This window comes from Punica granatum, chromosome 8 (genome assembly GCF_007655135.1).
Source record: "Punica granatum isolate Tunisia-2019 chromosome 8, ASM765513v2, whole genome shotgun sequence".
Lineage (NCBI taxonomy): Eukaryota > Viridiplantae > Streptophyta > Magnoliopsida > Myrtales > Lythraceae > Punica > Punica granatum.
The window spans coordinates 25,396,346-25,451,023 of NC_045134.1; the positions used below are offsets into that span (position 1 = coordinate 25,396,346).

Sequence of the window (54,678 nt, forward strand, 5' to 3'; positions counted from 1 at the left end):
GCGAGTGGGTAATCATTCGATGCACTCGAAGGAAGATAGTACAAACCATGTCTCTTCCGATGCTCAATAAGTAGAGATGTGGACTCTCTCGATGGTTCGGAATCTTCCCCGTTTTGCAAATCGGAAGCAAGAGATTCTTCTATTCTCTCCCCATATCGTGGTGCAAAAAAGCTCGAGGTAGATGGTTGTATATCACCACAGATTGTATCCAACTCTTTGAGATTCTCCTCAAGGACCAGACCTTCAGGTACTCGAACTCTATCCTGAGCCGTGACTGAGACGGGACCAAGCTCTTCACAGAAGGCATCATTCATTGATCTGATCAATTTCGAGACTTCAGATTCCTCTTTGGCCAAGATTTCTTTCCTGGGGGATAACTGATCAGGAAATTCTTGCCTGATTAACTCGATGAGGCCGAGAACATTCTGTGCCCTCTCCAGTATTTCCACCTCAAGGCTTCCAAGCAATGGTTTCACAGCCAGTTCGATGAGATTCAAAAGATTGACAATAGATTCTCGAGTAAACCCATTCTTCTCAAAAGAATCAAATTTTGAATCCTCCCCGTTATTTTCCAGGGGAAGGTCCTCGTATGGATTATCATCTGAAATCCTCGGATTGAACACATCATCTTGTGCAGGGGTTGGAAGATCGGAAGCTTCTTGTGTTTTCCCCTTAGACATAGATTCTGAAACAACTCCTTCCAAATTATCAGTAAATGGAAACAATCCGCTGCTCTTATTTCGCAAGTAAGAATGTATGCAGAAAGTCAAAACCTTAAGAACCGACTGAAGATACACTGCTCTTATCAAAGGGGGCAACAGGCTCGTACGAGGTTGTAACAGTGCTTCCACAAGTTCGAATGGATTAGTCGAATACTCCACATATTCTCCACAAACCCATGCAGCAGCACATAATATTCTATACAAGAATGGATTCCCAAGCAACGCAGGATCAATAAGCAAGCTGCGGGCCATGCGAATGAGCTCGGGCCTTGCATCTCTGACTCTCATTCCAATGTCAATAAGCTGATTCTCAATATCCTCGCCCTTTTGGCATTGGGGAATCCTCGACATCTCCCCGAGCAGTAGTACATACCAATCAAAATCCATCACCATTTCGTAAACATTCCGGCTACAGGCTGATAAGATCGACCCAAGAATCACGTTACAAAACTCGGGATCGGACTTTAGCGCATAATTGAGCAAAACCCGCGAGATCTCAACCACATTGCTCTCAGAAACCACCGCCATCACGAGACGTAGAGACTCAAACTTGATATTTGAGTCCGAATCACTCAGGGACTTAATCACAACCTCCTTATTCTCCAGAACCACCCACAAGTGTTTCGGGGCAACAATCGAGAGAGCATGTAAGCCGAGATACTTGAGGTTAGGATCCTCGTCCATCAACAGCTCCCGGATCTTCAAGACAGCGAGCTTCAGAGCGGACTCATACTCGCTCAAGCTACTAACCACTGTCCTAATACACTCAAACATCAATGACTTAGCTCCGGTCCTCCTCATATGATCGCAAATTGGCTCCACAACTCTTTTCGCTAGCCTCGACTCCAGAGGAGCCAACTTCGCAAATATCTTCAAAACCTTAATTAGAACCCAATTGTTCTTCGAATCAACCAATACACGATAAAACTCTGGCGCTAGGGGCAAGTACGAGCGTGGATCCCGTGATGCAAGCTCACAGAAAACCCCAACAGCAGCAGACAGGATTCGCGAATCAGGACTATCCAAATTCTCGACTAACCGCTTGAAACAGACCCGAACTGCATCTGGGTATTTCTCAAATACCCTTAAGATTACACCGATAGCCTTTTTCCTAACAGAAACTTTGCTACTGCCCAACAACGTGAAGACCTCAGGAGTCAGGTCTCTAGCAAGATCAACAGTGGCGATGTTCGCTAAGCAATCGAGAGCTAAACCAGCATCGAACTCGTTAACACTACCGAGATCTTTCCTAAGCTGATTGGTGATGAGCAGTAAAACAGGGGTGTGCTCATTGAAGGACTGAGAGACGGCGACGTACCCAATTCTCTTCTGAGCAAAGCGAGGGGAGGACATGCACTCAATGCAGTGGAAAGCGGCCCAGGACATGTCGACGAAATGGAGGGGGCTGAGGTAGGAGAGCTTCTGGAGGGCAATGGATTTGGTCTGAAGATCGGTGGATTTGATCTCTTTCCGGATTTCCTCCATTGCCTTGGAGATGAAGGCGGACTCGCCGATCAGTTGCAGGCGGATTCCCTTGATGAGGTCCTCGAGGGTCCGCTGGAAGAGTGTCTCCATGATTGAAGGACCCGACATCGGAACCGAGGTTGTCGAGGAAATTGAGGATGTGGGTTTTCTTGATTTCAGAGGAATCGCTTCGGGGTTGGCATCAAGATTGAATCTTTACGGGAGGGGGAGCCGATGTCGATGTCGGAGAAGGGGTCTCAGTCCATGCCGGAGATTGGATTTTGGGGGAAAATGTTCAGTGGGGGCAGAATCTTGGGGGGTGACGAAAGGGTATTCCAATTGGAAATTAATTGGATCATATGATGATATCATTATTTTTTTCCCTTAGGTCCGATAATTGCAAAATTATTCGAGAAAATTAGAGATTAATCTTTATCTTTATTTTAAATTATTCTCACTTTATGTCAATTAAGCTTATTTAGGCCCAAAAAAGAGTCGATTCTTTACCATATAGTTTCTATTGTTTTTCTTTTTTTCTTTTCGAGTAGTCGAATTTGCATTTTAAATGATCGCGATGCATTTTGGTATGGAAAATTGTTGTTAGAAACACCATTTTCGGCTTCTATGTGGTCAAGTCGTTCTACATTTCCAACTAATCGACAATGTCGCCTATGCACGAATTGCAGTTCTTCTGTACTCTTGTTTTACGACACGAGTAAGTAATTGCTAGAAAATTCTCATCTACGTTGGTTTGAATCCTGCCAATTTGATCGGCTCAATTCATAGAAATAACAAAATAAAATTGTTTTTTGACAAAAAAATAAAATCGTAAAAAAATTATAGGAAAAGTATAAAGTAATTAAAAAATACCTTGTGTGGCACAACTTTTGAATTTTGTGTTAAATCTGCACAGCTTTAAAAGTTTCTTAAAAATGTACAACCTATCATTTTCATATTAAATATATCACTTTATAATTTTTTCATCAAAAACGATTTAGCTAACATGACATGTAAAGAGTGGATCTGATCGAACGTTTTGTTTGCCAAATAGGCGTGCGAAGTCAGCAAAACTGTCGATTTTTTAGGGGAAAAATCACGGCATGCCTCAGTTGACAAAAATATGAAAAAAAAAAATTGTGTTTTCTAGGTAACTTTCAAAGGTTATATGCTAAATTTGATACAAAGTTCAAACAACGTTCCACAAAAGGTTTTTCCCATAGAAAAAAAAAAACAAATAAAGATTATATATTAGAAAAAATTTAAAATCGGAGTCGGTTCTTGGATTTCGGATCCCTTCCCCGGTTCCCCGCTGGCCCGTGCTGCTCTTGTTCCACCTCCCATACCAAAGACGGAACTTTCCGCCTTTCCACCCTCCTCCGGCGACACGGCGGTGGCGGTCAAGCTTCTGCTCCCTTTATCCTCAGCTCAGAGTCTTGTCTTGGTTAGCCTCTCTCTCTCTCTCTCTCTGCGCATGTCCTTCCTCCGGTAGCCTTGTCTTCGTCTTAGAGTTCAGTAATTTTCCGGTAGCCTTCTGTTCGTCTTAAGAGTTCACTAATTTTACAAGGAGCGGATTGATTTCCCCTGCAAAAACTGGACCTTTGGCATCGATTTTCCCTCCCGAATCGCGTTTTCTTTATTCCCTTATTTCTTGCATTGAATTGTGCTTGCAATGAAGCTATACATTCTGTTGACTCAAGCCCCCAAAGCTTTTGTACTCTGTTGCTTGCAGGGCATTATTGACTTCACCATTTTTGGGAAAGCTCTAGGAAAAGAGATGCTTTTCAGTATCAAGTTCATTCCCGGCGATCGGATAATGGTCGGGAGGACTCTATGTTTACGTTATTCATCTTACTTGATAGCACTATCTATAAGAATCCTGAGGCTGAATCATTCGGTGCCCTGTTTCAGGAGCAAGGTCAAGGCTCAGATTCGGCGGAAAGATCTGGTGGTGGTAAAAAGGAAAACCGGGGTAAGTCGAAGAGAAGTGCCTGGTACAGTGATTCAGACAACGACGATGATGATAAGCTCGTAACAATAGAGAAAGGGTCTAGGAAGAAGAAGTGGTACTCTTCTGAGGAGCACTCGTCGACAATGAGAGCAGTGATGGAAAAGACACAAGAAGGTGTAGAAAGAAGAAAGGTAGAAGGAGAAGTAGAAGCAGCAGGAAAGGCTATTCGTCTGAGGATTCTTCTGATCCTGAAGAATCTGGTGGTGGTAGGCGTCCTAGTAGGAGGGAAAAGCACTGAAAGAAGGATAGGAGTAGAAGGAGAAAGGAAAGTGGCTCAGATGATAATGGTTCTGAAGATGCGTTTGATGACCAGAAAATTGTTAGAAAAGAAATGGGATTAGAGTGGATGCTTAGACCCGATGACCGGAAAGACAAAAGGCCAGCTGTCAGCATTGATGATGCACCCCCCCGAGGCTCCAAAGGAAGAATAGGTATTTCAGAAGCTTATGTTGCCTGATTTGTCCTTTGATTAAATCATTTGAATTTTGTAATATTCAGAGATAGATACAACCTTTAATATGGATATTTTGTTAGCTTGTTAATATGACATTTCAGGTTGCCCTTCACTGATTTTTATTTAGAGCTACCATTGCCTTAATTCTTACCAGAAATGAACTGGCTTGAATACCTGGTCTGCCTGCGGTTACTTGGTGATAAGGGTTTAGTGGTATGCTTTTGTTGTTTAAAACCCCATAGGAAGTGAGCAACATAACGAAAAGAAAATATTGTTGTAGTACCACTGCACACTTTGGATCCCATGGAATAGATAGGAACTGCAGGACCTTAAGGGGCATAGTGCCATTCGTTTCATCTAAGAGGAAAAACGTCGACAGGGTATTTGTAGTTTGCTAGACATGATATTTCTTCTTTGCTGTCAACTATCAAAGGTTTTGTGTTTATCTTTTGTCTTGTAAATAGATTGACATTGCTTTTATGTCACTATAATGAACTATCTCTCGTTTTAGTTTTCCAAAAGAGGACTGAAAATAAAAGCCATGGGCTTAAGCTCCAGAAGAAATAATACTACTTTGCTTCTGCTTCGAATTTGAAATCTGCAATGAAATTAAACTGGATTGGCGTTCTTTAATTTGAACACCTTCCATCATGGCCATCTCTTTGTCAGCATTTTTTGGTTCTTCACTTATTCAACTTTTATTTAGTGTTTGTATAGAGAAGCATTTAGTGTGGCTGTAGTTTTTAGACCTGCTGGTTAAATACTATTTTATGATCTGTGGACCACATTGAGACATGCTTGACTTTCTCTGTGATTGCAATTTATGTGTTCTTGTCTACTTTGATGTTGAGACAGTTGTGTGTTGAATATGTTCCGTTGTTGTTTACTCAGGTGGAGTAGGTTAACCCGAGGGAATTAAATCCCTACCTGAGGGACAATGGAAGCAGTTACCCTGAAGAAGCGGCGGATGGATCTGCTGGAGACCAGCTTTTGTCATCCTCAGTTGAAGAAGGTGGTGCAAGTTGGAGGCTGAAAGCCTTAAAGCGAGCTCAAGAACAGGCAGCTCGCGAGTGCCGTAAACTCGAAGAGGTGTTTATATTACTCCTGTTAATTTTCTTATATTCGTTATTATTTGGAAATTGTAATGAAGCTTCATGAGTTCCATTATGTAGGTTGTAGCTGAAAGATGGGGTTCTCTAGGTCAGCTAACTGTCTCCGTATCATCTCGCTCGGTGGCCCCACCTCGTGCCCATTTGTCTGCAATAAAGAGCAGGCAGAGAGCATTATCTTAGGAACAAAATACTGTTGGGAGGAGCAAAATGAAAATGATACCGAAAGGTAGCTAATTGTCCCTGTATAATCATGTTTTTACCTTATTTAGAGCTTTTTGATTACTCAAAGGGTGTTACTAACTAACTCACATAGTGCTCCACTTTAATTCTCAGGTTTCTCGAGAGTATTTAAAGGATGTCTCTATTCGTAATTCTCAAATGAGGAAGCGGAAAGTGGATAATACTTTATCAGGGGGTAAGCGGAAATTTCATGATGTGTCTGCCAAGGATGCAAGTTTGATCTCGGCTGCAGCTTCTAGTTTGAACAAGTTCTCCAATGATGGAAGCTTTATGGATGAGGCTCTCTGGGAGCAGAGAAATGATTCTACTGTGGCTGTTGCTTCTTCGATGTGTGAGGGAGAGCTTTCACAGCAATCATCTGAACCCAGCTTCGCAATTAGAGAAATTCTAAATGAGGGGTTGAGTGCAAATCAGTTAGCAGTGAAGGCCTTGCAGCTTTGCATGAAGGGAAAGCACGATGAAGCTCAGAAACTTATGGTACTCCATCATATCATTTTATAGTGGAGACTTTCTATTTACAATATATATTGTGCATATTCTCTTCATTCCTGGTATTTATATTTCATTAAAAAAGCATCATCTTTCTTTGTCTACCAGAATGAAGTGGAGAACCTTAAACTCAAGGAACGTGATGGTGGTGGAAATTAGTGCAAGCTGCAGGAAACACGAGCAGGTAATTGGTCTCCTCGGTTTTGGTATTTTTATCAATATTTTGTGTGCTTATGTTATACTATGTCTTACATAGTTTTGGTCACCATCAGCTCACTTCTTTTGGTAAATTGAAGGCGCACTCTGCAGCAGAAATGTGAAAAGTCGATCACTTTTATCTTGTTCTTGTGGAGAATAACTTCAGCGGCACTGCATTAGCATTTCTTTCTTTTTCCTTTTATTATTTATTCTTCTGGTTGTATTTTTTTTCCCTCTTTTGTTGGTAGCCTGTAGGCTGTTTGGTGCTTACATGAACTTCTTCCCACCTTTTGCAGCCATATGTCATGAGAGTTCTCTTCACAGAGAAAGAAAGATTATGATGCTGATATGTATCTAGCTCGAACAATAATGCAAAAAAGCAGTATAGCATCTCTGGCCAAGCAGAAGATGAGTACGGTTATGAGGTTGCTCCGAAGAAGAAGTCCCGACATAAGGGGACCAAAAGTAACAATAGGGCCGATCAGCCTAGTGCTCTTGGAAAAAGATTAACAACCCAGCAAGAACGTTTGCCTCTTCTGCTTCGAGAATCCCAACAGACCAAAGCACCTTGTTGTCTCGATTGCCAATTTTACATACTTGATGCTACCTCAGTGGGAACCTATCGTGCCTGGTCATTGCTGTATAGTTACTGCACAGGTACAGTAAGTCTGTCCTGGTGTTTTTGAAACTTCAGTTCGATCAGTTGAACTGAGAACCACCTGTACAGTCTAAAGAACCTTTAAGATCAGAATAGTTAAATAAGTGGATGAATCATCTCCTGGCATTTCCTGTGTACTCCGTCCGCCTGAAATGTGCCATACTTGTTATTCACTAGCGTTGTTGGTTATCTAACTTCTGAGAGGACTTTTAGGCGGAGGGAGGATATTATGAAATTGAACAGACCTCATAAGAGTCTCTTTAGATGGTAAAATAAAAAGATGTGCCTTGGCAGCAACATCCTGGCTTATTTTTGAGTATTTTTTGTTTTTTTCCTCTAAAAGTTCCTATCTTGGAGTCATGTTAATTATATTTTCTTCAAATTTTACAGCATGAATCATCCACGAGAACTGTAGACGACAATGTGTGGGACAAGATCAGAAATTTCAAGAAATGCCTCATAATGCTGTTTTGCAAAGCAAGATGAGGAAGTAGTCGTTCTAGAGACTGTGATGGGTTTGGCTCAACAACGCCGTCACTGTTTGGTGAAATGTGTTCCGCTACCAAGGGATGCAGCAAGGCAGGCTCCTTTGTACTTTAAAAAGGTAAAAGAAACAAGCTCCTCAAATTCGTATATGATATTCTGAAAACAGTTTTTCCTGCTCATCCTTTTCTCTCGTCTTGAGAGATGAAGAAAATGTTGTAAATATGTAGGAAGCTGCACTTACAAGACACTTTGTAGTCCAAGATGTCTCTGTGTTTTACAGTCTAACCAAGATTGCCTTACTTTCATCATTTTTCAAGAAAAAAAAGAGTGAAAATATAAGATGGAACAGACAATGAATTGGTCTACCACCGGACATATCTGAACTGGCAGTCCAACCCTGACAAAGGAACTGATTTTGCTGATTTTGCTTTCAATCTGTCTTCGACAATAGAATTGTTGGCAATCTATGTTGTTCTTACTTGCTTTTGATAATTTTTTGACTGTAATTCAACTAGCTAACAGGTTGCATTAAACCCTTGGTTGCACCCCTTAACCCATTTGTTGATTAGGCTTACTGCTTTTTCATGTGATCCTTTTCAGGCTGTTGATAAAGCTGAGGATGAGTGGAGCCAACACAATCCCAAGAGAGTCATCGATACGAGCAGAAAGGTACTCCGGGCGTCCATCCCCAAGGACTTCCGCTACTTCCATGTGGAGTTTGGCATCATCAGAAGTTTTGTCCATGTGATCGATGACGAGAAGCAGTTCAAGAGCAGCCTTGGCCTTAACGTGATAAAGAGGCATGCTCCAACTCCCTGCGGAGGACATGTACCGCCGTAGGAGGGCAGAGTCCATTGAAACCCAGAGGCAGGCAGTTGCAAGTTTTGCTCGGGAATGGGAGCCATTTGATTGGACCAACCAACTGGACTAGGTCGTATCATATGGCTTGAGGAAAATAACTGCAGCTAGGCTCGGTCTCGAAAAAGGTTCGTTCACACTAATTCAAATACAATCCATGGTTATTACTTACATTCACATTGGACCCGCTGTTAGCACCGGCCATGCACCCCAAAATCTTTCACGCCAATTCAGAAACATTGACATTGTACCTTTGGTCTCGTATGGTCCAATGGCTCCACCTATCCAATTCATGGAAATGAGTTTTTTATTAGCTTTAAGATTGATTCTTTGTGAGTCTTTCTTGCTGTGAATGTTTCTCCTTCTAAAAGGTCATTCTACGAGACAACTGATATATTCATTTAGGGAATTATTTTATGACATGTATGAAATTGATGTAGGAAACAAGGAGAATTTCATTCTTATTGCCGGAGTCGCCTCTATCGCCAATTCTTCGGGAAAGTCCGGAAGTTCATTCTGGTGAAACCGAGATCAGTCATCTCTGGTGCTTATGTAGATTCAGTAGAGAAGATTTGAGGTCCTACTATATGAGCCAAATCGTTTTACTGGCTCATTCTATCGGTACAGGCTCCTATTCTCGAAGTTATTTCTGTTACTGTGATAGTGTTATCTCCTTTTGTTATGACACTTCATTTGTGTATTCATCTGTGATTCTGCTAGTCTTTGCGGCGGTGCTTAATTTTGTATAAATGGCAATGGACAGAGAGCAAGCATTCAATTCTAGTCGGAGTGAGATCCTCTGAACTGAATACAAGAAAGAATTTGAATTTCCAGGGCCGGTATCTCCGGTTTCAAGTCGGTTGATTTGGGCTTATTTAAGGACACGAAGCTGGTGCACCGCCTCTCAGATCACTGTTCACGGAGCAAAGGGTCTGAATTAAAATTCCACGTCTCTAACCAGCTAAGTATACGGTTCGATCGCATCACGGAATCGTCGTGTCAGGCTCATTCCCCACGTACTCGTTTTGAACCGAATGGAATTTAGCATAACTTTTTTCAAAGGACGTGACGGCCCTTTGCTTCTAAGGTTTAAAAAAGCAAAGCAAGGTGGAGAATCTATTGGAAAATTAGGGCATGATTGGAAAGAGAGAGAAGAGAACAAAAACCAAGAAGGGACCAAAACATGTCACATTGATTAGATTAGTTAAGAAGTAGCTAAAAGCCAATAAAGACAAGTAATGAAGAAAAAAGTTTAAAGTCCATTCTTCTAGAATTTGTGCTTCCTTCTATCAAAGCAAACTCTTTTTTTTTTTTTTCTCAATAAGATTTTGACGTATCATCAACCTATTGACTTGAGAATAATTACAGTTTAAACCTTTGTTTAGATCACAAAGTGATTCGAGTGGATTTTAAATTCAAATATAGTTGATAACGTACGCACACTTTCATTGCATCAAACCATAGGTTAGATTAGTTTTCTTTTTTTCCCCCAAAAAACACCAAAGAAGGGGGTTGATTATAGGTCAAGGGGAGATGTTGACCTAACCAACAGTTCATTACCCCACTTGTACCAATTAATAATTATTAATTAATCATTAAGAAAAGACAGAACAATTTCCTTTTTTTAAACATTAATACTCTTAAAAGTTAAAATCCAAAAAAAAGAAAAAAGAAAATGTGACATATTGTCTAGGATGAAGAGAAACAAAAAGAGATGCCCTGAATAAAAGGGTTTCCTGTTTTTGTGTCCCCGATGCCATTGGCATGGCCATGGAGATTACCATTTTCTACTTCGATTAATTCGTTCTCACGTCTATCAGCTTAATCTTTCAAATTGATTGAGAAAATGTCCATATTCAGTGGAACCTTCGCATTCGATGCTTCGAACTCTACTAGCTTCATATCGATCACAACGAAAGTGGCAGCGTAGTCCATGGATTCGACGAATATTTTTGATTAACTCGAATCAAAACAGAAAAGAAAAACAAGAAACTAGGAAGCAGGTAGTCTTCATCTTCTTATGTTGGTCATATCTTTCCCATTGCATAAGCACGAGGCAACTTCGCCAGTAGAGCCAATAGTGTTGATGATCCGAAATCTATACATATCGATATTCAACGAATATATAATGAACCCGAGAAAGAAAAAATTATAGAGAAGCAAGAAACTAGCAAACAGATCATTCATCTTCTAATCTTCTTCTTATCTTTCCCATTGCAGAAGAAAGAACCCAACCCGAACAGGTTTGCTGTCCCGATGATGTAAGGAGACGGCACTTTGAGGACGGGGTTAGCTCTATATGCCCCATTGTTCGACGACCCACGACTAGTCTTACGGGATAAGGGAGGCTTCTGCATCCCTTGATGATGACCATATCCGGACATCGAAGAAGAGGAAGAAGCCGAGAAAGAAGACGACTTTGCCATTTTGACGGAGGGCTGCTTTTGCAGGGATCGTTTCGGGTGCGGGACCGAACCGGTAGAGTTGCTCCTCGACAGGAGTGGCAAAGGGCAGATCAAACCTTTCTTGTCACTATTGCTAAGGCTAGCAATTCTCTTGAAACCCCAGAAGTATCTCGATGCCGGCTTGGCGCCTTCGGAGTCGGGACTTGAACCCGAGCTCTCCTCCTTCGGGACAGCCACCTCTTTTTTGGGGTTGTCGGGGACGGGGAGCGGAGGAAGTGAGCCTGAGGCTCTTCTTGGGGCAACAACAGGGAGAGCGTTGTGATCAGCTCTGTGGAAAACTGGGAGGATCATTCCATCAGCAAAGAGCTCGTCCGCAGAGGACTGGCAAGATTCGAACCGGACACCTCCATCAAAACTGAACTCGAAATCGGAACCCGAGTCCAACATCATGGGCTGCGCCTGGTGTGCTGATTCTTCCTCGAGATCACGGGAGAATGAAGTCCTAGGAGGGCAAACCTCTGAGCACATAGTTTCGAGATTTTCCTTGAACGGTTGGGAGCAGAAGAGAGTTGTCAGTTAGAAAGCGTCAGAGGATGGCAGAGTCCTCTGCTTGAGTTTGGTAGGAAGATATAGAGAGAATAGGTCCATTACATATAGAGAATTATTTATGCAAGAAAAATAAGAACATAATTTCTTTCATTTTTTTTTCCTTTTATAAATCAAATGTATCCCGGTTTAGCCAATTAATTCTCCCATACCACCAAAACGACTCGCAAACAACGGGATAGATAAATTCGTTCGTGCATGTAACCAAGTAGAGAGTATTCTTCGGCATGGTTCAGGGTAGATGGCTAGAACTTGAATCTTTATCGAGAGAGTCGCGTGGTTCGATGAGTCGGCGAAACTTATCGGGTTGAAGAAGTATATTGTTTTTTTTTTAATATTTTCTTAGAGGCTGAATTGTGAGTATGCAAGGTATTATTATATGCTGCGAGCTGACACAATAATGGTGAATGAATACTTGTGCTGTAAAAAGAAGAGAAAAGGTGTTAGGAAGGTTAAGGACTCTGCAGCTCTGTGGGATGGGCAACTCAACCAACTGACCATAATTTCTGTACTTGCAGGGCAACCAAAATTGATTGCTGCAAAATTTGAAAAAAAAGCTAAAGGAAAAAACTTCGGTTGAACGGTAAGCGTGCTAAAGAGACCACTCTGCACAATTAATAGTAAGATCGGAAACTTTTCACGTGTCGGCTTTGGCCGGGAAGGAATTGAGCTCATAAATCTTACTTGAAAGGAAAATCTAAACAAATGTTTGAATTCTAGTGGCAGTTCAAACTTGAATGACGATGCACATAACATATATTGATAGCCTGACATGGCAGATGCATAATGTCTCCTGTTCATCTCACCTACTGACTTAGCTGAGTGCAATTTTATTTATAAAAAAAAAATACAAAAACCCCATTGTGATTTGAGATCGAAATAAATTACACAATGTGTTTTTGTTAAGCATAATTAGCCACCATGTGGTGTATTCCGTTAGACATAGGGGGTTACGGTGTTAGTTTTTTTCCATTTTCTGTCATCAATCTTAAACATTTTAGTTCTAAATCTTTTTCCTTTTATTATTTCTACCCTCAACTTTCCATTTTGTTTCATTTTAATTCTACAAAAAAAATCGAAAAGGAATGAGGGGTTGAGGTTGCCAATCGGCGACCCCGACCCCTTCACCGAGGTCGCCGGTACACACGGAGGACGCCGGCGACCTCGGTGGAGGGGTCAAGGTCGTCGATTGGCAACCCCAATCCCGAATCTATCAAGGACTCCGAGTCGGAGGTCCCCGTTCGATTCGGGGTTGGGGCCGCCAATCAATGACCCCGACCCCTCCACTGAGGTCATCGGCGTCCTCTGTAGGTACTTGAGACCTCGGTGGAGGGGTCGAGGTCGTCGATTGGCGATCCCAACCCCGAATTGATCGAGGATTTCGAGTCGGAGGTCCCCGATCAATTCGAGGTCGGGGTGGCCAATCGGGGGCCCCGACCGGCGATCTCGGTGGAGGGGTTAGGGTCGCTGATTGGCAGTCTCGACCCCTCTTTCTCTTTCGATTTTCTTTGTAGTACTAAAATAAAAAGTTGAAGGTAGGAATGATAAAAGAAAAAAGATTTAGAACCAAAATGATTAAAATGTTAAAGATTGAGAACTAAAAGAAAAAAAAAACTAACGCCGTAATTCTCTATGTCTAACGGAGTATACCACATGGAGACTAATTGTCTCTAACAAAAACACATTGTGCAATTTGTCCCGATCTCAAACTACAAGGGGAATTTTTGTATTTTTTCTTTTTTTCTTATAATACAATATATTCTCAATCAATTTTAATATAAGGTATTTTTAATTTATTAATAGCTTTGGATAATTCTCGTTCAACCGTCGTTTTGCCTTGGCCACAAAATACTTTCTCTGGATTCGAATCGCTTATGTAATTTCTATTACAGGTAAATTCTGTCAACCAACAACATAGTTTGCCACTTTCGCATTTTTTAATCCTGGATGACGTGTTCTTAAGTTATTTTTGCTACCTTTCATTAAGTTGTTAACGCAGAAGATCATTCAGCCACGTTTCGAAAAACCAATGGAAAAAAATCAATACTATATGTATCAACTAGTCCTACTCATTTGCTGCAATCAGGAATGGTTTAGGTGGGTCATCTATTTCTTGATTGCATCTTCCTCCTCTTTGATTTAAGATTGTACCCAATTTCTTTTCTTTTTTTCTTTTTCATTTTCTTTCTCTTCAAGGTTCCTACCGTTTCTTTTTGTTTGATTACGTTGTGCACTCTGGCTTTCAAATCTTACAAGGAATCTATCAACTTTATAACAAAATAGGGTCTTCATCCTATTTTTTAATTTGATGATGGAATATTCTTCTCATAGATTTTCTTTTTGAAAATATTATCTTGACTTCGGTTTTTTAATTGATTAGGGTCCCGTTTGGTACACATGAATGCAATGGATTGGAATGGAATGTTAATTTATTCGTTACCTCTCATTTTCTCATTAGTGTCTCTTATATAAGTTAAAAATGACATTCCCTCATTATTATCTTTTTACTTCATTTTACTGGAATGAGCATTCCCTCAATTAAAAAAGGAAATAGTCATTCCCTCATTTCATACGATATATTATGAACCATCGTATATGTTCTTTTAATTTATATATTTAAGAAAGTATATAAAATGATATCTTAGTAAATAAGTTTAATATTATAATTATATTCCTTTATTTTGTGATGGTCATTAAAGAAAATCACTTTTTTTTATTCAATACCATTACATTTTTCTATATAAAATCCATTAATTTTTATTACATTCCATTTCAGTGTACCAAATAGAGCCTAAAGGAGTTGTTATTAATTTTTCTCGGTGAAGAACAGACGGACGAATCCCAGAAAGTTTTTTATATTCAATTTTATTATGAACAGGACAGCTGCTCAACCAAATCTAGTTTAGTTAGAGCAAAATGATGTTCCTATTCTAGGAAGTAGGAAGAGTGTACTCTTAATTTATATCAGACAAGAGTATTATCGTACTTCTGAAGTATTTTGAGGGTAATATTGTCATTTAGCTAATTAATTCCTTTTTTCTTCGGTGAAATACGGCACCGAAAGTCCTTTTTTTTTCACTGAATAACGGGACCAAAGTCTTAACTCAATGTTATCTCTCAACCAGTTTCTGTCCTTTTGTCCATCAAGTCCCTTCACACGGCCCTTCATTCATTAGATGGCATCAAGGGAAGAAAAAAAATATTAGCACGAGCGAAAAGCGGATACCGATCGAGCCTCTATCAGTCTGAGAAGATGGTCACGATAATTATGGTATGTGGATTCAGATAACGCTTTTAGGAGAGACGATAATCGGGAGAAACCTCACTTATCGTCGAGGGCAAGATAAGGAGTTCCTACTCGAGTTGATGGGTGAACTGTCTATGGAATGGAATGTGCTGTAGGGCTAAAGCAAAGATGGTATGATGATGGACGAGTCTCTCATAAAGACAAACAGACACTTCTTCTATCATTTTCCTAAGCATCCATATGCAATCCCCTTTTGTCCATTATTTGCCATGTGACCATATACGCATATGCATAGTATAAACCACAATGTATGTATCGAATAGTATCATGACATAGCGATGTGCCCTACATGACCGACACAAATCCACTGATAATTCCCGGTTCCCATCGCGGCACAAAAACACGCCCCTGTAAGGAGAAACGGCTACTTCATCGTGGCTAGCTAGGGAGTTACAGGTTACCATGAACTCTACGAACCGTCACTGCTACAGGTTACCGTGACCTCTACCGCCAGCCAGCACGACATATTGGCGTACAAATAATAGCCCGACTCATTAACCTGAAAGCAGTGAGCATCAGGATCAGAGTAGCAATCTCATTGTGACCGGAAGTGACGTGACATCATACGTAACAATATCTGAATAACTGTATGGAATAATAATTCCATAGATATACATCCTGATCCCGCCACAACATGAACAAGAACACGAACACCGAGCGTTAGGAGAGGAACAGTGGCGTCATCGTGGTCCGGAGTTACTTGACAAAAGAGTCCTTGATTGATTTGTTCAAATCCTTACTACTAAGAGAAGGGAAACCAGCCCACATTGGCAGTGGGGATTGTAGGGTCCTTTCTGCTCCTCCTTCAAGTGACCATTTTGTGACTTCACGAAAGGCTGGTACCAATTCAGAGCCACACATTTTAGATTTCCACGTTCAACCGCAGACACAGGTAACCGATCACTACAAGATACGTGATGGAAAGAAACGATTGAGCAGACCGGTCACTCAACCAACGACGGGTCAGACTATGACTCGAGAAACTAGTTAATAGGGCCTCTTGTTGGCCATTTCATGCATGTATTGCCTCCCTCATGATCTTCCCCGGTCTTCCTATATCTTGCAATATATGAATCCAGTGAAGGATGTTTACAAAGGGACCTCTCGATGGTAACCACACTATAAATCAGAACATACAGTTGTGGTTCAGGTGGTTTGAGACTTTTTATTCTAAGTCTAGCCTAGAGTTCAAGTCGTGTAAACTGAGAAAATCCACGATTAAGAGAGTTTCACCCTTTAATTGGCCCATAAGGCTCGAACTTGGATTAGTCGTCGGGGCTTATTGAGTTTTTCGAATATCATGAGGAAGTGTGTCCAGACCGAAATATAAAATAACATATTCCTTGTCTTCCGATATTGAGTTGGGTACAGTGCCGGCCCAATACATAGGCAATTCAAGGCCCATAAACATTTCTCTCTTGGGCTTCTCCTTATGGGCTTGATGCCGATCCGTCCATCTAACATTCTCAGACGATAGGCTTTAATATTCTCAGCCCAAATCACCAGATACTTAATTTTGCTCGTTTTATTAAATTTATTTTTCGGTGTTGAATCGTTTTAAAAAAAATATTATTATTAAGTTTTCACCCAAAAAAATTATTATGAAGCAAATATAAATTCAGCGAAATTTTCTCTTTGGGGGTTGCAATCCTGAGATCGCTACCTTTCCTCATCATATTCTGCTTTCTGCTCATTAGGAAAGGTACCCAATTTCGGATTGGGTCGAAAGCGAGATATATATATATATATATATATATATACCGATGAGTTAGAATCGGAGATTATTGGACAGCCATTGTATATCCAAAACGATCCTGTAGCTGTTGGCTCTATCGCAACTTCCAGGGTCCACACCGCCAATCGGGGCTCATATGCCCCAATCGTAGAAGCAAGGCGCCGATGATGTCGTCGTCCTAGCTAGCACGTCGGGTCTTCGGGAAATAATATGTCTTCTTCGTTATCTACTGAACTAATCATGCATTGCTTTCATAATTCGATCCTAGTACGTATATCAACTGTTTAAAGTTAATAGACCTTTCCATTTGTCTTCACCCAATTGTTATCATCGAAAGCCAATTATGAATAATTTCCTTATCTTTCTATTGAGAGTTTTTCCCATTTTTCATCAAAATAACTGCTGTCCACAAATAATTCATTTAGTGGACTTGCCTTTCAAATAGTTGATTCACTATTGATGATAAAAAGGGTTAAGAGGACCAACCAAACCTTATATGGACAAAACCCGAACTCGGCGTGGAGCGTCATTTTCATTATTTATTAATAATTCGTCGAAAGTTTCTGTATTGATACATTAAGCCCAAATTCTACCAATATATCAAACTATACCTGCTAAGCATATGATTTATCGGTTCTGATGGAAACTGTTATCTATGCAGGCGAATAATTAAGTTGCTATTTACTTCAATGAGTTGCTTTGATATCAATCGACTGCGACATATTGCCGTCTTTGCTCCAAGAGTTTACAATCACACGAGAGATTTCCTTTTCCCAAGCCAACACATGAAAGACCTACCCATTGAGATCCAAGAGCAAATATAGAAGATCTGTTAATGAAAGTTATAGCAGATCTTTTAGGGCAGCAAATCAAAAGTAATGACGATCGATCCTTTTAAAGTCAAATATATAACTAGTCATAAACACACATCAAAATCTAGATCTTCATGATGTCAAAGCTGCCTACATATCGGATCGACCCTATCTTATTCTTGTTGACTAATTTATGATTTGTTGTGGCCAGCAAGTAGGCATTCCATAAATACGGATTCCTTTTTTAACCATTTGATGCATATGTAATGAATTTAATTAATTCCTAAATAAGCAGGCATAAGTCGGTCGGTGCCATTACTTTACAAACTCTCTATGAAACTTAATCTATGCGAAATAGTCGTGACTGTGAATGAAAATCATCAAATTCAACGACTGCTGGCTTGTTTTTCTAAATATCCCAATACAATAGTAAGATGCAGTCGTCGTTGTAGTGTGATTTTATTCTTGAGGAGCAGTACTTGTACTTCAGTTTTTATGCCATTTCTGTGTAGGAAAAAGATGATGGAGATGGATTTTGAGCTTTTCGTTGGTCTACCCTAAATTAAGATAGACCTAGCTAGCTTGACATACATAGCTAGGTAGCTAGGGTTTGGCCATAACTTGCATGGGCAAATCATTACCCCATGCAGGGCGGCACGTACATCAGGGGGCACATGTGAATCATAAGCTTATCTCTTCGAGTTGATTGAGGAGAGCCTGCTAAGGTTTTATAAAATAGGAAAAATAACGTCATGTATTTCAATCTTTACATATTATCTTAGTTTTATTCTAACGTCGATTTTTTTTTCTGAGGCATCCTAACGTTAATGGTTTCGTTTCAAGTATATCACGTTGTAAAAGTTCCGTTCATTTTTTACAGAATTAATGACGGAATTCCTGATATAAGGGAAAAATTACACCATATATCTCAACTTTTTTGTTATTTTTCAGTTTTATCCTAACATTTTGATACTTTCTCAATTTTATCCCAACGTTTTGATAGTTTTTAGTTTTATCACAATCTTTTACTGTTTTCTTAATATTATTTCAAATTGGGATAAATTTAAGAAATTCTGAAAAGATTGGGATAAAATTGAGGAAAAAACAAAAATATTAAGATAGAATTGAGAAAATATTAAAAGGTTGGAATACACGTCAATTCCGTCAAGCAATTAACGCGTCACGTCAGCATTTCTATTAAAAATGGACGGAATATTTACGACGGGATAAATTTGACACAAAATCATTAACGTTAGGATACCTTAGAAAAAAAAATTGATATTGAAATAAAACCAAAATAACATATAAAAAATGGGATATATAGTACAATTTTCTCGATGAAAATATGGTGGTCTTGAAAAGTAAAGTTTGTCAGGTACTCGTTGAATGAAGTTAGGTCTACGTTCCATGCCATCTCGGTTGCTAGCCATCTATAGGACATAGGGGCTTTATGGTTTTGTATAAGTTTTTGAAGAGGAAAAGAAAACAAGCTAGGAGTGGCAAGACATCAAAGGGGAGAAAATTATTGTTGAAGGGAAAACGGAACGAGGATACAAGAGCAAATATTCTATGTCCATAATTTAAATGATAACATATTCACTAGTTACAGATATCAAATCTTTCAAAAAAGTTTGGTTGAATAAATCTTTAGAAATTTAGTCGAGAAATAATGTGTGTTTCATCAATATATATATGTTACCGAGCATAGGTTAATTGACACTCCCTGTAAATCAATAAGGGAGTTATATATCTGGGCAGATATATTAATAATCAACTTGAAGTACTTATTCTGAGGAAAAGACACTTTACCCACTAACATTTCTATCCCGTATCATTTTCCTTGCTAAAATTTATTTTGAACCATTTCACACTAATATTTCCAAAAGTATGTCAGTTTGGCCACAAATGAATTTGTCTAATGTCATTTTGACCTTACACTCATTTTCCGCACTTCACGGTAAATGAGACCTAAACGTATGAAGCTCGCAAGATCGGCCCATTTGAGAAGGATAGCCTACAATCGAAGCCTATGACAAGACCAATTCAAATTAGCGGCAATACCCAACTCGGACCGTCGTGAAATGGATGTGCGGCTCATGAAGGGAAATCGTGAATTATTTCCAAGCCGAATTAGCGACAATACCCAACCCGGACCGCTGTGAAATGGATGGGCGGCTCATGGAGGGAAATCATGGATTATTTCCAAACGTGGTTAGAACGAATATGGACTAGATCTTGGGCACGTACGAAGATCGAGAGTGCTACAAGTAATTTCCATGTGGAAAATCAACATATATGGCGTCCATATATTGCGAAGGAAGAGAATTGGAAATGTGCCATCATTATTTTAATTGGACAATATCCTATTCTTCCATACATGGGGGCGTTCATGGAGAAAAAAATTGGAGAAGGAGACATACTTGGAAAGGAGTTGTTGCACATGGATGGCCGTACTTGGGTTGTCCTAATTTCCTTTTCATATTTTATTCACTTTCCTTTTATCTTGCTTTGTTCAATTAGGAATAATTGGAGAATTATAGTGCGTTTGATTTTAGAATTAAGTAGAATTGAGTTTTGATTTTAATTGGATTATAATAGTTGTATTGTTGAATTATGAGAAAAAGTGTGAAAAAATAATGAATAGTTGAGAGAATTTAGTATTAAAAATTGAATTAAATGGTTAAAAAAATTGAAAAAAAAAGAAAAAGTAATAATTGTATTGTTAATTTTTGTTGTGTAATGAATAGAATTAAAGTTAGAGTTAAAATTTTAAATATCGACCCTAAAACCAAACAGGCTATTATTCTCCATGAGTACTAGGATTATATTTTCTTTTCATTAGACTACGATCTTTAGGCAATAAGTCGTAGTATTTCCTTTCGTTAGAATAATTCTGCGATTTCGATATTTTAGGCTCGATTCTAGATAGATGCTTATATATATCGATCAATCTACTACTATTAACACACCATCGACATTAATCACAAAACAACTCTACACCACGTACTTTTATCTTATCTTTATTTTATTGCACCGCACTTCAATATCTATCTTTTCATGCACCATTCCTTTATCATGCAATAGCCTTCCGAAGGAAAAATCTGCCTATCCGTCGGCATATCCCTTCTACCCTACTCGGTTCCCGATCAATGAGGTTTACATTAACTAAGGTTCCAGCCAAAGCTTACCATTTTCGGCTCCTAATAACCGAACCCAGTACTTCATTTTACTTTCGGCTAACTCAACCGTGAAGCTATCCAACTCCTCACGAGCCATCTTAGGCCATGAGCTACATCCAAGACCAGCTTCTAGCTATCTCTCGACGTCATCCGACTGTTAGTACTCATATTGGGAAGAATCCTAGTGGCTAAATTCTCGGGTCGCGTAATCATCTGACCGTCATTATTAACCACTCCAATGATATCTTTCCTAATCCCAGTTACTGATTAGATCTATGGACTTCCGGGACTTGGCGCTACGATCTAGTATGATAAGGTCCAGGGGCGAAGCTAGGATTTCTGTCCGGGGGGGCAAAAATATTATAATAAATATATTTTTGGGGTAAAATTGTAAAAATTCAAAGTTCAGGGGAGCAAAAATGTTAAAATAAACATACTTTTGGAATAAAATTTTAAAAAATTTAAAGTTCAGGGGGGGCAATTGCCCCCCCTGCTAATATGTTGGCTCCGCCCCTGGTAAGGTCAACTGGTGGCTTGGCTACCAATTCTTGGGATTGCGTCCTGGTAGGCCTGGAAATACCGATTTCGTAAGAGATTCACTTAACCTATGCCGAAAGTGGAATTGAATGATTCTACGCGAAAGAATCTTATATTGAGATTGTATCACATTGCCAATTAAAATTTCTAAAACTGATGTGTCAATTTGTTTCTTGTCACTTGCAACATTTAATTTATACCGATATTATTCACAAATAATCCAAAATCAATACATTATGATATAATATTTTGAACAATCATTATATTTAAATTTGAAATAGAAAAAGACAAAGAAATGCAAAGAGAAATTAGACGGATGGTAAAGACCCAACACCGACGACCTCGCCTGATTCATTGGTGGTGACTCAGCACCCACCGCCACCGGGTTCATCCTAGATTGGAACCCTTTCTCTTTTTACAAATGAAGAGAATGTTGTAGATCCTAACATCGGTGGTTCGATGCACGCGACCACTGTTACAATCGAGGTTATTAGCATGGGTACCCTGAAGTTTTATTTCGAATATGTGTAGAAGCTGGAGGGAAAAACATATCCGGATATGGCAGCCTTTGTTAGACTTCCATCAGTCCTCTCGCCCATCTTCACCTTCCTCTGTAATTTTTAATTAAATTTTTTCAAACTTCAAGTATATTTAATAACAAAAAGTGTAATTCCAAGACAATTTATTGAATAATTTGCTCAGAAATTTGAAGGGTTTAATTTAAGGGCCATATTGAAACATTTTACAGATGGTAAAGGTCAAAGGCTTCGAAGTTTCAAACTAAATGTTAGTGATTAAAGTCACACTCTTGTTTTTTTTTTTTTTTTTTATAATCCAACTCACTGTTACCTTAAAAGTAAATGATTAGACATAGAATTTCTATTTTATTATACTTAAATTCATGGACTTCCCATGTTAAAAAAAATTATTAAAGTGAAACATAAACTAAATGTTAGTGGGCAAAATGATATAAGTGGACTCAATTGGGGGGTGAAGTGTACCCCCCGGAAAAATATTTTGGACAGAGACGAAGAATAGACAAGCTAGTTATGTTTGGTAAATCTTCCATAAGAGTTGTATAGCTTAATCGCAAGAATTTCTAGTCATTTTCCGTGAATATTGTTTAATGTGCTTTTAAATGGACCTAAATTTCTACCAATGATAATGTCACCAAGATATATCTCCGTACCTAAACTTTTATATATACCGAGAAATAAGATTGTCATTCGGTAAAGTGATACTCAGTTATGATCATATGAAATCTGATGGGTTCTGGATTCGAAATTTTTCATTATCATCAGAACTTCTCATCTTTTTTTTAAATCCCCTTCTAGGCTCATATAGCTCTCATTTGTAACCATAGAAAAAGTTCACATTTGTTAGAAGTTACAACTGAAGTTTATTAGGACTTCGAAACCGAACACTTGCCTAGAACAAATAAATGCCCTGTCACGTGCCCAACGTACAGCTCACATGTCACTAATGAATCCAAATCAAGTAAATGTCAAATGTCTTTGCATGATTCATTGTTCATATGTACCGTTTTAATTGCACTTCCTCAATTTTCGGAATAACCTATTGTTTACACCCGTTTTTCGCACCTAATGGACGTTACGAGATCGTGACGGACGTGACACTTGGACGAGCTTAGTTGGTCAAATTTTGGGATTAATTAAGGCTTATGACTCCACATTCCCATTGGACACATGAAGAGGCCCGTTTAAAGAGGCAGTCCATGATCGAGCACTTGATGACCCGACTCGAGGATCCACAGCATTACCCGATCGAGACAACCACTGGTGGATTGGTTATTCGAGAAGAAGATTATGGTAATTTCTAGCTTGGTTGATCTGTTCATATTAGCTGACAGCTTTAGCTAAACAAATCTCACAAGGAAAGGATCCAAATTCTTTCCAAGACGAGATTGACACATGAACCTAGATATACATACGGGAAGGATGACGATTCTACATGGCTACTGGGAATTATTTCCTTGGTGAATCAAATCGGACATGAGAATAGCCAAATACACAAGGGAAGGGAACTCACGTAAGGAGATTGCGATGATTTCTTTCCTATGTGAGTTGATGCGTGCATGCAAGGCAAGAGAAGCACAGTCGGTGCCCTTGCTCAACATCTAGAGGTGTTTCCTTGGAGAGAGGATTGCATTTCGTGGAGATTGCTTGGAGATTTGATAAGAAGATTGTCTTAACTTGGCAATTTTCATCTCTTCTTTTCAACTACCTTGTAGCAAAAACCCGCAAACACGGACCTTCAGGGGACCATGATCCTATCCTTCCACGAGAGGCTTTAGGGCTATGACTTCACTTTCGACTGCCTCTAGCCGAGACCTACCTATAAGGAGGCATCACTCGAGTTGAGGCTTCTTAACCGAAGCTCATCCATTCGGCTACAATCAGCCGAGACACATATTCACGAGCCTTCCCTAAGTCATGACCATCATCACTTAGACCGGCTCCCAAGCCGTCTTGATATCACACAGATTGGCTTTCGAGCCGTCTCATATAAGTATTGGGCTAAACATCACACGCACGTCTTAGAGAACTTAAACGGCTTAACCCTTGAAAGTCGTGACATCGTTTGTAACACCTCTACAATCTCCCAACCGACATCATCACACCTCAGCACATCAAAAACCCAATCACTAGCTAATCCTACAGACTCCAGGGACCGTGGTGCAATGCTTTAACCAGATGAGTACGGCGGTGATTTTGCCCTCACTCACATCTTGGAACTGCACCCTGACATGTCTGGCAATCTAAACGCCACACGACAATCGGAGAGTAAATCGCAAATTCCAGGCGAAACACCGATAATGAGGCATTTCAATAAAGAGATATTTGCATACATATGTTGTAGGTTCGAAGCACATAGATATTGTAATCAAACTTACTATAACTCTGCTTATATAGCTGATAATTATAGATATATCGTTTTATATTATTGTCGCATATGTACAATATCCCTCGCTTGAGAATGGAATGACAAATCACGAATGATTATTACTAGGTACGAAGTTTTGCCTTGAAGTTGTCTTCTTCCTTCCTGTAATGAGAATGCGTATGCATGTCTTCACTGAACGCCGACATCTCTTCCTTAAATTTGTCCTGATAAAGGTATTGACTGTTTAATTCACACATTCTATCTTTGTATATTTCGCACAAACACGTTAGTAAGATGGTCCTGCGCAATGTATGAACATTGAAAATCACATTTCTAGTCCAAATGCACGACACAGACATACATATCCAACAGTGGCACATAGTAATCAGCTACAGTATATCCTCAGACAAGATTTTGTTTTTGTGATGATGATCATTAATATTATGGGCTCCTCCTCCTCTTCTTTGGTCCCTCCCCAAGCATTATAGGAGCTTATATTTTTCATTTTACAGTCTGTTACACCATGCGCTACAACAAAACCTTCCTCAACTAACAACTTAAGGAATTACGATTCGCAACTAAGTTTGTAGGAGTTGGTTGACATATAACGTAATAAAAACAACGTGGGATTTCTCGAGTTGTTTCTTCCTCAATACATATCTCGAATTTTCTGGATTGTATCCTTGTTGCAAAGAAAAGAGCCATTGTCTTGATACCAGCTAAGCGAACCCTTAAAAGTTCGTCCATTTCTTGTAGCCTATCATGGCAACATGGTCCTAGCAAAAAGTACTCTTCCCATCTTAGCATTGAAAGACAATTCATATATCCCTCCCTTTTCAAGGAATTAAACCGATTTCGCAGAGTTACAAACCTGTATGAACATACTAGATCCCATTAAAAAAAAATGACCTGTTATAATTGGACTGACTTGAATTAGAATTAGTCAACTGTATAAATTCAAAAGACCTTGAAATCAACGTGAAAGAAAAAATAAATCAATCACTCATACATATACAGTTTGAGATGAGGGCCCCAAAAGTTTATGGAAGGATTGCCCTAATCAGTGGATAATCCCATGAATGAATAAAGATAGCCCCACAAAGGGGACACAACCCCAGAAACTTGAATTGCCACGTGGCTTCTTCATATGTTCATAAGAAGATGACTAAAGGTGCAACGTAGCTGGCAAATGATATTATTTATAATATATGAGTTTGATACTCAATGAAAGTATTTTTTGGTTAGTACAAATGATTGTTCTAGTAGGGATCAATTTCAATTAATAAATTGATAATATCTCGTTATTGATAATATCTCGCGATCGCAGCGAAACAAAATTAAATATATAAAAAAATTTAAAATGAAAGCAAAGAACAGGAGAGAAAGAGAGGGAAGGAAGCCCATTTAGCCATTTTCCATAAGATTTTGAGCATATAAATAGATGGAATCCCATACTCCATAGTGCCAATCTCCTTATCCATAAAAGAAACTCCCTACTTGAGCTGCTGCAAACAACAGCCAGCAACAACAAATATAACAAAAACACATCTCCAAGATCCTCAAAGTCTCTCCATGGCTCATGACTACGCACCGCCATCGATAGGATCGGATTTCCATAACCTCCGAACACCACCGATTCCCAGTTTCCTGGAAATGGATCCAAGCATGGATCACTTTCACTTCACGGATCAGCTGAATAATCCTACACCAACAACCACTATCCTAGACGCATCATCAGTTATCCTCCCTTCAACCTTAAACTTCCAGAATCATCCCATGATTTTCCCTGAGTTTGCGGGAAGCTTGGCGGACACTTTTCCTGGAATAGTGTTCCACCCAGCCGGAGAGCAGGTTCCGGGGCTTGCTCCCCACACGGTGCCAGCGATGGGAAATGATCAGCTCTGCGAGTCGAGAAAGAGGAAGGCTGCTGATGCTTCCGAGAGCAGCTCCGGGGTCTCGTCCCATTCTCCACCTGCTTCTGGTTTGGGGGCTAAGCGGAAGACCGTAAGCCCTCCTTTTCTGGCTTCCGGGATATTTTTGCCGGAAGATATTCCATGGCAGCAGTCAATCGATTGATCTCGTCTCTGATTTCTTCGGTGCAAATGTTGCAGGGCTCGGGAAGATCAAAGAGGATGAAGAACAGTGAGAAAGTAGAAGAACATCAAGAAGAGAAACGAAAGGAAGTGGTCCATGTCAGAGCTCGAAGAGGACAAGCCACTGATAGCCACAGTTTAGCCGAAAGGGTAAACCCACCCGAAAAAAAAAAAATGCTTCAGAAATTAATTTACCATATAATATCTTTTTTTTCCCCATAATCATGAATATAAAATTAACCTTTTTTTCATATTTATTGTTAATGGAAACAGGTGAGAAGAGGGAAAATCAATGAGAGGCTCAGATGCTTGCAAGACATTGTCCCAGGATGTTACAAGGTTAAAACCACATTTTTTTAATTCATTTGTTATATTTAAAATTCTTGTGTTGATTAATCGACTGATCATCAACGATTAACCGATGCTGCAGACGATGGGGTTGGCAGTGATGCTGGATGAGATAATTAACTATGTGCAGTCCTTGCAGAATCAGGTTGAGGTGAGGCAGATGAACAACCTAGATAAATAAATTAATTGACCTTTTTTTTTGGGATAAGTATTAATTGACCATTATTTACTGAGAATTGATTAATTATAAGTTATCCTCCAAAAAGAGGCAATAAATGAATATTTCTGGTGTTTCAGTTCCTATCAATGAAGCTCACAGCAGCAAGTTCATTCTATGACTTCAACTCAGAGTCAGATGCTATTGACAAAATGCAGGTGTGATGAATTAAATATATAACAGCTATATATATGTTCTGCGATGTTATGCATACATATCCAATCGAATCGCGAAAGAAAGGATTTTGATATCGGGTTTCGGGTGCAGAGGGCAATGGCAGGGGAAGCAAAAGAGTTGCAGAGGATGGCTAGAGAAGGGAGCAATGGATCAGGACATCAATCTAATAACTTCCACTCAACATCATCACCATGGCACCCCTAAGGCTGGCTTACTACATCTATGGTTTCCCAATTGCCAATACAAACAGATCAAGAAGAAGAAGATTAATTAGTCTTCAAGATTACATATATATATCTTTTCACACCATGAGAAAGATTCATTCTTGTAACCTTAACCTCATTAATTTGAGGGCATTTGATCATATACAGAAGTAAAAAAGGGGAAAGAACAACTTTAATTGTGTATGGAGTTGCTCGGTCGTGTTATCGGTTTTTACTCGCTAGGTTAAGATTATTAGGCGTGTTTGTCGATATGTTGTATTAATTGAGAAGATTACGTACATGTTTTACTGACTTTGGAAGAATTACACATCCTTCCTTATATATCGGGTTGTTCTTTTGGTATATCAGCAGAAATGTGCCCGAACCTAGTCCCATATAGGTGTCGGGGGCGGACAATAACTACAATTTATAACAGTCACGAAACATTACATTCGGTCTCATCCAAGTATAAAAGAAAAAAAAATGCATAAAGATCATTAAACAATATTTTGATGTGCAGATCGCACTTCGAGCATTTCGTTTCTACAACCAATCAGGGCAAGAAAATTCGTATCGAGGTAACAACTTTGGAAACATATATATATAGCTATATTTCATAATTACTTTATTAAACATCTTAACTAATGTGTTATTATTATTATTAGTATATTGTAGGTCGAATATATATATATATATCTAATTTAATTAGCTTGATTAAGATCAATTAAATAAATAAAAGTCGGAAATCAGACAAGATATCTCCCTAAGCAAAGACCCAAATCGGCCAAAACACTAATGAACATGAAAATGACTTGATTGGACTTGAAATATGTTGTGCTTCATGAATGTTCATTATCGCACAGTGATTGCAGCATGGTCCATATAAATGATTTTTGGACATTCTGAAATGAAATTTCACAGACACACATACATATATATATATATATATCCTTTTATATTCCTTCCCAAATTTTTTTCCCCTTCCCCTTAGCATGCAGTTAAATTGAGAGAGACGTGGCCTTTGTACTTGGCCTCTTTGACCATTTTCGTCCCTTCCTAGACAGAATTCCATCGAGCGCGTCCATACATATATATAATTCAATTTTATGGGGTCATGAGTTGCATCAATTTCCTAATTAATTTGACCTTCTTTATCCCCTTTTCAATTATTTTGTGAAGTAGAAGAATAAAAAGTGGTTATTTAATAAATTGTAAATCAAGATTAATTAAACATATTGTATTAGTTTTCTATTAACTAAAATATATACATGTGCCAGGGGACATCTTTTATATCTCATATGCACGATAATTTTAAATAATTTTTAAATTTGATGATAAGCTAAGAAAAATAATTTAATGCAAAGAAATTGCTTTTTAGTTTCAATATATATTTCATGTCAAGGTCACTGTGTTTTAATTAATTAATTTATTTATTATAAAGAAATACTACTTTAAAAATCCCTTTTCCATGAAGCATCAATGAGTAGCTCCAAATGTTTTGTAGGGTCAGTACCATCTGAATTAATTACAATACATATAATTGTTTTCGAACAACTTGTATAAAATCTCCTATTTGTCGGTAAAATCGACCTCTCTTCTAATTCTATATGCCATAAACATACACCTCTAGTTGTTGTCTGATGCATCTTGCAGTTATAACCAAGAAAAAAACAACATATGCGATCCATGAATAGTTCAAATTCGTATTATTTATTTTGGGTGATCAATTATTTTTAATGTAACTTTGTAATATAGCATGTGTACATGTATATATATTGGAAAATGTACATACGTCCAATGCCCCCCTGGAGAGACCTGAAACTCATCCTGTGTAGACCCAAAGGGCCACCCAAATAATATTGGGGGGACAATGTGCCACTTGATAAATCCATGTCCTAAAAGTTTTGTGGATCCCAATCTTTACATGACAAAGTTTCCAAATTTATTCAAGCGACCTGATGATCAAGTATATACTTTATAATTCAATTCCAATTTTACAATAAGACATGGCAAACTGTACGTCAGAAATAATAGTCAAAATCAATATAAATGCATGATAAAAAAAAAGTTATTAGTGCTATTAAAACAAATGTGTGCATGGTGGGGGAAAGCATAAATTACCTATCCTAAATTCCAATTGCTAAAGAGCATAAAATCTCAAGGATATTGCCAAGTCATGTAGTGAATGATTGGGGTGGTAGAACCCATATATGGAGCACTTGGAATGTATTTTTGGGTTTTTGCCCCCTATTTTATAATTGTTAATGAATTAATTGAGAGGAAAATTGATTAATTAGAAGAAGGCAGACAGGTGCATTGCATCAAAGAAATTGGGAGAAGGAAAAAAGAGAGGACAGCTTGAATGGGCCATAACATGATCTAAAGGAAGATAGGGCAAATGTGGGTACTCCAATATGGCTTCCCTTAAATGATAAGAGGTAATGAACCATCCAAAGCCACTTTTTCTTCGAGTGAAATCTTTTCCTTTGACCCCCTTTTGACCATCTCCCCCTTGCATGTCCCTTGGAGCCAAGTGCATGAACTAGGAGGTGTCGTAGGACCCGACAAACCAAATACATCCTTCAGGTGCTCATGGTGATATGATGGATAAAACCGATCCAATACTAGTAGTCAGTCATCTTAATAATGAAAATCCGTAATTGCACACTCCATTCAAACTTGCTCTATAAGATGACAAGTAAAATACATGTAATATCGATCGGCATGTTTGGTATTAAATTTTTTCAATATGAACTTGGTCCCACGGGAACTAAATGAGGGAAGGGGTCGTATTCGAAATTGAGATTGGGGGTCACACACATATGATATGGATGATTAGGTGAGGTTTGAGAAGAGAACTATTATACCATATTGCCCATAGATGGGGCAAGTTCAAGGATCCCAACAAGCACACCATGGAGAGAGGGCTCATCATCAAGATTCAATCTTCCTTTCCCCCCCTTTCCCTTTGCACTCAAATTCACAATACCAATCATCATTGGGTGTTGGAAGTGGGAGTCAGTAGTTAGCTAGTCAGAAATCTTGTTTGCTAGTCGATCGATACCAATCACTAGGGTTTTGCCCTCTATTGTGTCCCCACACCCCATTGATCGATGTGTGCACCAAGCAGCCATTCGAATTTTGCTTCGTTTTAGCTCGATATATGTGCGATAACCTTATATTTTCTTGTAACCATATCTTAAATTCGTGTTAGTAGTGGCGGTAAATAATCTAACTTACGCAAGATCTGCGTGGAATTCTATGATGGTTGGTGTGCAACATCAACACCAGCGTTCTCAATATGGGACACGTGATTAAAAAAAAAAAACTGCGAGGATCGATCTCTGACTGAAGATGAATGGAGTTGGTGTTGTCCTTAGTTTGCCCTTATATATGAAGTGAGACTCACGTGGTTCACAGCTCGTCAGAAATCTTGCCTCCCTTGTTATATGACATAGCGAAAGATCTACCATTAGCATATCATACAAATTAAGGTTCCTGAATCGATATCATTCAATAATCGTTGCCGCTCCACTGGCTGATTGTGTCATATAAAAGGTTACAACCCCCCATTTTTTGGTAAATAGACGGGGCCGAGATTCAAAGGAATACAACGAGCAAAAGTAAGCTAATAATCACGATAGAGATTGTGTAAGGCTATAACCCTTCGTTATAAAAGAAGTAAAAAGGAAAAAAAAACTATATTTCATTAATAATTAATATAAACTGTCAAAGGTCTATCCAAAAAAATTTAATTTGTCAAAGGAAGAAAATGTGTTGGGCCGACTTACAAGCCCATAAATTCGGCCCTTTTTTACTTCAATTGATGGGCCTGTGCCAAAACCAAGTGCCGAAATCAACTTCTGGGCTTTACGAGTAAGAGAGAGAGTGGAATCCGATGCGCTCACACTCGCGGGTAATTATGCCCGCCACCTGTCATGTAGATGTTTTGATTTTTGAACCTTTAGAGCATTTTCAAAGGGAGTCCCATTTTTGGGTTACAATTTCGACACTAATGTGTGCAACATAGACGTTAACTCATACAAATTGGAACTGTGGAAAAATTGGGGCTATTTTATCCAATGGAAGGGACCATTGGTCCCAAATGATTTTCATATTAAAAAAAAAAAAGAAATCAACATAATTTTTAAATACTTTCTTTTTTATTGTGCAATTTCATTTTTGAGTTGGATAATAGTACAAAATTTTAATTTTTTTGAAATTTTTTATTGATAATTAAATTTCAAATGATAAATTCACGGATAATTTTTTTAAAATACTTTTAAAATTTACATGATTAACAATAACATTGCACAATTTTAAACATTACATTATAAAATAGAGTACATGGTCAATAATATTGCATAATTGAAACATTACATAACTAAAAGTGGTAATCTAGAGAGTATTGTTGAATTGCTAGGAGTGTTCCACCAAGCCCGCCTGTATAGTTGGAACCCTATGGTAACCACTCAGGTACATATTTTTCCATGCTTTCAGGTAATTTTTCTACTGTCAGTGCATGCAGTCAATGATGCCCATCATATCAGGAAAGTCACGGTCCTCTTCCATCTGTAGCAAGCGTTGGACATTGTTTGAGTTAGCTTTTTGCAAGTATTCACTCTCAAGTACCAAAATCACATTTTCAACGAACTTATCGAAGCACTTAATTGCGGTGGTTTGGCCTATCCGCACATAGTTATCAAAAGAATTAGCTGATACTCCGTATGCTAACATACGCATGGCAACTGTGCATTTTTGCTGCTAGGATCAGCGATGTGCACGGATACCGGATATATCCAGAACCGGTCGAAACCTATTCGTTAGGATGGGGTCCGAGTAGCTCGTATTGAAAATATGATGGAATCCGGGTATTAGAATACAGAACCGGTGAAAACCGATTCCGATTTCAATTCTTGCATATAGAGTATCCAAAATCGAAACCGAAATTGAAACCGATACCCGGATGCGAATAATAATTTCCCACATTATATATATATAGTTATATACATATATTCCTATATTTAAAAAATATGGTCACTGATTTAAAATAGATATAAATCTATATTGACATTCTATTTTGCGTGATTAATGATAATGGATGAGATATTTTTAGTTTTATTTAGCGAGACAAAAAAATTTACAGGTTTCAACATGGTACGCGAAACCTGGAGTATAATAGAGGTTTCGAGTAGGTTTCAGTTTCGGGACTCAACAAGTTAAGGTCCGATTCTAAAATATTGAAATATGTTTCTTACAGGATTGGGTTCGAGTATTGTAAAAAAAAAAATTACTCAGACCGCACAAACTAGCGAGGATATGCCTTTTATGCCTGCTGCATTGACCTTTGCTGGAAACTATGTGTTAACACCTAAGAGGGCTTCCACAATGCGAAAGAAGACATGTCTTCTCATTCGGAACCTTCATCGAAAAGTCTCAAGAGGTTCACCAGATTAGGAGAATGAAAGATTGTTGTGAGCAATGTGGAAGAGTGGTGCTCCATATTTATAAGCCTTTTCCCCGAACAACTACTTTGTTAGATATGTTTTTTTTTAACTGCTAGTTTTTTAAACATTTATGGCTTGTTTGTGAGATATGATTTTATCCACAATAAAACAAAATAATTCATACAAAGTCAAAGGGTGGACCTTATTTATACCACTATTTTTTCCACAACAAAATAAAATAACTCATACAAAGTCAAATGATGGATCCTATACATAACCATTTATACCATTTTTTTTCAAAATCAAAATTTAATTTTAAAATCTTATTTTGAAACCAAACGCAACATTAATTTTTGGAAGAACTAGCTTTATAAGAAAAATTTTCAAATGACTAAATTGATTAATAATTTAAAACACGACATTACATTACAGAATTGAAATTTTAGCACATAATTTAGATATAAAAGACAAGCGTTACAGTACAATCAATGCTTAACTTACGATTACTTCGCCATAAATTTCTTTATCAGCTTAGCATGAATCTCTCGTACTTGTTCAGTCATTGTAGAGGTGTCTGCAAAAATGAGTTGCATGTCTTCCTCCTTGAGTTGCATGTGATGCTCCTTTTCCTTGAGATTTTTGAATTCATCTATGTTCCTAGCTATAGAGGACTTCATTGCTTCAATCTCTTCGAGCAAATTTCCAACCTTGGACGCCTCTGATTTTCCTTCACCCTTCATCTTGGCCGATTTGGTGCCTTTTGGACGTTCATATCCTATAATGACTAGTTTCTAACAATTATTTTTTAACGGCTAGTTTTTAACTGTTCAGTTTTTAACATTTACTTTACGGTTAGTTTTGTGAATATTTAATGTGAGGTCCTACACAACCACGCATATATTATATTATATTATGTTTTCTATTGTAGGTGCAATTAAGTGTGTGTGTATATATATAAATACGTGTATATGTCCGATTTTCCACCCATGCTTTTATATTTTTGCTTGTTTATTTTTGTTTTGTTGCTGCTGCTCTGATTGGATAAGAAACACAAAGAGAGCGAGGGAGGGAGGGAAATGGAACTTGTTTTCGTTTGAAGTTACTAGCTGGTTCAATCGATTCTTCTTATGTGAATTAGCTAGGAAGTTAATGGGTGGTGGTCAGGGAAGTTATTTTTTTCATTGTTTCTCATTGAATGATAAACAGAGAAGAATAAGGTGGACTTTAATATGAAAGTGTTTGTGTTGGTTCTTCCTTTGAGAGATAAACCTACTTAGCACCAATAGGTATACTCATGCTATTTTCTTATATCTTTTCCTTAAATAAACTAAAATCTCTTCCGCATTATGCCATGTGACACTATATATATTGATTATTATGCAAACTATCATGATAAAGTAAAAAAAAATTGATAAAAAGATTTTCAGGTCCAGCGGCATTGCTCGGAATATACTCTAGTGTAAAGTAAAAGCCAAAAAGTTCCTTTGCATCATTGGGAAATGGCGCTTGGCAAACACGGACTAGATAGGCGATCGATACTCACAATACTTGGCTTGACCTAGCCTAATTTTATGAGATTTCGAGGCGATTACTTCCGACTGTTTAATCTAAAAAGTTAATATTGTTAGACACAATGTGATTTATGTATTTATTACTCAATATTCCTCTTCATGTGTGGGCTTGAGGCAAACACATACAATGTATTACAACTACGTTCTAATACTATGTGAAACTTTGAGGTACCACTAAAATCTAATATATAAAAGTTAATCTTATTAGGTATACGATTAATAATAACAAAAAGCACAAACTTTTCATATTTTAACTATTCTAGCACGAATTTTTTTCTTAATCTAAAAATATACAAACTTTCGATTTGATAATAATTATAGCATGGCATCAAATTTTTCATTAATTTGGACGAAAATTGCTGACATGCAGGTTGAGTATGACCCACCATATTTTTAATAATAAAATTATTTTAGAAAAAGAATTTTTTTTTTTAAAAAAAGCAAAATCAGGAAGGATAGGCAGTGACCGGCTGTGGAGGCCTCTTTGGGTTATCCCAATTCCAGGAGTGAGGGCCTCGATTCCGCCCAACATTGTCGCCCTCTATGACTGGCGACGAGGCTTGGCTGTCGGTTACCAACCTTCCTCCCCGATTTTGCTTTCTTTTTTTTTCTTTTTAAATTTCTAAAATATTTTTATTATTAAAAAATATAGTGGATCCCACTCAACTTACACGTCAGCATTTTTCGTCCAAATTAACAAGAAATTGATATCGTACTAGAATTATTATCAAATCGAAAAAATTTATACATTTTTAGGTTAAGAAAAAAAGTACGTGGTAAAACTATTAAAATGTGAAAAATTTATTATTAACCTTAGGTATAATATGATTTATGTATTTACTACTCAATAAGTTTCACCCAGTCGAAACACCTTCGTAATCTGCTATGGTAATTAAGCTTAATTACCAAAACAATACATAATTAAAGATTTATCTCGATGAGCGGAGATACTGCCGGGGGACAATTTCTTTTGTTTTTTTTTCCCGAAAGGTCTATCAAAATCATTGTTGATTAACTTCCAAAGTGCACGAAATGTGTTGGTGCAATTTTAGTGTAAGATAATGAATTGCGGATGTGTATCTCGAGAGGAAGAAATTTATTAGCTACTGATACAACTTAAACTCTTGTTTATCATGGATAAATGTCAACCTATCAAATTTAACAAATAACACAACAATAACAAACAATATGTTAAAATTTCTCCATGACTTCATTAGCTTGCCACCTGTCTAAACTTTTTCATTTTTCATTCAATCATCACCAAGTTTTTTTATTTCCAAAATTTTCAACAAACTTTCATTTTTTTCATTTTTATCCTTCATAAATCATACGACCTTACTTAATATATATATATATATATATATATATATGGTTTCATAATATGCTTCATTGAAACAATGAAAAGTGAAATGTATTTTCCAGGAGACCACTTATCGTGTCATTAAGTTTCCGTCACTTTCTTCCTTTTTTATTCAAAATGCTTACGTATCTATTATTTTCACGTGAAATCACAGTTGAGTGAAAAAATAAAAGGTTCTCTATTTCCACAAATTCATAGTGCGACAGAAATAAGGAAGATGGCTCTTCTTATTTCAAATATAATTATGAATTGAAACTTAATCCACTTCACCTGCATCATTTATTTTCTATTCCACATTTTCTAATGCAAATTTTATATAAAGGGTCAATTAATTACAGGATAAAAGGTTTTTTTTATATAAATCTATAGACATATATTCTTATCTGTCATATTTTTAAAATTTTTCATTTTTATATATAGTTTTTTTTTTTCATTTTCATTCGCAATATTTTATTTATCATGAACAAGTAGAAAAAACTACAAGGCACAAAAGCCTCAGTAAACTAGTTTCACAGGCTCTCAAATCCAAAATATATTTTAGTAAATCCTTACAAATTACATTAATTAATGGCATAGTATTAGCTAAAAAATGTCTCGTATGAATATCATATTATTACTTAATCTAAGAGCAAATTGTAATATCATATGAATAGCGTCATATTAGCTAAAAAATGTCAATCATTTTTATCTCATATTTATGTTATTATTTTTCATTTATTTTTTCCCTTTAGTATATTATCCATGATAACTTCTAAATTTATGATTATATAGTAAACAATCATAAAATTGTCTCCTATATCATCTCTCTATTTTTTTTAATATGCATCCTAGTATTCAGAAGTTTAACGGGCACCGATTAATCCAATTCCAGCTGGATCGACCGACTGAGGAGTAAAACTATCATAACCATGAATTTTCTCTGTACATAAGACTCCATTCCGAGACCTTATTTAAGAAAAACAAATACCAAACTAATTGAACCAACTCATGTCGGTTCTTTCATTTTTTTTGTGAACCTTGATATCTGGAAGGCAAATGACTCCCGACTAATCCAATCGAATTGGGTCAGCCCACTAAGGGGTAAAGCTCTCCCAATGTGGATTTTCTCCATTCACAATATTTGAACTCGAGACCTTATTTAAGGGAAGCATGCACTAAACCACTTAAACCAACTCACGTTGGTCGGATCTTTTGTTTTTTGAAGCTAATTACTTTAATAATGGAATTGAATTTTCTTTATTGCATTTGTTATACACTAAATTAGCATGAAAACATAATTATATCAGGATAGTTGTTTGCTCCTTCTCGCAGTAAAGCGCGAGTGATGCCCTAGTATTGTTTGTGATCTTATTTTATAATCGAAATTGATAGGGACTCAGGAGATCAAGATCATGCACCCTGAATACATTAATTGATGATTTTATTTTTGGGACTAATCAGGTGAGTGTTTTATTCCACAGTAGAATAAGACTATTTTAGATTTGCTTTTATATGAATAGACTATTTGATCAAAATTAGTGGAATTGAGTAAGAGGATCTCGGTGTTGTGCTTGTTAAGAATTAAGGTAAATGAGTTATGTTGCTTTTGATGTGATGATAGTATTGTTTGATAATAGTCATGAGACTGCTCGATCCGGCTGATTATAAAAAGGGCTTGATAGACTATTGGACCCGACGAAATATAAATAGGAAATTGATTGGCTGTTGATCCCCAAAGGATAAAAATAGGGCATTGATTGGTCGTTGGACTGGTGAAATATTAATAGGAGCCTGATCGGCTACTGATTCGTAAGAATACAAATAGGGCACTAATCGGTCATTGGAACTTGACGGAATATAAATAGGGGTCTGACCGACCGATGAACTATAAATATAGGCTTGATCGATCGTTGGACCGACATAATATAAATAAGGGCTTAATTGGTCCCTTACCCGACGGAATACAAATAGGGTAATGATCGGTCATTGGATCCTACGAAATACAAATAGGGGTCTGATTTGTCATTCATGAAATTTTTTTAGAATCATTTTAATCTTTTATTTTTATGTGAAATACATTCATTTTACAGTTCTCAATTTTCTTGGAAAATTTTCTATGAAAAGTGACGAATTCTCCACAAGCAAACGGCCCAAATGTACTCCAGTACAGCCAATAGCAGAAGAACACGTGTCGAAGATCCGGGGGTGTTATTCCACCAAATTCCCACCGTTTAACAAGAAAATGGAAAATAACTCACCGATGAAGAAAATAAAATATTTGGATATCGAAGACGACGAGGAGAGTCCGTGACGACTGATGTGATGATCTCTCCCTCCCTCCCTCCCCCCCCCCCCCCCCCCCCCCCCCCCCCCCCCCCCCCCCCCTCCAATCTCCCTGCGTCACCTCTCTTCCCCTCTCTCTCTCTTTCTGCGCGTGGAAAGCTCTTCTTTGAGGTTCGATAGACCCCAAATCAAGGCGACGGCATATTGAATGCCCACTTCAGAAGCTGCTGCCTTCGGAAGCTTACCCACCACTTCTGCTGTTGCCGTGGCAGCACACGGCATTTAATTCTCGGAAAATTCGCGAAATGGGTTGGCGGTGAAGTCTCTTCTTTGCATAATATCGGGTGGGTATCCAAAAAGGTGTCGACTTTACTAAGAACTGGAATTGGGTAGGAGCAATAAGCTGAGGTAGTTGGGCCGTTTGCCCTTTTGAGGTTATGACAGAATTCCGCTCTATCGTCTCGCAATTGCGCTTTTTGATACTTGAGATTTCTGATGAGTTTAGTGTTGACTAAGCTGATGGATGAAGTGTCCCAGATCATGTGATTTCCAGCATAATGTTGTTGGGACAGTTGATGTGTTTGTTGTGTGATCATCTGAATTGGTTGTTTGGTATCGGGATTTGCTTCAAGAAAAGAAAAATATTCAGAGATTGTGGCACTTTTTTAGGCAATTTCTTCTTGGTTTTTATCGGACTTCAAGAGATGGGTTTTATCGAAATCTTGATTCTTCATATTCTTGAAGTGGTTTGCCTGAGAGCTAAGGTTTCTGCCTGTAGCTTGGGTGATTGATTACTAATAGGGGAATTGGCCTGTGGGTTTTCATGTTTTTGATGGTGTAGTGGGGGATAACTTTGAGATGGCGGTGGCGAGCAAGACAAGGAACATGCTTGAGGGTCTTGTGAGAGATAGCTCCTTTAAATGGTTGCTGGGGAGCCGGGCTTCGTTTGATGAAGAATTTGAGGAGATGGGAAGGTCTCCATCTGCTCAGAAGAATTGGATACCGGAGCTCTCTACAGTTGCAAATATAGTCGTTCGTAGATGCTCAAAGTAAGCATAATTGGTTACGCTGTATTTCCACTGTTCTTTTGAAGAAGAAATATAATCAAGTTGATTTGTAACTGTGACAGCTATGGTGCAGGATCCTTGAAATGCCAACAAGTGAGCTTCAGGAGAGCTTTAACAGAGAGGCATCAGACTCCATAAAACATCCTTCAGTGTATGCAAGAAACTTTCTGGAGTATTGTTGCTTTAGGGCTTTAGCTCTTTCTATCCAAGCAAGTGGCCATCTCAGTGATAAAAGGTTCAGGCGCCTGACCTATGATATGATGGTAGCTTGGGAGACTCCCACTGCAGCTAATCAACCTGTAGTCAATGTCAGTTTCTGTTTTCTTTTACTGCTATTAAAATTATGGTCAATTAGCACTATTAAGGAGACATGAGAGTCAGTTTTGGGAATACAAATGTAGATTACACATGCTCTAATGATAATTTGAGATTACACATGCTCTAATGATAATTTGTGTCCTTGTCATTTTGCAGATGGATGAGGATGTTTCAGTTGGAGTAGAGGCTTTCTCTCGCGTAGCCCCTGCGGTTCCTCTTATTGCAAATGTGGTTGTTAGTGAGAACCTGTTTGAGGTTCTTACTGCTTCAACTGGTGGGAGGCTTCATTTTTTTGTCTACGATAAGTACATTACGGGCTTGGAGAGGTATAATTCGTTCCTTACATTTCTCGTTTGAGGTTCCTCTTCTTCAGCAATGCTCAACTCTTTCTTTCTGTGAAGCTACACAGAAAATCATTAAGGGGCTTTTAATATGTTTTCTTCTTTTTTCTTTATAGAGCCATAAAAAGACTAAAGGCCCAGACTGAGTCATCCCTCCTTTCAGCGTCACGGTTGTCTAAAGGTGAGCAGATCCTCGAAGTAGATGGAACTGTCACCACTCAACCCGTTCTTGAACATGTTGGCATGTCTACATGGCCCGGTTAGCACCTGAACCAATATCCTTTTGAGTTGAGCTTCCCAGACTGTCTTCCTATAATGTAGCATTGCCATTCTTGTCTATTGTTGTATGTTCTCCTGCAGGAAGGTTGATTTTGACGGATCACGCACTTTATTTTGAAGCTCTCCGAGTCGTATCTTATGACAAACCAAAGAGATATGACTTATCAGAAGACTTGAAACAGATCGTCAAACCGGAATTAACTGGACCATGGGGAACTCGATTGTTTGACAAGGCAGTGCTATATAAATCAATTTCCTTGTAAGGCTGAATTTGTATATTTGCATCCCAATGATATTAACACTCTTCTTATCGATTCCTTTTATCGTTTTGCTGCATGGAGTTAAGTTTTGCTCGTCTTAATTGTAGATCCGAACCGGTTGTCGTTGAGTTTCCCGAGCTTAAAGGACATGGACGACGTGATTATTGGTTGGCAATAATCAGAGAGATCTTATATGCACATAGGTTCATAAACAAGTTCCAGATTAAAGGAATGGAACGGAATGAGGCCCTCTCAAAGGCTGTTCTCGGAATCCTGCGAGTACAAGCCCTGCAGGAAATTACATCCACAGCCCCTCTTAAATGTGAAACTCTTCTCATGTTCAACCTTTGTGACCAACTCCCAGGTGGCGACCTGATACTTGAGGCACTTGCGAACATGTCATCTTCTCAATTGGATAGGACTAATAGTCCAAGGAGTGTTGATGGGAGTGGAATGCACTCAGTTTCATCCCTTGCAATGGTTTCAAACTTAGGGTTTGTGTTCGGAGGGAGTAGTAGTAGCTTGAGTAGTCCTAGTGAAGGAGGACTGGTTCTTGGAGAGATTGCCGTTGGGCAACTGACCTCTCTAGAGAGGGCAATTAAGGAATCAAGAAATAGTTATAAAAAGGTGGCGGTGGCCCAAGCAACAGTTGATGGAGTCAAAGTGGATGGGATTGACACCAACATGGCGGTGATGAAGGTATGGCTTGTATTTGTTGGAGATGTTACTTCTTAAACCCCACCCCATTCCCCCCCTTCCCCCCCGGCCCCCCGCTCTACTAACGTATGCTTTGTTTAAATAGCCATTTGTGTTAACCATGACTTAGGTTCAGGACTAAAGACCGGAAGCTGTTGTATACCTCATTTAATGATGCTGAAGTTCTACATACTGTTCAACATATCCTGTTTGAATTTCAAGACACCTTAATTTTTACATGCTTGCAGGAACTACTCCTTCCTCTTACTGAGATTGGAAACTGGCTTCTGTCTCTGTTTTCTTGGGATGATCCTTTAAAGTCCTTAATGTTTTGTTTGGTAGGCGCTTTTATCATCTACAGGTACTAACCATTGTAGAAATTTTACTCCATAATTGTTCATCGCCCCCAAAGATGAAGTTTCCATCTTTTGCAAAATCAGACTAGTTATTTAACATTTTAGCTTACTTTCCCGCAGGGGGCTTCTTGGTTATGCAGTTGCTCTTATGTGCATCTTCATAGCAGTTTTTATGGTCCTCACGAAGTATTTGAACCAAGAGAAGGATGCACAAAAGGTCAAGGTAATAGCCCCTCCACCAATGAACACCATGGAGCAGCTTCTCGCTGTTCAAACCGCAATCTCTCAGGCAGAAGGCTTCATTCAAGATGGGAACATCGTCCTGCTAAAACTACGCGCCCTCATGATGTCCATTTATCCACGGGTATTCCCCCTTTCTTATAACACCAAACAGCGTCTTGTTTTGCTCCATATCCATAACAGTCACGATTAACATTTCTGCATTCTAATAGGCGAGCGAGAAACTCGCAGTTACTCTGTTGGTCTCGGCCCTTGTTCTCGCATTTCTACCCTCAAAATATATCATGCTCATGGTGTTTTTGGAGGCATTCACGAGATATTCCCCCCCAAGGAGGGCGAGCACAGAGAGGTGGATGAGGAGGTTGAGGGAGTGGTGGTTCAGCATACCCGCTGCCCCCGTGGTTCTTGAAAGAGAAAACGATGACAGGAAAAGGAAATGACGAGAAGAGGTTCGTTTGATGTACAATTGTAAAGCAAAGTAAGAATTCTTTCCTTGTCCTCTGGGGAAAAACCGAAAACAGGTAAATAAGTAAATACATGTTTGTACATGATTTTGAGATCGAGAAAAATACAATGTGAAATGACAGAGGAATGGTATGATAGTGATTTGCCATGGGGGTTTGATTCTTTGTCTGCAATTTCTAGTAAGTGCAATTGTGGTCCAAGCAGTAGGATGCACTAAAATTAGTGCTTCCAGCATTGAGAGAGACATATTTTGTCCCTGTCACCGTTTTCCAGGCATCAGAGGAAAAAAACCTTCCATTCGGCAGCATGACATAACGTATGGTCTAAGCCGTTTGCATTTCGGGTAACGCGAAATCCGTCCCGAAGGGAGCGCGTTCTGGTCTGCCTTCTCTGTAGTTCCACAAACTTATTTAAGTCTTTCTTGGATGTACTATGTTTACTGATGTTGTACCTGTAGCAGAATGCCTTGTTATTTGATATTCATTGTTTCACTGAAGGCAACATCACGAGTGTGCTTGTTTTCTCCTGTGATTACACCGGTGCTATGAAGGGGTTGAACGCTGCTCTAGCATTGAAGCTCTGGATCATTGATCTAATAAACCGATCTGGAGTTGTGCATCAAACGATGCGCGCTTTCTGCATGCTTCGAAACATAAATGTATCGGTACGAGTTCTCAAAGGTGGTCCAACCATTTCCCGGGTTGAAGATGTACGAAAGACGATATGGAACGGAATACAAGGGTTGGGGATGTACGGGCGATGGACAAAGCATTATGGCCGAAGGGGCCAAAGGCTCTAATCATCCGGTCTGGACCACAAGACCTGACCGGTCTCCGAGGTTTCGCATTTTGACGGAGTTCCCAATGGGCCCAAACTGCCATCGAAACAAATTTTGAACTTTTTTTTTCAGAGTTTATGTACATCGACACAATCTATATATATATATAAACAAGGGCTTGAGCTAGCCTCTCGCACCATCACATGTTTTAAAACTTAAATTGAATTTCCTCATGTTATCGTATAAATTATACTAAGGAGATTATTATTATATTTATTATTAAAGAAATATTCTCATATAGATGGTCCTAATTAAATTTATACTCATAATGTAATCGAAAAATATATTTATAATGTTTTCTTATTTAATTATCAAGGAAAGTGGATATATAGTGAAATATCCAATATATACGGATTCCGTTTGTTAATATATATATATATATATATAGAAATACTTTAATAGATAGGAAGAAAATTGTAGTATTTATAGTTATACTAGGAACATTTTCTTATTATTTAATTATTAAGAAAAGTGGATATATACTGAAATATACAATATATATATATATGCCGTTTGTTAATATATATATATATATATATTATGTAAATTACAGTGGAATATTTTAATTGATAGGAAGAGAATTTTCGCATTTAATTTTTAAGAAAGCATGTATATTTTATAAAATTATTAAATTATAGAGAAAAATTCGAAATATGCACAATGTAATATGTTTATTGATTTGAGGTTGAGAATGAAATAGTTCATATATGGTGTGTTTCTACTATTTTCTCTTAATTTATGGTATAAAATCCTATTAACTGTGAAAATATATATATATATATATATATATAAAACTACAAGTTCTGTATTCTGTTTCCTCCCCTTCTTGCTCTTTCTTTACGGTTTTCTCTCCCTTCAAACTCTATTACTTTCTTATAATTCAAAGGTTATGCTTACAAGCAGTTTAAGCTGTCGTTTTATTTAGATGAGTAATCGCATTTAAATTGAAAAAAAGTTGCATAGATTTATTTATTTTTCATCTAAATTCATGTAGTTAAGTTTGTATTGTTTGAAGAACAATTCATAATTTTTACCCATGAATATTTTTTATCATTAGTTATTGCTATACCGGTTATTACATAAACTAATATGACAAAGTAAAAGTTTGATAGAGAAATAATTCAACCTGCAGCATCGCACGAGTTTTTCTAGTATATAATAAAAACACTACCCATTCAGATTTTATAAAAAAAATCATATGTAAATGGAATAGAACGTTATTTTAAATAAAAACTAGAGAATCCAAAAATTGAATGTATATCTTTTAATAGATAGCAATAGCAAATCATGTAAGATTATATTTACCTTTCAAAACAACAAATTCTATTCTATATATTTTATAGATAAGGATAAGATTTTACTTTTCAAAAAATATAAATAAGATCTTATATCTTATATATATATATATTATGTATAATACGTTATATATAGGAAGCACAACACGATTCGACTCTTAAAAATTACTACTATCATTTTATATATATATATTATGTATAATACGTTATAAATAGGAAGCACAACATGATTCGACTATTAAAATTTACAACTATCGCTAGATGTGAGCTCTAAAAATGCATGTCTATCATTAGATATAAAGGTGAGTTGTTCTCTTTTTTTTTTTTGGGTTTTCATTCACTTTTGATTATTGATCTCAATATGAAAATCGAGACCTACCAATCTCAATTTTTTAGTACATTTACCATTACACGTGAAGGTGAGTTATTCAATTTGTTTTAGTTTTCATTCATTTTTCATTCTTCATATGAATATGAAAACGGACCTACCAATCTCAAATTTTCCATCTTTTCTGCACTAACTTGTAAGTTCTCTATGGAAATTGCTTGTCTTTATCATCTTTTTGTGTTTCGCTTGCTATATTATTGATTACTGATGGTTCTTCAATAAGTGTTGTCCATATTCTTTTTTCTAATAGTTGATTAGTAGTTTCTTAGTCTTATATTACTTTTTCACTTTCATCTTATCACGTTATGATTTTTTTTAAATTTTTTATTCACAATAATTTCTTTCCATATTGGTGAATCTATACTGTACAAAGCACGGACTTTACGATTAATATATGTACTACAAACATTACTGAAATTTTCGCTCGCGGAACTAACCCTCCAAATTAGGTCAAAAGTCAACGAAAGTCTGCAATATTTTTGTTAATTATAATATTATATTTACATTTTTTTTTAAATTTCTACCGTGCAATTTTCTAGAATTATTCTTGTGGGTGGTGGGTTGATTCGGTTGAACGTGTCCGAACATGAGTAGAAAATATGAATATGGTTCTTCTGGCGGGTCCGACAGGGGGCTGTTTCAGAACCGTTAATTAACAGACCATCGACAAAGTTAAACGTTAACGAATAACTCCTCTCCTCTTCTTCCCTGTCCCATCCCAAGCAGATTTTTTAAAAAAAAGAAGAACTTTTTGCTTCTTTAGCTGCCAATTTCCGCAAATTTTAACGACAAATTTAGGATTCAGATTTCAGACAGTCCTTAAAACCTTTCACCTTCGCCTTGTTTTGCACTAAATTTCTGACCTTTCCTTGGCTGACTTGGACTTTTCGAGTCTCGGTCTCTCTCTCTCTCTTCCCCCCCCCCCCCCCCCCCCACATTCTGGAGCTGGGAAGCCGTTTGAGGACGCTGTCAAGTTCCTCTGCTGCATTTATTTCTTCATCCAAAACTGTCTCCTGCGCGGCCAGTCATCGCCTTTTCTTGCAGAAGAGCCGACTTTCTTGGAGAATCAGCTTCTGGGCATCTGATTCCTGACGGTTCTGGAGGTGGGGTCGTCTTGTTCTTGGGACCCGGAGAGCCGGCGGGGTGTGGGGTCGGAGTTGTTGGCCGGGAACGTGATGAAGTAAGGAGACTGCTGCTCTGTTTGGGTTGTTGGCTTCAAGGAATCATCATGGGCCGGAGGAAGAAGAGTGGTTTTAGCGTTGAAGAGGCGATACGGTTCTTGAACTACTTGAAAGTTGAGAAGCCTCTTTTCCCGCTTCTGATCTCTGTGATATTGCTGGGTTGGGCTGTTGAGAGGTGGGTCTTCTCCTTCTCCAACTGGGTCCCACTCGTCGTCGCGGTGTGGGCAACTATTCAGGTGAGCTCGTGCTTTTGCCGGTTTCTATGTCCTGATTGTCAGAGAGATTTCTTGAATGGTACGTCTTTGATGCACAGCTGATGGTTCATGTCAAAGACTCTCTTTAATTGCGTACATGCTGCCCATCTGGGGCACCGGACGTTGAGGTTAGGCTCCTAGGGGTCGTAGAACTGATTTGAGTCCGATACATCAGGTTGAACTTCTCGACAGAGGGGTCAGATAGAACATTATTTGTGATATGTGATCATCTCATTAGGCGAGTCAACCGAGCTTATGCTAGCTTTTAGTAGAATTGTCGAGTTATGGTCGGCGATTTCTTATATGACTAACCTGTTTTGGTACATTGATGAGTAGTATGAGACAAAATGGTCTTTTCCACCTGAAATCACTGAGTCCGCACATAGCACATTAAATATGGAAATAAACTGTACTAGCCTGATTTTGAACACGGTAACGTGCAGTATGGAAGTTATCAGCGGCAGATACTCGTGGAAGACTTGAACAAGAAGTGGAAGCGGGTCATCCTACACACTTCGGTATGTTTCAAAGCGAATATTCCACCTGATCTTAATATCCTTCGTAGAAATTATAGTAGATCTCCTGGAATTCATTCTCATTGCATATTCTGTACAGCCCTCAACTCCATTGGAGCCCTGTGAATGGCTAAATAAGTTGTTGGTGGAAGTTTGGCCCGAATTTATGAACCCGAAGCTCGCCATACGGTTCTCGTCCATCGTTGAGGTGAGAATTCCATCGTGAGGTTATGGTTGATGATATCTTGTTTATATAGAAATTTATTGAAGAGTTAAATGCTTTTTTTTGCAGAAACGTTTAAGGCACAGAAAATCCCGGCTCATCGTAAGTAATCTGTCGACTTTCTTGTCCTTTTGCTTTTTTTTCTTCTTATGGATAATTTGACTTAGTGGCAAATGATAGCTCATAATGATAAGAATCATCTTTGATATAGGAAAAGATCGAGTTGCAAGAGTTTTCTCTAGGTTCTTGCCCCCCGAGCTTCGGTCTTCAGGGGACTCGCTGGGCAACTACAGGTGATCAGGTTGTTGCAGTTCTCATGTACATAGTTTTCCATTTCTGCTGGCGACGTGATAAAATTCATATAATTTATTATGAGTACCAACTGCGACGTTCCTTTCAATTTGGCAGAAAATCTTGCGAATGGGGTTTGACTGGGACACCAATGATATGAGTATTCTGTTGCAAGCTAAGCTCGCCAGGCCATTATACGGAACTGCTCGTATCGTCATAAACAGCCTTCACATTAAAGGCGAAGTAAGCATTAATATGCATGCCCTATTCTATTTATGCATCATGTGTAATGAAAATCCAAGTCCTTTTGCCAACTTCCTAGTTGATAGTATTGACAGCATTTCTTTCCATGATTTGTAGTTGATAAGAACCTTTTCCCCTTTTGTGCAGCTTCTCGTGATGCCAGTTTTAGAAGGGAAAGCTCTTTTATACTCCTTCTTATCTGTTCCCGAGGTTAGAATAGGAGTTGCCTTCGGAAGTGGTGGAAGCCAATCATTACCCGCCACAGAACTCCCTGGAGTTTCTTCTTGGCTGGTACTTCTTTAACCTTTTCGTACTTAATCGACGATAAAACTTGATCTTTCTTTTGACTGATACTTTCAACCTCTACCATTTCTTTTCAGGTCAAGATTTTCACCGAGACCTTAGTTAAGACCATGGTGGAACCTCGGAGACGATGTTACTCACTACCTGCAGTCGAGTTGAAGAAAAAGGCAGTTGGTGGTATCATCTATGTCAAGGTTGTTTCTGCAAGTAAACTTTCTCGAGGAAATCTTAGAGGAAGCCCATCAAGGAGCCAACAGAGCCTTTCTGCAGATTGCCATGCAGAAGAACACCTTATTGAGGAGAGTAAGGATCTGCAGACGTTCGTGGAGGTTGAGCTCGAAGAGCTAACAAGGAGGACTGACATTAGGGTGGGATCTGCTCCAAGGTGGGACTCCATGTTCAATATGGTTTTGCATGAGGACACGGGTGTTCTGAGGTTCCATCTCTACGAGTGCACACCCAACAATGTGAAGTATGACTACCTTGCAAGCTGCCAAATAAAGGTAAAAATTCAGAATTTTGAATTCCTAGTAAGATAAATATTTCTATATTTGCATTTCATGTGCATTCAAAAGCTCAACAGGAAACTTCTTCCTTTTTTCATCTTCTGATTTTTATTTTTATTTTATTGCTCTCTCTTTAGGTGAAATACGTTGCAGATGATTCAACGTTTTTCTGGGCAATTGGGCCTGAATCAGGAATAGTAGCCAAGCACTCTGATTTTTGCGGAAAAGAGATTGAGATGGTGGTTCCCTTTGAAGGGGTCAAGTCAGGGGAGGTACAAATTCTAGACAAGTTTCTACAGTCTTTTCACCTAATTGCCCTATGACTATAACATTCTCGTAGAACATTTTAACTGATATATAGAAAAAAAAAAAAGAGAGAAGAGACTGATATATACATGTGATGTGCAGTTAACGGTGAGTCTCGTGTTGAAAGAATGGCAATTTTCTGACGGGTCGCATAGCTTGGAAGGCTCGCGTATTGCTCGGCATTCTCTCAGTGGGTCGTCGAACCTGCTCTCAAGAACCGGAAGAAAAATCAGCATTACTGTTGTTGAAGGAAATGATCTGATCGGAAAGGATCGGAATGGGAAGTGTCAACCATATGTTAAGTTGCAGTATGGGAAGGTAATAATGATTTAGGAAAATATTATTAACCATAGAAAGTTTCCTATTTAATGTGGAGCTTTGAGTGATATCGTTTTTCCCTCTTTTTCAGACTCTACAGAAGACAAGGACTGGACATACTTCAAATCCGACATGGGGACAGAAGTTTGAATTTGATGAGATAGGTGGTGGTGAATACTTGAAGGTAAAATGCTATTCTGCAGATATGTTTGGCGATGAGAGCATTGGAAGCGCACGGGTAAACTTGGAAGGCTTGGTCGAAGGATTGATGAGGGATGTGTGGGTCCCGCTCGAGAAAGTGAGTTCGGGTGAGCTCAGGCTTCAGATCGAGGCAGTGCGAGTTGATGACTACGAAGGATCCAGGGTATACTTTTATCTTGACCATACCGAGAAAAAAGTTTAATTACTTCATTGTTCGAATTATATATACAAATGAAAAATACAGGGAACAGTATATAATTTTAAATTGGCCCTTCCTTTTTAATGGCTTTGTCAGGGTTCGATAAATGGTTCCAGGAATGGTTGGATAGAGCTCGTCCTCATTGAAGCAAAGGATCTTGTTGCTGCAGATCTTAGAGGAACGAGTGATCCATACGTTAGGGTCCACTACGGAAATCTGAAGAAGAAAACAAAGGTTAGCAAGCCTGCTCAGTTCGGTGTAACTATTCCCGGTTTTACTGTTTTCCTTATCTCGAAACCGACAAAAGCAAAGAAAAAGTTACCATTAAGAATTATCTCCAGAGAAACATTCCATAATTTAATGAGTGTTCTTGAGAGAACTGAGGCAGTTTTCTGCTATTGATTCTTTCGGGTTGTGTTGTTGGCAGGTTATGTTCAAGACACTGCATCCTCGTTGGCATCAAACCTTAGAGTTCCCCGACAATGGAAGTCCTCTTGAGCTGCACGTGAAGGACCACAACGCTCTGCTTCCGACAGCGAGTATCGGAGACTGTGTCGTGGAGTATCAGAGGTTGCCCCCAAACGAAATGTTCGACAAATGGATACCCCTTCAGGGAGTTAAAAGGGGAGAGATCCACGTCCAAATTACACGAAAAATTCCCGAACTGGAGAAGAAAACCAGTTTGGATTCTGAACCATCTATAACTAAATCGCACCAGATCTCAAGTCAGGTGGGATTATCTTTCGTTCACATATTCTTCCGCAGCTTTTGGAAGTTTATATGCATCCCTTTTTCTTATTGTAGTATGGTATTAATCGAGTGGTTATAAAAGCCTCTGTGTCTGGCGTAACTCAAAAGTTTGGCCATTTATATTCGACTTATGTGGTGTCTCAAATTCATCGGAACAGATGAAGCAGACGATGGCCAAATTCCACTCTCTGATCGAAGAAGGAAATCTCGAAGAGCTCTCCACAGTCACAAGTGAGATGGAGAGCCTCGAGGACCTGCAGGAAGTGTACATGATGCAGCTCGAGACTGAACAGATGTTGCTGCTCAACAAGATCAAGGAACTTGGCCAAGAGATGTTCAACTCAGCTTCACCTTCCTTGAGCAGGTCTTCCACCAGCTAAACTGAGGAAACCTAGTTAATCTATCGAATTCTTTTAGAACCATAGTTTGCTTGGAAAGGGCCAACTCCTGAGTCCTGATCGGAACATTTCATACTGATCAACAGACGAATAAACATTGTAGCATACTGATGAGTAACTCCCGTTGCCATCCCAACCCAAGATATGCTTATTGGTCTATACATATTAACGAGTGGGAATTGCCGAGGCATTTGTACAATTTATGCCACGGAAACGAATTTTTACCCACTGCTGTAATTCAAAGAGTTCAATTCATCTAGTTTGAATCAAAACATTGCAAACAGAAGAGAGGGGGAATTGCATGAATCAACTCATCTGAATCAAAAATTTTAAGACACTTACTTAAACCAAATTATATTTTGCCTCAATATAATGTCAAATATGGTCACATCGCACGGTAAAAGAAGTAAATCACCTATGCTTGTGAGCAAGAGAACTCTGTTTCCAGGAACCCTACTGAGAGACCACAATTGAAAATATCAATGCACATAGACAATGAACTCGGATTCTTCTGCCTTCTCTTCTATTTCTTTCGTTTTCGGTTTGATAATTGGTAGCTCATCTGGCAGCTGCAATGTAAAGCTTCCCCCCCATGATAAATAGCTCATCTTCTCACTGTCGTAGCATCTGCTGCAGTTGAAGAACCTGATTTCTCTGCTCGGCAGGAAGGAGATTAATCTGTTCGGGTGTAAGGCTCATGAGTTGTTGAAGCAGTGCCTGCTCCATCTCTGGAGACAGCTGCACAAAAAGCAATAACAGAACCCCATATTATAAGAGCCACAAAGAGGCACCAAAGTGTACATTGAGAAAGAGGGGTTGAAAATGGATAGTTACAGGTGCAGTTCGCGGAGGCTGAGGCTGACTTCCGGGGCCAGTCTGACCAGGAGCCAATGGTGGCGGGCCTGGGAGCTGAGTGGGCTCTGACAGGCCCGGAATCCAAGAAGATCCCCTGTCCACTTGCATGGGAGCAGCAGCTTGGTGGCTATACTCTGACCCTAAATGTGAACTGCCAGCCTGAAAGAGGTGGAGTAGCTAAGGGTTGAGAGGCCCCCAGAATTATGTTTCTACTGCTGATAAGCAAAGAGATGCATGCCTCCCACTCCCCTAATATATGGGAGTTGTAGAAATATTTTATCATAAAAGAAATCGGAGTCAATCACATACGATTGTGTAAATTATTATCTTGATTTGAATTGTGATTGAGATTCTGCGTCAAGAAAATATTTAATTAGATCTTTAGATTCCAATTTCCTATTTCTCTTTTATGTCAACTGACCTAGGCTGGTCGAAAATGTGATTTCTTGAGTTACCCGTTCTAATAACGTTGTCTTATTATGTGGTTTTGGTCTATGGGCAACCACATCTATCTTTTCAATATCTTGATTCCCTATCTCGTAAATAAATTTTTACAAATATGTCATGGAACCTAGACCAAGTTTAACATATTTCTTTGGTAAAAGGAAAATTGCCTTAAGACTAAGAGATTGAAAAGGATTTGATCTAATTATAAATCCAGCCAAAAACCTTCTTCCGCATATCAGAGGGAAAACTTAGGCCACTAAGAAGAATGAAAAGACAATAACAATGCCTACTACCACACACTAGATAATATACTAATATAGGTGAATATCCAAGCCATTTATGTCTCAAAGAAGATAAATGGAAAGAGTACCTGGTACAATGATTGAGGCGGCTGTTGAATAGTAACCGTTGGCTGTGCCTGTGAAAATGATCCTATGCTAGGAGAAGGTTTGGGAGCTGACTGATTGATTCACCCACAGAAGATAAAGATAAAGAAGTAAGTCCAACCATTCTAGTAAAGAAATGTGTAAAAAATTATCAGTTGCAACTTGATATACAATCAGCTCACATGGTACATTTGCTGCTGTACATGCTGCGGACCACCAGGGTGCTGATAGCCCACATTAGATCCCAGTTGAGGAGGATACTGATGATGAAAAGATGACACTGAAGGTGCTCTCTGTTGTGGCGGCAATGGTGGCTGCAGAGGGGGCTGTAATGAAGCTTGAGGAATCCCACTTGTTTGCATTGGCTGCTGAAGTTGACTTGACATTGCAGGTGCCTGTGGCTGTTGGGGTGGAGGTAGCTTTGAAGCAGAATGAACAGGAAGTTGGGTTGGCAATTGAGAAGATGGTGGTAAAGTCATCGGGATTGATTGGAGATTCTGGTGGACCTTGGGCTGCTGTGGCGGTTGTAAAGGATGTGAAGCTGTGGCCTGAGGCTGAAGATTCAGTGCAGGGGTAGCTACAGATGAAATTGGCATGCTGGGCGGGTTCGGGGGTTGCTTTCTGATGGAAATTTGTGATTGGGCAGTACTTGCTTGATCTTGAAAGCCAATGGAGCTAGAATGTGACTGAGCCTGTGGAGTTGGCTGCTGCAATGACTGTGCTGGTGGCTGGGGATGTTGAGGCGCAGCTGGTGGAATTTTTGGAATCTGCAGACAAGTGGAAATCAGTAGATAGTCAAGCATATACACTACAGAGAAGGCGAAATGGGCTGAGACTTCACCGTTTGAGGAGGCTGCACCATTCCAAGCATAATTTGTGCCTGGAAGAAGAGGAAGATTTATCAAAGCTGTATCAACCAAATGATTCTCACTCCATGAAAATAAATAAACCAATAAAATAAGCAAGAAGAAATAATAATTAGACACAGTACACAATCATTAAAGCTACCACACCGAGCGATAACTGAAAGCATTCATTCAGCCCAGGAAATTGATTAAAACCACATGTATCAGCAGATAAGTATTTCAAGTCTTTCAATTAAGATACACTGCAGAAATAATTTTCGAAAGGCAGTCGAACTGAGAGCTGATAACCAAAGCAAGTTACATGTAGAAGAGTGATACCATATTCAAAGCACAAGAACGAAGAGAGTTGCAAAAACCCTTTGTTTATAACTCAACTATATACTCTCCATCATCTTGAAATTTCTCATTCAGACAATTGTCAACATTCACTAGTTTCCGGCAAACAGGCTTTGGAGGTTCTGAAAAGCGTGTCAACAAGAATCTCATCAATGCAACCAGCATTATCAACCTGAAAAGTAGGAAGTTCTCATACTCATAATTTTCTAAAGATCGAATAATCAAGTCGCTTCAATCTGGATTGAGAGCTCTAGTCAATTATGCGACAGCAGGTTGAAATCGGATTTTATGTGGCTAATTAATTCTCGATCGAAAGTGCTTAAGGAACAGTGATTTCAAAGATTTTCACGCGTAAACAAGCCGGAAACAAGAACTTACAACACTCCATGTTCAAAGCCAAAACCCTAAATCTCAAGTACAGAACAAGCAAAGACTTTTAGGGACCAAAAAGGTCAGTACATCACAATGACAATCATATTGAGCAGCTAACACCTAACAACAGCAATTCTACCGGAATTCAATTAATCGAAGGAAAAAAAAATTACGAAAGCTCTGGAAAAATGGGAACCTGAAACAGGGCCTTCGTCAAAAGAGGATTTTGGATTAGGATATCCCTCGCTTGCTGCTGGTTCTGCTCAATAAGAGTCTGCAAACATTTAGAAGAGAACACTGCGTCAATTTCCAGAACAAAATTGAGATGACGAAGAAAGAGCTTCAAAATCGTCGACGAGGAAGAGAGGGAGGGGTGTGTGGTTGGGAGAGAGAGAGAGTTGCCTTCATCTGGGACATGATGTCGTAGAGTTGGCTCTTGGACATTCCGGCGAGGTTCATAGACAAGCCTTCCCCGGGAATCTGCTTCGCCGCCATGGTCGGTCGCCGGAACGGAGATTTCGCCCCCCCCCCCCCCCCCGGTTTCAAGAATTGGGATTTTGCAACGCCAGTGGGAGAGTCGGAAGTATTTCCGAGAAGACGAAGAGAGCCGTTAGGCCCATCGGGCCGTCCTTATGGGCTTCAGACCTGTTTACCCATTTTCTTGTGGGCCAATCAATAAATCAGATCAGCTTTCTTGTGAGTCAAGATAGTTAAATACATTTAAATCGACCAACGTGAATTGATTTAAGTGGCTCAGCATTTCTAAGTCTTGAGTACGAGTCTTGTAGGTGGAGAAAATCCATGGCTGAGAGAACTTTATATAATAGTGGGCTAATCTGGTTCGAATTTGGATTAATTAAAATCCATTAGGTTCTCGTATACCAATAATAATAATAATAATAAAAAGTTGAAATACTAGCAAATGGACTTGTACATAATCTGATGGCTCTCAATGTTCGGTTCTACAGAGTAGACTGCCCATTTCACCCCTATTAAGTCTATTGGACGAGGCACAATTCAGTTGCATATGGTCATTAGTTGAAAATACACATATAATTCGGAACCAGATCATGGCTGAAAAATCGAACCGTAAAAGAACCTTTTCTTTTATTGTGATTCAGTAGGTGCATGTTTATGGGTCTTTTGCTGCGGTAAGGTTTTCGGTATGACATCTGAAATGGTCCCAATTTCCCTGTGCGTGTTTGCTTATAGGATATTAGTCCTTGAATGTCAGTTATTCCCGAGGGAAATGTTTCGCATCGCTCATATAAATGTCTTGGTTTCGTGTAACAATCGATCGTGTGTCCAGTGACTTCCGGCTACAAACATCCGC

General features: G+C 38.6%; 7 protein-coding genes across 9 annotated transcripts in view; 4 read left to right on the top strand and 3 right to left on the bottom strand.

Moving 5' to 3' along the window:
• LOC116188239 (AP-3 complex subunit delta) overlaps positions 1-2,523 on the bottom strand; it is a 3,296-nt gene extending 773 nt beyond the window's left edge. Inside the window, exon 1 of the mRNA XM_031517458.1 lies at positions 1-2,523. This exon is cut by the window's left edge and continues 773 nt beyond it. Coding sequence (XP_031373318.1) covers positions 1-2,315 — 2,315 coding nt within the window. The 5' untranslated portion in view covers positions 2,316-2,523.
• LOC116188889 (pre-mRNA-splicing factor cwf19-like) lies at positions 2,421-9,522 on the top strand. Its single transcript, XM_031518348.1, is given in 16 exon segments — positions 2,421-2,516; positions 3,916-4,002; positions 4,095-4,494; positions 4,803-4,861; positions 5,549-5,737; positions 5,821-5,880; positions 6,094-6,477; positions 6,575-6,673; positions 7,012-7,057; positions 7,060-7,214; positions 7,216-7,344; positions 7,736-7,813; positions 7,815-7,949; positions 8,432-8,626; positions 8,628-8,817; positions 9,130-9,522. Coding segments are annotated over 15 exon segments (2,247 nt in total). The 3' UTR covers positions 8,763-8,817; positions 9,130-9,522.
• Positions 9,523-10,693: 1,171 nt separating this feature from the next.
• Positions 10,694-12,016, bottom strand: LOC116188512. Its single transcript, XM_031517924.1, has one exon. It carries the CDS (start codon positions 11,620-11,622, stop codon positions 10,873-10,875), a length of 750 nt encoding a protein of 249 aa, XP_031373784.1. The 5' UTR covers positions 11,623-12,016; the 3' UTR covers positions 10,694-10,872.
• Positions 12,017-25,690: 13,674 nt separating this feature from the next.
• On the top strand, positions 25,691-27,513 carry LOC116187360 (transcription factor BEE 1). Its single transcript, XM_031516017.1, has 6 exons — positions 25,691-26,178; positions 26,286-26,417; positions 26,541-26,606; positions 26,698-26,766; positions 26,913-26,990; positions 27,100-27,513. The coding sequence occupies exons 1-6, from the start codon at positions 25,747-25,749 to the stop codon at positions 27,211-27,213; spliced, it is 891 nt and encodes a 296-aa protein (XP_031371877.1). The 5' UTR covers positions 25,691-25,746; the 3' UTR covers positions 27,214-27,513.
• A 10,431-nt stretch (positions 27,514-37,944) lies between these two features.
• LOC116189581 lies at positions 37,945-42,370 on the top strand. 3 transcript variants are annotated; one of them, XM_031519296.1, is made up of 10 exons: positions 37,945-38,196; positions 38,694-38,901; positions 38,993-39,227; positions 39,394-39,563; positions 39,695-39,837; positions 39,939-40,116; positions 40,225-40,816; positions 41,062-41,174; positions 41,290-41,533; positions 41,622-42,370. In XM_031519296.1, the coding sequence occupies exons 2-10, from the start codon at positions 38,711-38,713 to the stop codon at positions 41,847-41,849; spliced, it is 2,094 nt and encodes a 697-aa protein (XP_031375156.1). In that variant the 5' UTR covers positions 37,945-38,196; positions 38,694-38,710; the 3' UTR covers positions 41,850-42,370. The 3 variants fall into 3 exon arrangements, with proteins under 3 accessions (XP_031375156.1, XP_031375157.1, XP_031375158.1); XM_031519297.1 differs by lacking the exon at positions 41,062-41,174 and having other exon boundaries at positions 41,622-42,367; XM_031519298.1 differs by lacking the exon at positions 37,945-38,196 and having other exon boundaries at positions 38,756-38,901; positions 38,982-39,227.
• A 2,940-nt stretch (positions 42,371-45,310) lies between these two features.
• On the top strand, positions 45,311-50,342 carry LOC116189580 (extended synaptotagmin-1). Its single transcript, XM_031519295.1, has 14 exons — positions 45,311-45,812; positions 46,274-46,348; positions 46,446-46,553; positions 46,638-46,670; positions 46,780-46,869; positions 46,977-47,102; positions 47,250-47,393; positions 47,483-47,908; positions 48,049-48,183; positions 48,320-48,535; positions 48,627-48,899; positions 49,032-49,169; positions 49,363-49,665; positions 49,844-50,342. Exons 1-14 carry the CDS (start codon positions 45,624-45,626, stop codon positions 50,063-50,065), a joined length of 2,478 nt encoding a protein of 825 aa, XP_031375155.1. The 5' UTR covers positions 45,311-45,623; the 3' UTR covers positions 50,066-50,342.
• A 57-nt stretch (positions 50,343-50,399) lies between these two features.
• LOC116189583 (bromodomain-containing protein 4) lies at positions 50,400-53,898 on the bottom strand. Its single transcript, XM_031519299.1, has 7 exons — positions 53,748-53,898; positions 53,542-53,619; positions 52,613-52,651; positions 51,954-52,538; positions 51,756-51,845; positions 50,918-51,097; positions 50,400-50,821 (listed from the first exon to the last, which is right to left on the bottom strand). The coding sequence occupies exons 1-7, from the start codon at positions 53,838-53,840 to the stop codon at positions 50,696-50,698; spliced, it is 1,191 nt and encodes a 396-aa protein (XP_031375159.1). The 5' UTR covers positions 53,841-53,898; the 3' UTR covers positions 50,400-50,695.
• Between the last annotated feature and the right edge of the window lie 780 nt (positions 53,899-54,678).

Coding starts and splice junctions, on each gene's coding strand:
- LOC116188512 (XM_031517924.1), bottom strand. CDS start 11,622: ATGTGCTCAGAGGTTTGCCCTCCTAGGACTTCATTCTCCCGTGATCTC.
- LOC116187360 (XM_031516017.1), top strand. CDS start 25,747: ATGGCTCATGACTACGCACCGCCATCGATAGGATCGGATTTCCATAAC. Junction 26,179..26,285: donor TGGGGGCTAAGCGGAAGACC/GTAAGCCCTCCT, acceptor CAAATGTTGCAG/GGCTCGGGAAGATCAAAGAG. Junction 26,607..26,697: donor TTGTCCCAGGATGTTACAAG/GTTAAAACCACA, acceptor CCGATGCTGCAG/ACGATGGGGTTGGCAGTGAT.
- LOC116189581 (XM_031519296.1), top strand. CDS start 38,711: ATGGCGGTGGCGAGCAAGACAAGGAACATGCTTGAGGGTCTTGTGAGA. Junction 40,117..40,224: donor CTATATAAATCAATTTCCTT/GTAAGGCTGAAT, acceptor TCTTAATTGTAG/ATCCGAACCGGTTGTCGTTG. Junction 40,817..41,061: donor CCAACATGGCGGTGATGAAG/GTATGGCTTGTA, acceptor ACATGCTTGCAG/GAACTACTCCTTCCTCTTAC.
- LOC116189580 (XM_031519295.1), top strand. CDS start 45,624: ATGGGCCGGAGGAAGAAGAGTGGTTTTAGCGTTGAAGAGGCGATACGG. Junction 46,870..46,976: donor GGGCAACTACAGGTGATCAG/GTTGTTGCAGTT, acceptor TCAATTTGGCAG/AAAATCTTGCGAATGGGGTT. Junction 48,184..48,319: donor AAGGGGTCAAGTCAGGGGAG/GTACAAATTCTA, acceptor TGTGATGTGCAG/TTAACGGTGAGTCTCGTGTT.
- LOC116189583 (XM_031519299.1), bottom strand. CDS start 53,840: ATGGCGGCGAAGCAGATTCCCGGGGAAGGCTTGTCTATGAACCTCGCC. Junction 52,652..53,541: donor TGACGAAGGCCCTGTTTCAG/GTTCCCATTTTT, acceptor CTCTTCTTCCAG/GCACAAATTATGCTTGGAAT. Junction 50,822..50,917: donor AGCCTCCGCGAACTGCACCT/GTAACTATCCAT, acceptor CTTTTTGTGCAG/CTGTCTCCAGAGATGGAGCA.